The sequence below is a fragment of the Panicum virgatum genome, chromosome 9K (assembly GCF_016808335.1).
Source record: "Panicum virgatum strain AP13 chromosome 9K, P.virgatum_v5, whole genome shotgun sequence".
Lineage (NCBI taxonomy): Eukaryota > Viridiplantae > Streptophyta > Magnoliopsida > Poales > Poaceae > Panicum > Panicum virgatum.
In genome coordinates, this window is record NC_053144.1 from 27643308 (window position 1) to 27713454 (window position 70147).

The window sequence follows — 70147 nt, forward strand, 5'->3', positions numbered from 1 at the left end:
GGTCACCATGAGTCATTCCTCATTATCGAGTTAACCAAATATTTTGTAGAATCGGCTGGAAACTGAAACTCCGAAATAGGCACTAACAGCAGGACTGAACTGTGCACAATCTGAATTGAGCTTGAATTTTTCATGTATATATGCTTGATGATGATGCGCTCGTGCATTTATCAATTACACTTTAGAACTGATAGAGATACCATTACACATAGAACCCTGACTCTCTGAGGTCGTACGACGATTTGACCAACCAAAACAAAATCGTGTAATCTGGTAACCAGCCACAGGAACACTACAAATCCGTGTATACCTTGCGTCCCATGTCGCAAGAAGCTGAACACAGCAGGGCGTCGCTGGAGGGGATCTCCGTGAGCAGTTCTTCTATCGCAAAAAGCGTCCCCGCGGAAGCACCTCGTAGCTAGCGCAGCCCGATTGCAATTTCCACACGTTTTCAGCTGAAAAACAACCCTCTTCTGCTATTTATACAACAACAAGAACACAACATCGATCCTAACTCAGCGAGGAATTAGACCCCGACATGTCATACACCGCTTTCCGATTTTCATGTGACGAGGTGCTACATGCTAGGCTGTCGACGACGCCGCACACCAAGTCTAATTGTACGAATACTTAGTGTATAGAAGTTATATGAATAGACTTCCGCCCTGACATGCGGGTCTAGCATGAGAAATACGGTGGGTCCAATCCAGGTGAGAAAAGTTTTTAACTGTTTTTCAATCTTTATAGTATAGATTTGGCTTCTTGTTATCTTGGCAATTATGTATGGATACCTTGTGATGGTTAACTGAAATCATGTATGAACTGATATTTTGTTCTCTGATGCAGCTCGAAAGGCAACTCCAAGGCTTGTAGCCCAAGGCAACTCCAAGACAATTATGTATCTCTATTTTGGGAGGAAAAATGACTCCTCTACTACAATTTTTGGAATTCAAGTAATACACAGTTTTTTTCCCCCCCTGGACATGCAAGAGAAGCGATACAGGCAAGAAAGCTAGCCGCGCCTGTTTCTCGTCTTCTTCTCTCTCTTTTTTTTTTGAGGATCAACGGGGAGAGTGTCCCCACCTGAATCATTTCATTGTGGCCCCTAACGGCCCGCACGATAATTAAAGTTTTACACCATTTGCCTAGCATAAGGCGATTTTGAGGCATAACCACGTAACAACACATCCTAGCTCAAGGACTCAACCGTGACAAACCACTAATAATGAACTCCAACTCACGCCATAGTAACGACTTGATGTGCGGAGGTGGGCACCTCCCCGCGCACCAGACACAACGCTTTCGCTGCACATCAGTCGAGGCTGTCGCCGTCGAGGCTGGATACGTTCTGGCAAGGCTTTCGCAAGCGATTCCACCGACCATGTACCTCATTCATTGCTTGAGCCCTCAGCAGCTCGCATGTTGCATCGAGGCACACCACCATTGACCATTGCCGCACCCTGCTGTTTGAATCCTTGGTAATTCGCACACACAGCAAGGCGTAGCGTCTTGAGTTGTAGCCATGGCACCGCCTAGCCGCTTGTTCAGAGGGGCATCGACGCGCTGGTTGCACGCGACAGCCGCACAGCTGCGTCGGCCACCCTCCGGCCACGCGGCACATCGGGCCGTCTCCAGCACCCGCTAGCCGTTGCAGCTCCACCTCCGCCTCCACGATGGGACTAGCACCCTTGGCCAGCCAGGATAGGAGCGGAGGAGGCGCCGGCGGGGAGCTCGGCCATCCAATCAAGCGGGGGCGACCAGGCTGGCCGAGCAGGAGGCCATGGAGGGCCGCCGCCCAGCCTGCATCCCACGCTGCCCTCCACGCACGCAAAGGGCTGCTGCTGCAGCGGCGCCCGCGCCATGGCCCATCCTTGACGCCCATCGCCATGAGCCACCCGGAAGGCAGGCGGTTTCGCTAGTGGCCCGGCGCTGCTGCAGCTCCCTCGCCACGGCACCTTGGTGATGGTGATGTCGACGCAAATCGGTCCGCTGGAGCACCCATGACGCCCACCACCACGAGCCTGCCGTGGGGGTAGCCGCCACCGGGGGGGGATCCGGTCCCCAGGACGCCGGATCCGCTGCCCCGGACTGCCGTCGCCACCTCCATGCCTGGCACCGCCATGAGCCCGCCGGGGGGGGGGGGGGTGCCGCCGCATCGCGTAGTTCTGCCCCCGGGGGTGCCGGATCCGGTCCTCAGGACGCCGGATCCGCAGCCCCGACCCGCCGCCGCCGCCACCGTGCCCAGCACCCGGGCTGCTCGTCGCGCGCGGCCATGCCTACTCGCTGCACATGAGAGGTCCCGCCGCTGCCTTCCTTGCAGGTGCACGGGCTTCCGGCGCCCTGCTCCGGCGGCGGCGAGGTGGAGGAGGAGGTCGGGAGGGGGGGTGCGTGCGGCGGGGAGGTGGGCGCCGCCCGAGTCGCCTCCAAGGGAGACGACGCGGGGGCGAGTTCGGGAGGTCGGTTTTCGATCGCTTCTTCTCTCTCTCGATGAGGCAAAGAGGTAATTTATTTGGTCATCGAACAAACAAGCTGCACGAGCTGCTCATTTTATATGTGGATTTTGGTCATGAAACGTATCCATGTCGCATGCATCATGTTTTTTTCCTTCTGGTGATGTAGTTTGTTTCAGTGTCGCATGCCTCCTGTATTATATTTGGAAATCGTAGGCGTGCAATACTTGTGAGAGCAAATATTTAACTGGAAAGAGAACCACATCAATCATGCAGGATAATTTTTTTTAATGGGCAAGGAACTACGCCGAGCAATAGTCAACAACATCTCCGACACCTATAAACTAAGTTGTATCCGGATTACTCACGTCAAGGACATGGGGAGTATAAATATTGCCGTCCACCAGCCATCGGAAAAATCAGCCGTAACTTTTTTGACGCCCGGCCGCCGCGGCTCCTGCGTGGCCACCGTCCAGCGCGCAGGGATTGTCGCCGTCGCGCATCAACGCCGCCACTGCCCCCCGGAAACTCCAGCATAGTCGCCATGACGAGCAGATCAGAGCCATCTCCTGCACCACTCAAAACAAAGTATACGCCAGGGACAAGTACTCATCCGGTAACACCCGCCGCCATTGAATCATGTAAGTTCCTTATTATTATTATTCTTTATTAATTGCCTGCCTGCATAATTATATAATAAATCTACATAATTATTTTATGCAGCAATTTTTTTATCAGACTGGTGGGATAGTGAATCGCCAAATGTAGAGTTATTAATCTATAATGGTCCAACGGATTTTGATGCCCATGACGAAATTGAGGACCCTATTGTTGCCTATGCAAAGCACCCATTGATTTACCCACTTGAGATTGCCGGTATATTTCTCGTAAATTTTATTTGCTAACCAGTTAATACTTTTATCGTAAATTTTATTTCATTGTCAATTTATAGCTTTCTTTCGCATATGCCGACATCATGAGAAACTACATATGTTATTTTGAATGCTGGTCACCGAAGGAGTTCACAAAAATAAATAGACCTTAGGACTCCATATGTGAAGAGATAAAGGAAATTAATTTTACCCAAGATATCATTGAAAGGACGCTGATAAAGTGCAACGTTCAGGTACACAATTTTCTCTTTCGGCAAAATATGCATGTGGGTTTAAAGTATGCTAACAACCGCTTCAATGCGGATGGACGAGATTGGTATTCCGGTTCAAGATTGTAGAGTCTCCAAACTCTTTTCAAGCATAGCTGGGAGGCCAGCAAAGCTATTTGATGAAATATCAAGTAAACTTTATAGCTGCCACACTAAACTAAGTGAACATATATGGGGTAGGACAAAAAAGAAGTGGGGTGATGTGACAGCGCATGATGTAATGAAAGGTAATAAGATGCATATTTAACAAGCGGAAAAAGTCCATTTTTAATCATGCAACTTTCGCCCGAGTTTGATTTTGGCCATGCAACTTTAAACAAAGTATGCTTGACCATCAAACTATCAAAATCGTTCATATTTAGCCATCCGGTGGTTTTGTTGGGTGGTTTTGGTGACGTGGCTAACACATGGCGGTGGGACCCACATGTCAGTTTATTTCTCTTTCCTATTTCTCTCTTTCTTCCCCCTCTCTCCTGTTTCTCTCTACGCCGGGCAGGCCGCCGACGCGCCGCCGCGCGTAGGGCCGCCACAGCCGCCGCCGCGCTCGGCAGGAGGAAGGAAGTGTTCAAGAAGAGGATAGGGGAGCTCTCCGTGCTCTGCAGTGTCGACGACGTGCTCGTCGTCGCCGCGGGGGATGGCGGCGCGGCGGCGGACGTGGTGGATCCTTTTTGGGCTGCTCAACTAGTACTTGGACTGGTGGGTTTGTTTAATTGTGGATGGGCTTGATAAAAAGAAAAAAGAGCAACAGTTTACAGGAAGAAGGAACAGGGACGTGGTCCCTTTTCCTCTGCACCTCCATGGCTGCGGCACGAGCTCACGGAGCTCGGCCGGAACGGCGATCCCGGCCTCCTCTTCGAAGCTGAGGGCATAGGGAGAGAGAGAGAGAGAGGAGGGTGAGGGGATTCCACACTTTGGTGTCTTTGGGCACGGGAAACGAAAGTTGGCTCCAGCGGCCGCGGCAGCCATGGCTTCGACATGCTGCAGCTCGTGGGGAGCTTACTGGCAGCAAGGAGAGGGAAGGGCGTGGTTTGAGGCTGGTAGAGGAAGGTGCAGGGTGCTCACCGTGGATGGAATTGAACCAATATGGCTCGGTGGAGGAGATCGACGGCGGCGTTCGTGGCTCTGTTTGTGGAGAAGGGAGAGAAATTGAGAGGGACAGGAGAGATGGCGGAGCGGCGCAGCACGGCGAGCTCAGTGGTGGCGAGGAAAGTAGGTTGGGGCGGCTTTTATAGGCGGCGACCGTGGCAAGGAAAGTAGGTTGGCGCGCCGCCCAGCTTCGCCGCCGCCGCTAGCAACGACCAACAGGCCATGTGGGGCAGCAACGGGGCCTCCCCCGCCGCGAACGCCGCCATACGTCAGGAATAGGGATGCAGGGTCGAGGGCAGGGGACTCGTGCGCGGGGACCTCGAGCCACAAGATGAGAAGACGGAGAGCGAGGGAGGGGGCGGAGGGCCGTTGGAGGCGCGGGGAGGGAGGGAGGGAGGGCGCCGGGGGAGGCCGCGCCGGCAAGCAGGAAGGAGGAAGGTGTTAGATTTCTAGGATCACACAGTGCACGGATCGAGTAGTATTTCTTTCTCTTTTCTTGATCTGAGTACAAAAGGGGTCCTAGATCTAGAACATAGAGTACACTGGAAGGGAGAAGTAGAGACCATCACCACCGGCGGAGCTTAAAGTGGCCATCTCTGGTTCGTTGATGGAGATCCACTCAAGGGCGGCGACGAGCCGTGCAGAGGCGTTGTCGGCGTAGCGCCGAAGTCGAGGACGGTGGCAGCGACGTCGATGGATCAGTGTCGACGGCGGCGGCGGTGAGTCTTCCCGCTGCTCCAGCGCCCCCTCTAGATCGGCTAGGGTTTAGAGAATATGTGGGTGAGGGTGCTGGCGGCGCGGTGAACCTCGTACCGAGTGCCTGGCCCCTCACCCCCTTTTATATGGCACTATACAGCGGGGACCCATCAACCATTAAGGGTTGGACGCCCCCGATCAGGGCACGGATTAAGGGCCTAATAGGCCGTTGGGCCTATTAGGAAGGAGATCAATCCAACATTCTCCCCCTTGATCTCACTTTGTACTTTAACTTTATACTTTAACTTGAAACCTTTTTTTCTTTAATTGTTCCATCACAGATTAATGAATAGAGCATGCTTTATCGTCACGGTCCAAGATCGATAGACTCAACAGCTACCATACACATCACTGTTTTGAAACTAATTCTTTATCTTTTGGGCCCTTTTTATTCTCCAGAAATCACAAGCTTTCCCTTAAACCCATGCCGGCTATATGTTCCATGAACACATTGGGTGGTAAGCCTTTAGTGAGCGGATCCGCAAGCATTTTCTTTGTACTTATATGCTCGAGTGTAATAGAGTGATTCTGGATTTTCTCCTTCACAACATAAAACTTTATGTCAATGTATTTGGCAGCACCACTTGACTTATTGTTGTGAGCATAGAACACTGCTGGTTCATTATCGCAGTACATTCTGAGTGGTCTTTGAATGCTGTCTACCACTCTTAAACCGGGTATAAATTTCTTTAACCATTCAACCTGCCCCAAGGCCTCATAACATGCCACAAATTCAGCGTACATCGTCGATGATGCAGTGACACTTTGTTTGGAGCTTTTCCACGATATAGCTCCCCCTGCAAGTGTGAACACATAACCGGACGTGGACTTTTGGTCATCGATGTTCCCCGCAAAATCCGCATCTGAGTACTCTTCTATCTCTAGGGAATCGGATTTTCTGTATGTTAGCATGAGGCCTTTTGTGCCTTGTACATAATGTAAAGCTTTCTTTACCATGATCCAGTGTGCCTGTCCTGGATTACTTTGATATCTGCCAAGTATCCCAATAACAAAAGCTAAGTCAGGGCGTGTACAAACTTGAGCATACTGTAGGCTTCCGGCAGTTGAAGCATATGGCACCGCTTTCATTTGATCGATCTCATACTAGTTCCTGGGACATTGAAATTTCCCAAATCTATCACCCTTGACTATTGGAGCAGGTGAAGGCTTGCACATATGTATACTATATTTCTTTAAAACCTTTTCTAAGTATGCCTTTTGTGACAGTCCTAATACCCCCTTTGTTCTATCTCGGTGAATTTTAATTCCCAAAACAAATGAAGCTTCACCGAGATCTTTCATATCAAAGTTTGAGGACAAGAATTTCTTTGTCTCCAGTAGCAGACCAACATCGCTACTAGCAAGTAGAATGTCATCCACTTACAGGATCAGGAAAATAAATTTTCCACTTCTGAACTTTGCATAAATGCAATTATCCTCCTCATTTTCTTTAAATCCAAATTTCCTTATGGTTTCATCAAACTTTAAATACCACTGCCTAGAGGCTTGCTTTAATCCGTAAATGGATTTCTTTATGTGACATCCCATATGTTCTTTTCCTTTCACGACAAAACCTTTCGGTTGAGCCATGTAAATATTTTTATACAGATCCCCGTTAAGGAACGCCGTCTTTACATCCATCTAATGTAATTCTAAGTCATAATGTGCCACCAATGCCATTATAATCCTGAAGGAATCTTTACACGAAACCGGAGATAAGGTTTCGTTATAGTCTATCCCTTTTCTTTGCGTAAAGGCTTTTGCCACGAGTCGTTCTTTGAATCTTTCTACATTCCCTTTGGAGTCATGTTTTATCTTGTAAACCCATTTACAGCCTACTGTTTTGGCTCCTTTAGGAATTTCCTCTAAGTCCCAAACACCATTGGAACTCATTGATTTCATCTCATCCTTCATAGCTTCCAGCCATTTAGATGAGTGAATACTTCTCATGGCTTCTTCATATGAAGTGGGATCACCCTCCATATAGACTTCTTCTGTATTATAAACTTCATAGTCGCTAGAAATAGCCGATCTTCTTTCTCTTTGTGACCTTCTAAGGGCCACTGCTTGTGGCACATTTTGTGCCTCAACTTCTGGCACATTTTCCATAGGGGGCTGTAGCTCCTCCTCCTCATGTCTAACCGCGGGTTCAGGCGGTTCCTGGATGACAGGTTCCAAACCTTCGCCCACTGTTGGTATGGGTGGAGTTGCGACAGGTGTTGTCACCGTAGTATCTGGAATAGTTGGCGCAGCAACATCCGAAGAAGGTACTGGCGTCACTATTTCAGGAACTTTTGGTGCAGCATCAACAGGTAGTGAGAAAAATGGCTCTTGAATCATAGGAGTAGGCACATACACCCGCTTCTCCTCAAAGTCAATTTCTCTAGGTACCATGCTCCCCCTGATCATTTTTTTCTAGAAAGACAGCATGTCTCGTTTCTACGAACTATGTATGTCTGTCTGGACAGTAGAAACGAAAACCTTTCGACTTTTCAGGATAACCGATAAAATGACAGCTTACAGTTTTGGGATCCAATTTTTTAATACTTGGATTAAACACTTTAGCCTCAGCTGAGCTCCCCCAGACCCTAAGGTGAGTCAGTGAGGGTTCTCTTCTTGTCCATAGCTCATACGGTGTTTTGGGCACCGATTTGCTTGGCACTCTGTTGAGAATATAGATGGTGGTTTTTAACGCCTCCATCCACATACTCAATGGCAGTGTGGAATAACTCATCATACTGCGCACCATATCCATCAGTGTACGGTTGCGCCTTTCAGCTACTCCATTTTGCTGAGGCTCGCCCGGTGTGGAATATTGGGCAACTATACATTTTCCTGTAAAAATCTCGCAAAAGGTCCAGGAACTTGTCCATAAGGGGTATGTCGACCGTAGTACTCCCCTCCACGGTCTGAACTTACTATTTTAATTCTCTTGTCAAACTGATTTTCAACCTCAGCTTTGAATATTTTAAATTTATCCAATGCCTCAGATCTTTCTTTAATTGGATAAATGTAACCATAGCGGGAGTAATCGTGTGTGAATGTTATGAACGAATCATAGCCATCCACACTTTTCACAGGAAACGGGCCACATATATCAGTGTGGATTATTTCTAATGTTCCTGCACTTCGTTTGGCACCCTTTTTAATTTGCTTTCCAAATTTTCCTTTAATGTATTCAACGCATTGTTCAAGATCAGAAAACTCTAACTGAGGAAGAATTTCACTCTTCACTAATCTTTCAATTCTCCCCCTCAAAATATGGCTTAAACGACAGTGCCATAATTTCGATGAAGTATCTTGAGTTCTCTTTCTTTTCTTTGTTTCTTTCGCTGACAAGGATTCATTCACATTCACATCACATACAGAATGCACTTTATCACGCATAGATAGTAAATAAAGATCATTGTAAAGGAAAGCATCACCAATACAATTATTATCAAACCATAGTTCACATTTGCCATTCGCAAAATGACAACCAAAATCATCTGTGTCTAAGCGTGATACACTGATCAAGTTTCTTTGAAGCGAAGGGACAAATAAAACATCTTTTAATACAAGCATGAAACCATTAACTAGCTCGAGGGAGACATCGCCAACAGCTTCCACATCTGCTTGTACTCCGTTCGCGACTTTAATGTGTCTTTCGCTTCTTTGCGTAGTCCTTGTCGAACGGAATCCCTGTAAAGAATTTGCAACATGCACAGTTGCACCAGAATCAATCCACCAAGTAGATTTAGAAAACTATATATACAGGGATTCATTAAAAATGAAATTACATTCTCACCATTCTTTGCCATTATCATCTTTAAGTAGCCATGCCAATCTGCTTTACGATGCCCCTTGTCATGGCAGTGGAAGCACTCATCTTGAGTTGGAGGACGCTGTTGCTGATACTTCTGTGGCATAGGGGCTTTGTCTTTGGCTTTAGAGGAAGAAGCAGCATGGAAAGGCCTTTTCTTGTTATTATGCACAAAATTGATAGACCCACCATTCTGTTTCTTGAGTCTATCTTCCTCTTGCGCGCACATGCCAATTGCCTTTTCCATATTCCACTTCTCTGGCTGTGAGTTATAGTTTACAATGAATGTTGCAAACTCTTTTGACAGAGAGGCAAACACCAGGTGCACCATAAACTCTTCCTTGAGATCCAAGTTCATTGGTTTGAGCTTGGAGTTCAAGGCGCACATCCCCATAATATGATCTCTTACCGTCTGTTTGGTTGGGGAGCGGGGCGAGTCAGGTCGGAGCGGACCTGTCCCCGTGATTATTTGGATGAAAAGTAGAGGGTTGGGTTGGCTCCAAAAGGAATATCCCCTCCAGATGCGGGTTCACCCCGTCCCTCAAAAATTGGCGGATGGAGCGAACCCGCTCCCGTCCGTGGCTCGCTCCGTCACCGACCGTTGCCGACAGCAGCGCCGCCCGCCGCCTCCAGTCGCGCCGCCCGCCGCCGACCTCGCCTACTGTCTTCGCCGACTATTCTGCTCTTGAACTGACCGGAGCTTCGTCGTGCGCCTGCGGCAGGGGACGAAATCTCGGACATCGAGTTCGACGGCCGCGGCGAGTACCTGGCCGCCGGCGACCACGGCGGGCGCGTGATCCTCTTCCGGAGGGCCGGCGAAGACGCGACGCGGCCTCGCGCCGAGCTGGAGCGCACGGACCACGCCGGCGCGCCGCCGTCGAGGTACAACTTCGCGATGGAGTTCTAGAGGCGGCGGCGGCCTCGGCGCGCGCGAATCCGCCGCCGCCGGTGGTGGAGCGCGCGGATCCGCCAGCTGGGGCGGCGGCGTGCGCGGATCTGGCCAGCGGGTCAGCAGGGGCTGGCGAGTGGTGTCAGCGCCCGGGCCGGAGGAGGTGGCATGGGGCGCGGCGGCGGGGCCGGTGGGCGGCGCGCAGGTGCGGCCGGCCGGCGGGCTTCCCTGCGACGACGACGGCGAAGAAGAAAGGAGCATGACGATGACATGTGGGGCGCACAAAATGGTGTAGCAACGCTGTGAAGTCTATCTCCATCCCTCCCATCCAATCCCTCCATCCAAACATAAAAATGAGTTGGAGCCAATCCAATATAACTTTTCCAACCAAACATGAGAAGGGTTGGAGCCAATCCCAAAATAAGAGTCGGAGCCAACCCAACCCGCCCAACCCTCAACAAAACAGACGGTTATAGTACCGGCATTGCCATAGTACCTCTTTGTGACCAACTGCTCTATGATCTGTGTGGCATAAGTCTTTGAAAAACCAGTAAACTGGTTCTTTATCTTTTCAAGGTACTCTGCAGCTGAATCACACTCTCCAATTGAACCCAAAATGTTAGGATCAATTGTGTTCTTTATCATTGCCACACATTTCTTGTTGGCATTATTCCACTTTATCTTTTGGAGATCATAAGCCATCTTTAAAGGAGCATAGTCCCTTTCCTTTTCCTGCCACTCAGCATCAGTGTCAGATTCCCCTCTCACTGGAGCCGGTGGCTCAGTGGGCTTTGGAGTGGTGATCATCTCATCCACCTCTCTACAGACGAAAGCAAGATCAACCTTCTTGATCCATTCGCCATAGTTGTCTCCTTTTAGAGTTGGTATGTGATTGATGAATCCCATCAAGTTCATCCCCGCTGAAAATTTCAAAAAATAGTGAGAACATAATAACAACAATTGCATGTAAAAATTCCAACGTTGGTCAAAAATAGAACATACAACTGTTTATGCAATTAAGTCTATATCACCGTTGGGCAGAAATAGAAATAAATGCACAAGAACTATGAAATTACAGTATTGAAATTATCAACGTTGGTCAGAAAATAACAATACCATAATGCTGAAAATAACCTTTTAACCATGCTCTTAAACTTTAATTGTCTCGTTGGTTCGAATTAAAGTAAAAAAGCAACTATATAAACTTAGCAGCGGAAACATGTAGGAATTGCTATTTCCAGAAGCAAAACTATAAACTTTTATCTCTAAACAATAAACACGTTGGTGCAAAATTGAATAGAGATCAAACTATAATCAAAACTATTCAAAAAGCTATTGAAATTGCTTCTGGAAAATAGAAAAAACAATAAAACGGAACACCCATCAGGCGGCCCAGAAGCAAAAACCGGACCGCGGCCTGCTCGGCCGCCTCCTCTTGGGCCCAAGGCCCGACAGCCAACGGCCAGGCCGCCGAATTGGCCCGCCGCGGCATCCCCTCCCCCGCCCGCATGGGCCGCCTGCCGGCCAAGGAGGCGAGACGCTATCTCGGCCGTCGATCTTGATCGGACGGTCGTCCGCGCGTTTCGCCGGATCAAAACCCGACGACGCGGCTTCCCGCAAACCCTAGGTCATTCGCCCCCCTCTCTCTCCACTGCGCAGCGGCGACGGCCACTAGCCATGGTGGCCGGGCGGAGCGGGCGGGACGGCGCCGCCGCGGCTTGCTCGCCAGAGGGTGAGCGCACCGCCGTCGAGCCGGCCGTGGACGGAGCCATGCTCTCGAGCCCCGCGCGCGCGACCCCAGCGTCCCGGAGCGGTGAGCCGGCGGTTCCTCTATACTGTTAAGTCCGGCGAGCGACGACGCAAGCACGTCGCGCGCACCGGCGGCGGCAGTAGCGCGCAGACCAGGTAGGTCCCGCGCCCTTTCATCTCTAGGGTTAGGGTTAGATCCATTTCTGTTCGATTCGAAATCGATTCGCTTTTCTTTGACTTTTGTTTCGATTCGCACACAAATCTTTCTTTTCCGACCTCGATCTACATGTGTGTAGGCGACTGATACCATTGTTAGATTTCTTGGATCACACAATGCACGGATCGAGTAGGATTTCTTTCTCTTTTCTTGATCTGAGTACAAAAGGGGTCCTAGATCTAGAACATAGAGTACACTGGAAGGGAGAAGTAGAGACCATCACCACCGGCGGAGCTTGAAGTGGCCATCTCTGGTTCGTTGATGGAGATCCGCTCAAGGGCGGCGACGAGCTGTGCAGAGGCGTTGTCGGCGTAGCGCCGGAGTCGAGGACGGTGGCAGCGACGTCGATGGATCAGTGTCGACGGCGGCGGCGGTGAGTCTTCCCGCTGCTCCAGCGCCCCCTCCAGATCTGCTAGGGTTTAGAGAATATGTGGGTGAGGGTGCTGGCGGCGCGGTGAACCTCGTACCGAGTGCCTGGCCCCTCACCCCCTTTTATATGACGCTGTACAGCGGTGGCCCACCAACCATTAAGGGTTGGACGCCCCTGATCAGGGCGCGGATTAAGGGCCTAATAGGCCGTTGGGCCTATTAGGAAGGAGATCAATCCAACAAAAGGGAGGAAGGAGATGAGATAGGACAGAGAAAGAGGGAGATAGAGAGAAGAGAGAGGGGTAACGCTGACAGGTAGGCCCCACCTCCACTTGGTGACCTTGTCAGCAAAACCATCGAGCAAAATCGCCGGATGACCAAATTTGAATGGTTTTGAAAGTTGAGTGGTCGAAGATATCCGGTTTTGGAGTTGCATGGCCAAAATCAAACTCAGACAGTAGTTGGATGGCCAAAAATGGACTTTTTTCTTAACAAGCCTATCACATTGTTGCATGATGTTATATATGTTGATGATGTGTCCATGTGAATGCAGAGTTCAGTTGTTTTATAGCGGAATTTGCGCATGATGTAATGAAAGGTAATAAGATGCATATTTAACAAGCCTATCACATTGTTGCATGATGTTATACATGTTGATGATATGTGTCCGTGTGAATGCAGAGTTCAGCTGTTTTATATCGGAATTTGACAAGTTATAGTGACCAATTCTTGATCGGGAAATCGAATCATTGTGAAAATAAAGGATTTTCTTCTATCCCAGAAGAAGATGGATACATTAACTGAGATTATGGTTATGAATCCTTTGACGAACCTTATCAAAGGAGTCATAACCATAATCTCTAGTTAACGTCTCCATCTTCTTGCTTAGAACAAAATTCTTTATTTTCACAATGATTCGATCTTCTGAGCAAGAATTTGTTAGAATTCCACCATGAAACAGCTGAACTCTGCATTCTCAAGGACACATCATCAACATAACACCATGCAATAATGTGATAGGCTCATTGAATACACCTCTTATTACATTTCATTATGTCATGTGTTGTCACATCACCCCACTTCCTTTTTGTCATATCCCATATATGTTCACTTGGTCTAGTCTCGTAGCCATAAAATTTACTTGCTTTTTCATCAAATTTCTTTGCTGGCCACCCAGCTATGTTTGAAACTTTGAAAGGAGTTTGGAGACTCTACGATCTTTTACCGGAATGCCAATCTCGTCCATCTGCATTGAGGGCTATAAGGTTCATAAATTTACTTGCTTTTTCATCAAATTTCTTTGCTGGGCACCCAGCTGTGTTTGAAAGGAGTTTGGAGACTCTACAATCTTTTACCGAAATGCCAATCTCATCCGTCTGCATTGGAGGCTATAAGGTTGTTAGCATACTTAAAAACCACATGCATATTTTGCAAAAAGGAAAAAAAACTTATGTACCTAAATATGTTGCACTTACTAGCATCCTTTCATTGTTATCTTGGGTAAAATTAATTTCTTTTATCTCGCCACATATGGAGTTTTGATGTCTATTTATTTTTTGCGAACTCCTTCGCCGACCAGCATTCAAAATAATGTAGTTTATTCATGACGTCGGCATATGCCAAAAAAAGCTACATATTGACAATGAAATAAAATTTAAAAGAAAAATATTAACTGGTTAATAGGAACTAAAATTTACAAGACATACCGGTTTTTTTATCAATCTCAGGTGGGTAAATCACCGGGTTCTTTGCATAGGCAACAATAGGGTCCTCTATTTGGTCATTGGCATCAAAATCCATTGGACCATTATAGATTAATAACTTACACTTAGATTTACATGTGGCTCAAAAGCTGAATGTTATATCTTTCGGTCCAGTGGCTGAGCTAGCATCGAAATCTACCTATGGCGAGCGTGGAGAGCGTTGGGCGGCAGAGCGGTGGAGCGTTGGGCAGTGGCGCGTACCTATTGTGAGCCACTAGCGGCAGGAGTGATGGCCGCCGTATCTTGCCAGACTGGTTGCTCCGCCACTGTTTGGGTCTCACATTCTCGACTATGGTATACACTGAGGTATTTAGTGCCTCCTTTGCTCTCAAAACAACTACTAATAAGGTAATACAATGTTGGATATTAAGTTTGTTGTGACAGAATATCCAAAATCAGCAATCACATCTTCAGCACACCACTTGTACAACAAAGAGCATGGAGGTAGTAAAAGATAGCTTCAATGTGTACATGCTAATACTAGTCTTGAATCCTGCTTCTCTTGATAACATTGGCTAACGCATGGAGCTTTGCCTTCCAAACTGAAGTCTTAGTTCCTTGGATTGGAGTTGGCTATTGGCATGCATTAGTCAACTGAAACCTGGCTTCTTCGATTAAGCTCTGCCCAGTAACCATGTTCGCACTCATTAATGTCCAGACATCAATCTCCTCACCTCCCCTGCCTCCTCCCACCTTCCTCCTGTTTCTGCATAAAGGTTTGCTAACAGCACATAATTCCCCGAATTCAATTCTATGGTTCAAGACTGACAAGGTGACACATCTGCTCAGTTAAATTTGTTCAGAGTGCGAAACATCCCGTAAGGATCTCGCTGCCGCGGTTCCTCTCTATGTATATGCTCTAGAGAAGTCCCAAGAGCAAGTTCACTGGAGCATCTACTTAGTGATGAGGCAATGGTATCACCCCTGTGCTTGCCAAATGTTAATCCTGATCCTCCTTCTAAGCAATTGTGATTGCCAAATGTACTAACCTACATCAGCAACAATATGCACAACCGTTGGCATCCTCGTCCCGTCCCGGGGATCAAAACAAGCGAGCTCATCAGAACGCGGTCCAGGTGGCGCTCCTCTGCCGGGGCTTGAGCGACATGCTCACGCCGTCGCCGTCGGCGCTGAGGCTGCCGCACTTGCCGGCGGGGATGCTGTTGGGCGTCAGCGCGCCGGGCCTCGGCGACGGGAACCTCGCCGGCCTCCCGCCGCGGGGCGACAGGCTGACCTCCTCCAGCGCCCGGAACTGGAGCTCCGACGGGTAGTCCCGGACGCAGCCGATGCGCGGCCCGGCGCCGGTGCTCCACTGGAAGGACAGCTGCTTGCCGAGCTGGTACGACCGCATGGCGCGCTTGGAGTTGATGCGGCTCAGGATGAGCTCCTCCGGCACCTCCGCGAGGTCGTCCAGGCCGCGGTCCTCGAGCAGGTCCTCCGCGAACAGGTTGCGCTTGCAGAAGTCGAGGCACTCGCCGAACACGGCCGAGTCCGGCTCGATCTCCTTGCCGCCCGGCGACGGCGGCGGCCGGGAGCTCGGCTGCGGCGCCGGCGGCAGCGGGAACCCGTTGTTGGAGCTGATCAGCAGCCGCGGCGGCCGCTTCCCGTGCAGCCTGTTGTCCGAGGAGGCCTTCCTCATCGCCGCCGGCGCGCGCGTGGTCTCGGTGGACGGCTGGGCGGGGTCGTCGTTGCGGGCCTCGGCTTCCTGCTCGCCATGGCCTTGCGCAGCTTGTTCCTGGCTGTCTTGTCTTTGCTGGCAGAGCTCGGTCAGGTCCAGCTGCGAGTGGTTGCCCTTGAGGCTGAAGTCGCCGTCTTCTTCACCTTCTGATGGGCTCAACTGCAGCAAAACCGTTTCTTTTTCAGGTTATGCAGGATTTCATCTCAGGTCAGATCAGCTTGATACATAGGATCTGCTGACCTTCACATCGCTCAGATCCACGCTCCTGTCCTTCAAGAAGTTCATGAACTCCTGGAAGTTCTGCTCTGTCGGCCGATAATGCCCGCTGTGAGGCCACACAGCCTGTAATTAGTGGGCAGATTTCAGAGTTAAGCGAGGACAAATTAAGTGTTGCAGTTACAAGTAAATCCTACTAATTGCCCTGGTTGGTACCTTCAGAACTCCATTCTCTGCAACCAGTCTCCCTGCAGCAGAAGTGGCTCCCCCTGCAAGGAAGCTTGAGTGCTGGAATACGCCCTTTCGCTTCTGCAGAGATGTCAAAAATTCGGCCTTGCATCAGTTTCTGAAATGCTGTCAACGTTCAAGGAAATTCTGTTGGAACTTCTTGGAGAATTGTTACTCGCCTGGCCGATGTAAAGTGTCTTGCATGTGCTCAGCACAAAGATCCACTTTGTCCCCGTGGCGCTTCCAGTTGTATCGACGATCTGACGGCTCAGCTTGTACATCAGCCTCTTATCCTCGACTATCACTTCATAAGATTCCCTTTCTTTCTGCACAATGCCGTGACAACAGATCTTGTTAATAGGATGTAACATCTGCAACCGAGCAGATTCTGCCTGGATGGTTTTTCTCTTTGATTGAATCAGAAGAGGAACAGTCAAACTTACAGGGCCAAGGTACTTGATACATTGCTTGTGCAACTTCGATCTTGGGCAATGGTCCTCTAAGCTGACATCTTTCCCTTCACCTACATCCAACCTGTCATAAGAATTACAGAACCGTGAGTACTCAATAACTGTGTTGTTCATTCGGTTCGGATTCGGACACATGACTGCTGCACTTTTGCTGTGCCTGTACCAGTAGAAGAATGGTTGCTTGCTCTGGCAGTGGAGCCAACATTGGTAGTAGAAGTGCAGGTTGTGGCCATACCGATGTCGTGGGTCGATCTGACAATAAGAAATTAGTTGAAATCCAGTTTTGGTTGCAGAATGGCATCATCTGAATAGCATTGGGACATTTTATTCTTTATGCATACCGCCTCAAGCCAATGCTGCAAGGCAAGTTTCTGGGCCTTTTCATCCTTGGAGAGACCTTTGCCAACCTAAATGTGATAGCAACACTACACCTGTGTCAGAAATGTAGTATATTCCTATTCCAAGAAAACTGCTGATACAAAAAACAAATGGTATGATGATCTCTGAATACAAGTGGTACCTTGGCGGCCCTAATTCTTGCCCGGGACCATTTTGAAACAGCAGTCTCCGGCTTCTCTATGTCGAAGAATGACACCGAATTTCGCTTGAGCAGCGCAAAGTCAAGCAATTTCCACCTGCATTTGCCGATCTTTAAAATTCAGAAACCACCACCTCAATGACAAGAGCAAGCTCCCCCAACTATGACAATCAAAACGACAACATAGAACAATGGCAGTCAGTCCTTACCATCGTTGTTCCACAAGAACGGCACAATCCGCAAGCTGGCGCCTTGTCCTGAAGCTCTTGTACACCTTCTGCAGCCTGAGGGCCGCGGCCTGGTGCATCGGGCTCTCACTTTCGTCAACCGGATGATCCGGTGGGCGGTCTCGGGCTGGCCCGAATCTTGATGAACCAGCAGTGCCAGCATCAGGACTGGTGTTGCAGCAGTCTCTCTCAGGTTTGGGACTCCTGACGGACAAGAGAGTCTGCATCTGAACGAGGTCGGCCTCTCCCCTCTTGAAGCTCAGGGAGCCTTCTAACATCAGGTTCCCATGTCCATAGCTGGGGGACAATGCCGAAGGCGAATCAGCTGCGTCCTCCATGTCGTCGAAGCTGAAGGATCGGATGAACAGCCGGCCCATGTTGTCGTCCACTGCTGGCAGGTAGTCATCCGGTGGGTAAGAGATTGACAGCCCCATTTTCCCTGATGGCAAGATGTGGTGCCACACAAGCCTTTGGCCGACTTTCTTTTTCTGCGATTAGATTTGGCTGTTGGATATCACAATCTGTGGTCCGTATCAATCAACCTGTGCCAAGAAAAAGCTAATTATTGGAAACCAAGTGCAAGTGCTAGGATTGGGTAACAACTATTTCAGAAGAGCACATTTGAAGCCCTTCTTCGTGCATGCTGCTTTTTTCAAGCGATTTCCCCATTTTCAGGAACAGATTGCAGGTCAGGATGTATGGTCAAGAGATGCAAGGAGTTAAGAACAATCGAGGGAGGGAAAGCGAGCATGCAACTGAACAGAAGAGCTTCCATCTCATTCAAGTTTGCTTCTTGCTTCTAAATCTTAAGGACCATGATCTACAAAACAAATGTTCAGACATTAAACCAGAAATAAGAGCCATGAGCGCACCTCTTTAATCGCCTCCAGATCCTTGCGCCAAGTTCCAACCACAAACAAGAACAGGAGGCTCCTTAATCCTGAGACAGGCCTGCGAAGCAGAAAGCTATTTTGGTGAAGTTCAGGGCCAATGGAGAGGAGAGGAGATTTAGGAGGAACAGATTCTAAATGGGGTGGTGGCCATACAGGGAAGGTAGGTGGCAGGAGGTCTCAAGGCCCTGAACCTATAAATAACAAAGCAAAACTTGGGCTGTCCTATCCTAGTGCCTTGATTAAAAGAAAAGATCACTGGCAGATTTGGTGAATTAAAACAAACTACACAACAGGCTAACATGTTCTTGTAATACTACAAATGAGAGTTTTGTCCACATTAGCTAGGAGACATGCAAGCATGGAAGACGGAGCTTTCACACTAGTCCTCCTTGAAGAAAGCATTCTGAAAGGTTTTAAAAGAAGGGGAAAAGAGTGTGTTGGCAACAGATGGCCGGTCTATTCTGACTTTTTTTTTTGCCTTGTTTGTTTCTATTATGTTCAAACGAATCCGATTATTCACATAGAAAGTGCCAAAATGAAGGAAGTGGAGGTCTCTGTTGTATCACTTATTTCTGAAGGAGGTATTTAGACGTACTTACTTGTTTTGTGGCAAAATCTTAGCTGAAAATGAATTCCTGCCATCTTTACTTTAGTTTGATACTCCATCCATTCACAAATTATAGTCTTATTAGGATGGGCACAATGACCAAGATAAAAAATGTTGCTTATCAATTCTACTTATCCCGACATTATTTACCTAGTGAAAAGAAGTGATCTTTAATGCTTAAATCTCATGAAAACAAATGGTCTTTAATGGCTCTTTTGCATGCGGCCAGTTTTGATATACAGGCACATGAAGTTGAAACATTGCGTACACATACGCAATTAATTTGTGTTGGGCCCGAGAGGCAATAGGTAGGTGGGCTCAAATAAGACTATCAATCTTTCTTAGTTTTTTTGAAGTAAATCTTTTTTTTCAGAATTTGTAATAAAACTATAATTTATGAATGGAGGGAGTATATGCCATTGCCTCTGTTTCTTTGGGGGGCTTTTGGGAGCTTAAATTAGAACACGTCAGGAGCATTATTCTACCCGGTTGCTATTTAAATGGAGATCTCGTGATCCATATTCTTATCCAAGTCTAAGTCAGAAAAGAGGCGTCACTTTCAGTTGGTAGTTGCTGAATCTTACTTGTAGAACCACTAACCCTTTGCCAAATGTTAGCACAGAAGATCCGCTCAAAAAAAAATGTTAGCACAGAAGAGAATTCCAGCCGTCCATGACCAAATGATAGACAATCTTGAGCTGCAACGTCGTGATGCCCCCTTTGTAATCCCCCTTTTTGAGAGGGATGTGATCCAGCAGAGGGCCCCTTTAGCCCATTCCTAGCTTTTGCCCATTATTGCAATCGGACAGTGACTTGTCAGACGCAAAAAAAGATATTGAAAAGTAAAAGGTTGCAGATTGTTTAGCTAGCAGTTCTCGGTAAAACAATGTCATCAGACTTTAGATTCGTAAAAGAATGGTAAACGAAATGTAAAAAGAAATATTCTTTTTTTCGAAAGTTGTGATGGAGCTGACGTCCCCTGTAGTCAGCACCGGCATTGCGTCGGCACTCGGCAGCAGGGTTTAAAATTTCGACGGCATACCGCCGAAATTTCGGTGTTTTTTTCGTTTTCGGTCCGCACCGGCTTTTGGTATACCGGTGTTTTCCGGTATTTTTCGTTTTGAATTTCAAAAATTTAAAAAAATTTATAAATAACCATCAAAAAAATTGGGAAAAAAATATGGTAAAAAACTAGGGGTTTTTATTAGCTAATATTACTTAAAATCATTCAAATCTAAATTGATTTGGTAGGTAAAATTGATAATTTGGGTTCGTACCCGTTACAGACCCGCTGGTTTTCCGCGCGCGGGCACCGGTTTTCCGAGACCGGGCACCTTATCATATAGAAATGCTTGAGTGCTAGGCTGCTAGCTATTTTTAGTTTATAAGCTTACGTGAATGTCTAGCGTATTTACTTACACTATACTTCTTTGCATTATTGTAGTGTGTTTCATTTTTTTATTTCTCATTGTGTGCTGGAGTTTCTTATATGTTGTGTATTATAATTTATCAATATAGACATAACTAGGGTAAACTCCGCCAAAATTTTCAATTTTTTTCATAAATACATAATTTTCCCATCATTTTCCAACCATTTCCATCAATTTCCGGTGAAATGCACCGGAATACCGGTATAATACACCGAAATTTCGGCCGGCAAACCGGAATTCCGAAATTTTAAATTTGAAATCCCTTTTGGGTCGGAATTACCGAAAAACCACGAAATTTCGGCCGGTTTACCGTTTTCGCTGCTCACCGAAATTTTGTTTCAAAACGAAAAGGTTAACCTGCTCGGGAGGCAGGCTCTCGTCGCGTCGTACAGGCCGTACCGACTCCTCGTCCTGGCAAGTACTACAGGACTAGTAGTAGGTCAGAGCACGAGAGATGCGGATCCAGCTAGCAGCACGACCACCGACTAGATACGAATCTGAGATGCAGGCCTGGCCGGTTGGGCAACCTTATTTGCACCGTCCTCCTCCGTGCCGGCGCCTACTGGACATGCAAAGGCCGCTCACAGCTGGCACCGCGTCTGCGCTGAGGCTCTCCGCAGGGGCTTTGTAAGCCGTCCGCAACACCATATATAGAGTGAATATAGAGAAAAAACGCCGCAGTGGCGTTCTCTATGCCATACTGAAAGCTAGCGCACGGCTCGGCACGCGCCATTCCCAGCGCATGTAGCGCTCGCGCGCTACAGGTGGGCCCGGCATCGATGCCGCGCACCCCCAACCGCTCGGAAGCCGCCTCCGCCGCCACGGGCCTGCCTCGCTGCACCTGCCGGAGCCCTACCGCGCCGCAAGGAAGGGCCTGGAACTCGCGGCGGGCAAGCGAGCCGCCGCAACCAAGGGCTCCAGCGCATGGAGGAGGATGGGGGAACAGGGGAGGATATGAGAAGGGGGAGGGGGCGGAGGCTCTCTGCCGCCGCGCCGGCCGGCCTCCTCCGCCGCGCGCGCACGCCCCCTGCTCCTCCCGCCCATAGCCCTCCGCCGCGGCTGTTTCGCGCCGCCCGCGGCCCACCTCGCCGCGTGCCGACCGCCGCGCCGTGAGCAAGCCCCGCGGCAAGGGAGGACGGCCGCCGGCGCCGGCCCCCTGCTCCCCGCTGCTCGCCGCCGCCCGCCATGTCCCCGCTCGCCCACCGTGGTCCCGCGCGCCCTTGCCTGCTCGCCGGAGCAGGGGAGCCCGCCGCCGGCAGCACGAGGTCCAGGGCCGGCGTGGAGGCCGGCCGCCATGGCCGCGCGCCCCGCCGGCGAGGGAGGGGAAGGGAGCCCCGCGAGGCGCGCGGGCGCCATGGCCACGGGCCACGCCGGCGAGGGAGGGGAAGGAAGCCCCGCGGGGCGTGCGCGAGCGCCATGGCCACGGGCCCGAGCTCGGAGCGCCGCCATGGCCGCCGCGTGACGAAGGGAGGACGGAGGGAGGAAGGGAGGGAGGAAGGCCGCCCCAGCCTCACCGTGGCCATGGCCGCCCCGCGCAGGTGTCCGCGGCAAGCTCGGCATCGGGGTGGAGGGCTACGGCCGCCGGCTCGGCGAAGCTCCAGACCGGCGAACCCGAGGCCGGCCGAGCTCGCGGCGGAGGGAGAAGGGAGGGAGGGGTGCTGGAGCGCCGAGGTGGGGTGGGAGTGCCGGAGTGTGGGCTGCGGCGGCGCCGGAGCATAGAGGAAGGGAGACGACGCCGAATCCGGCCGCCGGAGCTCAAGGGAGGCGGGCACGGCGACGTAGCAGGGAGGAGAGTGAGGGCGGAGAGGGAGGGGCAGTGGCGGTGGCGGAGAGGGAAGGAAGGGGGCGGACGGCCGGCGGGGAGAAGAGATGGGGAGGAGAGAGAAAAATGGGGAGGGAGTGGAAAAAATTGAAATGTGAGTCCCATGGCGTGGTGGTTGATATAGAGAGGAGATAGAGAGTGGATGGGTGCGGAAGAACAAGATATAGAGCAGAGAATCTTGATGACTAGAACAGAATATTTTGTTTAGAGAGTGAATTTAGAGAACGACGAGTGCGGAGAAGCCTCCATAGCCTTTGCAAACCCACCACACAAAAATTAGGATCATCGGAAGAACCGACGAGGAGCCATCGGTTAAACCGGTCTCTCACTGACCAAATAGTAGCCGTTGGAAGCTCTGACACTGTGCACAGGCCTGCGTCATTGCACCGACGCTTGCTCTTGTGGGCATCGGTTAAACCGGTGCTGAAGGGTGTTTTGGCTCCAACAAAACATCATTTCTGAGTAATAGTACTATGCATGCACCGATGCCTGTCTTCGCACCATCGGTTAAACTAGTGGTGAAGTAATGTTTCATCCCTCCAAAACATGCTCTCCGAGTAATAGCTTGTTGAAAACACCAATGCTTGTGGCTGGAGGAGTCGGTTAAACCGGTGACATAGGGTTTTCTGACTTGATTCTGTTCTGCACTGAGAATTGAGCCGACGAGGAAGCGTCGGTTCATCAGCCTTGCTTCGGATGCATCGATGTTTAAGCATCGATTAAACCAGTGGTGCCGATTTTCTTATTTTTTAGCTGAATTGACTTGGAGTTGATTCTTTCTTCGATTATTTCTTCTTTCAAGTATGTTTCAGCTTCTTTGAGCTGTCTTGAATTGAGTTTGAGCAAGTGCGCAAGATTTCTAAAGCCAACTCAAATTTGGTCAAGCTACTAACTCAAAACCCCCTCTTAATAGTACGGTTAAGAACTAAAAACTATAAACTTCAACTAAATCAAGTGTCCTTCATCTCCTTGTGACACTTGACACTAGAAAGGTCCTTAATCTTCGATAATGAATCATTGGCACACATGATTGTTTTGAATTGAGAGATCTCCTTTCACATTTCATGAGACTTAACTAATCATTGATTTTTCCTTCAAAATATTCGTTAGTCGCATACGGTTATCATTAATCACAGAAATTTACCATATGCATCTATCGGCCTAGATGCACTTCAAATTCTAACTCTGGATCAGTGCTCTCGATTACCAACTCCGTGATAGACGACCTTGCGTTGCAAGATCGTGATACCCCCTTTGTAATCCCCTTTTGAGAAGGATGTGATCCAGCATAGGTCAGAGGGCCCTTTTAGTCCATTCCTAGCTTTTGCCCATTATTGCAATCGGATAGTGACTTGTCAGACGCCGAAGAAGATGGAAAGTAAAATTAAGGCTCGATGGATACATTGCAGATTGGTTAGCTAGCAATCTCGGTATTTTTCTGTCGTCTACAATTAATAACCTTGCTGTACCTCCAATATCAGGAGCACAAAAAATCCAAGTCTTCAATTTCTCACAGGGCCGGACCTGTTAACATCATTTTGTTTGTTCTGATCAATCACGATCTGGATATGAATGTTATCCCTCATCTGTTCTTCATTCTGTGACATTATTACTTAGTTTTATCGGAGCAAAAGTTTACAGCATTTCAGAGAAAAATGCTGGCCAAAATTCTGATTCTGTAGGGTGGGCCCTGGAGCAAAAGTTTACAGCATTATATTACTCTGAATAAGTTCTGATGAAATGCTTAAGTTCATCTAATGTTAGACATGCAGGAGAGCTGCTTCCTTTGAAATTAAATGCTTTGTACAGGCAGGCATGGCATGCACTATAAAGTTGATGGAATTTCGTTACATTATGAACAAAATCTGTGCAGTTACTTCTAAGAAAAGATTAATCCTACAGGCTACAACACATTTTGGTCGAACTCAACAATGTGCAACATAGTTCGATGACCGCCGGTAGTACTCAACTCAGCCCCCGAATATGCAAGTCTGATCGTCGTTTGTCGTAAATCCACTTGCTGTATTGCGCGGCTCCAATGGTGACCACTTCATCAGGTTTGATCCTTGTATTGAGCTCCTTGGTCCCGCCAAAATAGTCCCTGATGAGTTCCCTAACCTTTGGGATCATGGTGCTCCCACCAATAAGAACAACCTCATCGACGTCCAGCTTACTGCCCATGGACACCTCAGCTTGTGTCACCACCTTGTCTACCAGCTCCACGACTTTGAGGAACAGATCATGGTTCAGCTCCTCAAACTTGTCCCGGGTCAGCGGCTCTGCCAGATCCACGCCGTCGACGAGCGATTCGATGATGACCTGGGCATGATCCTGGTGGCTCAGTGTCTTCTTGGCACGCTCGCATGCCGTCCTCAGCTTGTCGAGAGCAGCACCGTCTTTGCTGATGTCCTTCCCATGCTTGTTCCTGACCAGCCCGATGAATTGGTCCACGATCCTCCGATCGAACTCCTGTCCTCCGAAGAAAGGATCGTAATCCACTGCTAGGATCTCATACACGTTGTCCACGAGCGTCAAGGCGCTGGCCTCGGCCGTGCCGCCACCGACGTGCAGGACGACGACGACGCCCTCCTCGCGCAGGTTCTCGTCGACGCCGTAGGCGTTGGCGGCCGCGGTGGGCTCGTTGATCACCGCCATGGCCTCGAAGCCGGCGACCCTGCCGGCAAAGAACGCCGCGTACCTGGACGCGTGGTTGCACAACTCCAGCGGGAGAGTGAGGATGGCAGCCTCGACCCGGTGGCCGAGGTGCGCCTCCGCCGTCTCCTTGAGCTTGGCGACCACCGTGGCCGTGAGCTTCCCGACGCCCAAGTGCCGGACGGCGCCGTCGGTGGTCGTCACCTGGATGTGGGGTTCGACGTTCTCCTCCTCAACCTTGTACGGTAGATTCTCCTTGACTCTCTCAGCGAACTCCCGCTCGAAAACGCGTGTCAATCTGCATAAAATTTGGTCATTATATTATTATTACCAAATTGAAGATCAGTGATCTAGCCAGAATCGTCTCTCTGGAGATTAGATAGGTTCAGAAAAATAATACAGCACTAGCTAGTTAACTAGTTACCTTTGGCCAAGGAGGCGCTTGAACCCGGAGATGGCGGCTTGGGGATTGACGACGGCGTGCTTCCTGGCGTCGTCGCCGACGAGGATGGCGCCGTCGTCGGCAACGGCGATCCAGGATGGGATGCAGAGCTGGAACATGGTCTGGGTTTCGCCGGGCCCATCATAGCCGGCGACGCAGGAGTTGGTGTTGCCCAGGTCGATGGCGATGACTCTCCCCGGCGGGTACATCGCCGGATCGGGAGGCCACTCCTGGTCGAATAGCGCGCCTGCCTTGCCGAGCGCTGCAAGTGCGAAGACCAGGAGCCATATGACAGCCCTAACGAGATCTTGGCGAGCCATGTTTGAAACACAAGATCTTTTTCTTTATGAAACGAGAAAACACAAGATGGATTGGATGCTAGTCGATCGCGGATTTATTGATAGTAGCATCTGCCGAGTCTGTATCTGACTCCGTTTGCCTCTGGTTAATCTATCCGACTCTTACGAGATACTAACTTGGTGGTTAATTAGTGGAACACCTTTCCTCACCGGAGAGATCAAACCTAATATAATGCTATATTTGGCTCATTATTAAGGCGGCTATTTTTTAGATTTTTATGACGCACAATACTGATGTATATACCATGCATTACCGGTTTGTGAAAAAGACTAGTATATAAACATAGGACCATCTAAAGTAATTACACTACTATACAAATTTGTATAGTAGTGTAATTAGGGTTTAGGCCCTTTAAAGAGCCTTTGGTCCAACACATTAGTCCTGGTTACAATTGGACCCGATACCAATGAAGGTTTCCGTCCCAGTTCTAAAGTCTAGGGCCATTGGGGAGCAAAGAGAGATGTTTTATCCCGATTAGAGACTCCAACCGGGACTAAATAGTAGCCTTTGTCCCAAGTGGAGTCAATAATCAAGACTAAAACATTTAGTTTCGGATCGTGACCCCATTCGGGACTAAAGCCTTCTATTTAGTCCTGGATGGAATCTCCAACCGGGACAAAAGGTGCCGACTCAGACCTCTCTCGAGTTCTCACTTTATTTAACCCCTAACCTCTCTCTCACACACTCTCACCCACACCCTTATCTCTTCTCTCCCTCGACATCTCCTCCCAGCCATTGACAAAAGCTTCCTCCTCCCTCCCTCCTTCAGCTTCCTCCCTACCTCCCGTGGGGGCCGGTGAGCCACCACCTGGTGCAGGTGCGGGCGGAGCGCCTGCGACCTGGCGCCGCAGCACGGCTTGGCGCCACCGCGGGTGGGGATGAGCATGGGTGCGGGCCGAGCCTGCGACCCAGTGCTACCGTGCAGCTTGGCACCGGCGGGAGCAGGGACGAGTGTGAGTGCGGGCCGGAGCAGCCGTCGCGTGAGGCCAGATGCAGGGGGTGTGGGCATCCATGTGGCCTGGCGACGCGCTGGTGGGTACGGCCACAGACGCGAGCTGCAGCAGCCGCAGCCACCGCTGCACGAGGCTAGGCGCAGGGCCTGGCGAGCCGCCGTCGCCACGTAGCTCGGCATGAGCAGGGGCCGGCGAGCTTCGGCCAAGCACAGGAGGGATATGGGATGACGCTCGCAGCGGCGAGGGCAAGGATGGACGAAGACCCACGTGTTGTTTGTTTGTGATTTTTTCGTTTGAGGTTGTGCTGGTGAATCTTTGTGTGATGTGAATAAAATCAATCTCGTGTGTTGTGAATCAAATCAATCTCATGTGTTCTGAGTCAGATTTGTGCTTTTCTTACTTGTGTGATGTGTGGTCACGTGAGATGAGCATGTTTCTAGCTTCAGTCTAAAGTTTATTCTAGGTGTGATTGCATCTTTGTGAGGGAGTTGAAGCATCTTTGTGATGGAGTTGGAGCTGGAAGAGGGAGGAGGAAGTGGTCGAGGCGGAGGTGCGGAGCTGTGGTGGGATGAGCAGAAATGGGCTTTTTTTTTGTTTTTTTCTCCATCTTTGATCCCGGTTGGGAACCCCAATGGGATATAAAGTTGTTTTTTATCCCGGTTGAATCACGCAGGAAGAAAGATTGGAGTCTTTAGTCTCGGAAGTATAGAAGGTTGGAAACCGGGACTAAAGCCAGTTCCTAACTGGGACAACATGCACTTTTTGTAGTAGTGTTAGTATGAGGATAATATTTTTTTGAGAGCTTGTATGAGGATACTATGAGAAATACCAATATCCCCATTTTATTTTAACTATATTTCTCTTTTCATATTTTCATTTTCATTTCTCCTATTCTCCTCTTTTCCTTGTCTTCTCCCATTCTCCTCTCGAGATAAGTTCAGCCCTACACAACCTGATTCTATTACATCCATGACTACGTGATTCAGAACCTCAAACAAAATGCAACAACGAATGATATACTCACCTGAGCAAAGTAAAACGTATCATCAGGCTGTGACTGCTTTAGGTACAGTGGCACGTGCTGTTGATGACATACCCAAGAGGCAATCATGCGTAGGCTGAATATTGATTCGAGAAAGGTTGAACCCAATTAGTAGGGTCTATGTAATGAGAGGCAAGGCTGGGGATGGATGATGATCTCGCGCCATAAACCCTAGCCGTTGTCGCCTCTCCACCACGCCATGAAACCCTAGCCGAGCGCACGGTGCTAGCACAATGGCAACTGGCATTCCCGCCCCGTACGTGTGGACTCTGAGGAGGCGCTGCTACATTGCTGTGGTGCTGATCGGCAAGACAAAGAGAGGAATTGCGAGTTGCGATCTACTTCCTCTTCACCAACACACAACTCCAATTCTACTTCTGCTGCTCTACGCGTCGAGGGGTAACTATCCATAATCATCTTCTTACATGGGATCCTTTGTAAATGCGGTAGAATTATGAATTTGCTAGCGTAGCATTCCTATTTCCTTACGGTGGTACCAGAGCAATCATATTTAGCTTTTTGGTCTGGATGCGCATATAGAGATATATATGCTTTGTTTAGGGTTTTGCAATCTGTTCATATGCGATGTATAGATTGATGCATGGTGAGGGATCGGTATGAGTTGATAGCATCATGATGATTGTAGATTGGTCCATATTTTTTCTCTGTTGGGCACACGACATGCTCATACCAGTTGGAATCACCATCTAGGCTAACTGTGCAAACGCGAAGATATTGAACTGGTTTATCTAACTCATGTGTTGTAGTCTTCTTCGATGTACCTATCGCGATGGTCAATATGATTGATCTAGTAAAAATAAGGGATATTGTGAATGCCCCAAAATCAACTTGATTGGATCAACCTGATGAGATTTTCATAGTGATTTTATAGATGCAATCTATGTTTTCCCTAAGAGCTTCCAGGGCACTGCAATATGTTGATAGCAGCCTCTTCATACTGCTTCGGCAGAATACATTCAATGCATGACTTGTTTTTGTAGGGTATGATGTGAATGGTACGGCCTCAATATCATGTGATGATCTGTGTGTAATAAATTTTGTGACTTGTGTGTCACCGGTTAAACAATCAGATTGAGGTTGTCCCATTATTGGATAATGATCTGCATGTCGACATGTGATGCTTGATCTCCTCATGTAATTTACTTTATTTACCCGCGCTATTAGACATAGTAGCATTGAGCTTTCGGGCATGATGGTGGTGGATTAGAGCATGGAGGCCTCAGACATGGCGATGAAGATCACCATTGAACCACGACATTGGAGAACAATGTGATTCAAAGATGCCATACTATTTCACTTCATAATATAATTATAAGTGATGTTTATATTTCATGTTTTACTATTCTTTGAAAAGTTGAGATTACTAGATGCAAAATTCAATAGCTGCACCTATTGAATTTTGATCGTTGTGTGTTACTCAACATAGCTATCAAAACAGTTTTGGGTTGTGGGCATAGTGTTAGTTGGAGCTAGGGCATAGAATGCCACCCAACAAATAAGAGTAACATAGGGATGTGATTAACAAGTTTGTTATTTACCTAAGTCACTAACATTCTAGCAATGAAGCCAAAGCTCACTAGGATTTTAGTCAATATGGATCTTGGTCCCCTATATGTTGCTAGAGGGAAGACGATATTGATATAGCGGGAGTGTCTTTTATTAAATTGGTTAATAGAAGAAAACATAAACTTAGTGCTAAAACTTTGCATATTTATGTTCTAGATCATGGCTGCTAATAACAATTCCGGTTTCAACTTGTGATCTGTTCTTGAAAAAGAAAAGATCAATGGAGCTAATTTTATTGATTGGTACCGCAACCTGAGTATCATTCTCAGGAATGAGAAAAAGGAGTATGTTTTTGGGCAACCATACCCTGATGACCTTCATGAAGGTGCGAATACTGCAGCCCGCATAGCTTATGAGAAGTACTGCAATGATTCACTCGAAGTGAGACAATCTCATGCTTGCCACAATATTCTCTGATCTACAGAAGCATTATGAGAATGCGGATGCTCACACTATGATTCAGGGGCTATGTGAGATGTTTGAGAACCAGGCGAGGACTGAGAGAGATACAACGTCTTAGAGTCCTTGTTTGCGTGCAAGCTGACTAAAGGTAGTCCAGTTAATCCTCATGTGATCAAGATGATGGGTTACATTGAGATCTTGGAGAGACTTGGTTCTCCCCTCAATGCTCATCGGGCTATAGATGTTATTCTCCAATTGCTATCTCCGAGCTACGAGCAATTCATTATGAACTTCCAAATGAATAGCATGGAGAAGACATTGCATGGGCATGCTAAAAACAGCGTAGGAAAGCATTAAGAAAAGTACTAATCATGTGATGATGGTTCACAAGGAGAATAGAAAAAGGAAGCATTGTACACCTCCTAAAGCAAAGCTAAAGAAAAGGTTCCTAATGAGCCATCAAGCTCCAAGCAAAAGCTAAAGGTCAAATCTGGATCTACTCCTGATGATGAATGCTTCCATTACCATGCCAAGGGGCATTAGTAAAAAAACTACAAGTACTTGGAGGATCTGAAGAATGGAAGTGTGACTTCCACTTTATATATATTACATAAATCAATATGATGTATCTTCTATTGATTCATGGGTATTTGATACCGGATCAATGATTCACATTTGCAAATCATTGTAGGACTAGAAGATTCACAAGAGGTGAGATGGACATGGGAGTTGGCAATGGAGCAAAGGTTGCTACGTTGGTGGTCGGCACTTATCACCTGTCGCTACCTCAAGATTAGTTTTGGAAAGTACTAATTGCTATTGCATTCCTACTTTAAGTAAGAACATTATCTCATCCTCAAGCTTGGAGGAATTTGAGGGTTATGAGACTAAAGAATAAGTGTTTTTCAATTTATTATATTATAATTTTTGAACTTTTACATATGATTTTCTATTCTTAAATGGATTTAACAATAGTGAAAAACCTAACTCGATATTTCAAATATACCGAGGGTTGCGAAAGGGCCTGTAGCATAGTGGTTACAAGAGCCTCGGTAGCACCTGAGGTCCTGGATTCGACTCTCCATGGGAGCGAATATTCTGGGATTTAACGGCGTTGTGCATTAAGTGGTAGGCGATGTTCCCGTCGACAGCGAGGCGCCTGTGGTAACTTCGTCAATCTCGAGGATTTACCGGCTCAGTCTTCGAAGATGCTCATAGAGGTAGGGTTTATGTATGTGTGTTCATAGGAGTGTGAGTATACGTGCGTCGTGAGTATCTGAGTTGTACTGTGTAATCTAAAAAAATACCGAGGGTTGGCAACATTTTGGACCATTCTCCATTTGATGGATTACCATAGGGTCCATTTCCTCTATTTCTAGGGGGGAAAGTATCAATGGGCCTCTATTCGAGCCCATAGTAATCAAGGCCTCGCTTGGCCCAGTATGATTCCGTTCGTAATTTATTTTCACTCCTTTTCAGGGTCTGCAAGACCGTGCTAACTGCTAAACCCTCTTCCACAAAAAAAAAAACTGCTAAACCCTCCAAAGCCCCGCCGAGGCCATCGAATCGATCGAGAGAGATCGACTCCGCCTTTGCTTTTTGCTTGTGGGGGAGGGAGCAAACCCTCGATTCGGTAGCGGCGACGAGGAAGACGAAGGCGAAGAGGAAGAGCTTCTGGCCTCCCGCAGCGAACTGGTAAAACCCTCTACGCCGCCAACCTTGATTGCTTCGGTTCGCCCCCAACCTGATTTCGAACAACGCGACCCTCCGACTTCATTCGATCTGCTGCAGGCTCGTTCTCGCGTGGCCGCTGAGAGGATGGCGACACCAAGCAAGCGTCTTCACCCTGCGCCCGGCTCCGGCGGCGCCTCCGTCGCGGTCGGGTTCCCGAATCGACGCCCTCACCCCCCCCCCCACCCCACCCCCGCGCGCGATTCTTCCTCAGCAATCTTCGTTGCACTACAAACCAATCATCCTTTCCTTTGTTTCGTTTCGACCAATTTTCTTCTCTTCTATTTTCTGCCAGGATTTTCCGACATTTCCTCTTTGATTTGATTAACCCAGCTTTCACTAAACAAGAACCCCCCGAAAACACATACTGCACACTGCAGGGTTACGCAGGATTGGAGCACCCCAATGTGGCAGGTGTCTTTGGGAATCCTGGTTTCATCATGACCGACGAGGTGAGCTGCTACCAGACCTCCTCTTCCACACCATGTCGTCATATATGCACACCACATTCACGAGGCAGTGATTCTCCCCAAGTGTCAGGTGCATTGTTGAATCGAGTGACATGTCAGCAGCCTTTGGTTGCCGCAACTTCTGAAAATGGCCAGCCATTTCATTAAAACATGTATCTTGTTTTGTTAAGAGCTACTTAGTTTTCCTTTCTTTTTTTGGTTTGACGAAGAAACTTCAGTTACTTAGTTACAGTGCCTTAACCTTTGATTAGTTGGTGTCCAAAGGATATGAATCTTAGGTCTTCAAAAGCTATGTTATATCTTCTACTCCTGGTTCCTGTGTTATTTTTACAAGTGAACAGTGATGATTTTTGGCAAGACTGGCTTTGTATGATTGGACAGGCACCGCTACTCTGAATTCCTGACATCTATTCTCTTCCAGGTGGGCAGCTATGAGTGTTCCGTGACAAGAAATGGCCAACCAATTCCTCCTGAATGTGAGATCGTGTCAATCGATCGTCATACCAGGGTCATGAGCTGTGCTGCTGGAGTAGCCTTTGACTATCTTGAACAGTCTTCTGCCTTTTACCTTATGGTAGTTCTGAATTGTGAATCGTTTATAGTGTCTTCATTGTTTAAACTGTAACCTATGTCTACCATGATTTTTCGTTATTTTAAGGATGCGGATGACCCCAACACTTGCTGTGCTAAACAAGTAAATGAGACTGAAAAGCATAATGTGGCTTCTGATTCCGAAGCTAGTGCTGATGTTGATGTGAGTTCTTTTGTTTCCAATTTCAATCTGCTTCTCCACCTTTTAAGCACTATCTTTGTTAGAGGATCTGAAAAAATATTAATGTGCTTTGATTTCATTGTCTTCACAGGTTACAAAAACTAATCTAACAGATGGTTGTTGTCATGATGCTGATGTCATTGTCTTTGGTGCTACTGGGAAACCACTACAAGCACTTGATAAAGATCAATTGGCTGAAGGGAAAGGTGCCTTTATGGTTAGTCTACTTATTAATCTTTAGTTGCAAACATATGCAACATATCCTGTTTCTGGAAATTAAACCCAATGTAATTATGCCTTGTTCTCCAATGCCATGCTGTTGGCTGAGCGTGCCTACAGCAGGAGCCATTAGTTAATAAGGATAGCTAGCTCAGAATTAGAGCTCAATCTTGGCTGTTTCCTTTGCTGTATAGTCAAACCCTTAACCCTGTAGAACAAACTGAGCTAGGGCCTTCTGGTTGTTCGTGTTGTAAAACTCTTTAATTATCCTTCTTAAAGCCAAGATCACGAGTTATATCATGGTTACTATACTCTTGATTCCTATGTTACCATTACAAGTGAACAGTGATTGTCCTTCACTTGTAAAAATTTGAGCTAGTCATTTCAACATTTACTTTCTAGATATGGAGTGATATGGATTTTGGTTTTTAGACGATTGGAAAGGTTGGAAAAATCAAGCAACGAGTTGCTAGTTTGGCGGTGTCCTCAGATTCAGGAATATCTTCATATTCAGTGCATGGAACCAAATTAACGAGTCCATTGAGAGGTACTCCTTTACCATCACTTGTCAAGATGATACTACTGCTGGACTTCAAGTTTTGCTGGTTTCTTCATTATTTTGCTATTTAAGGTTTGCTGCTTGCATGCTCACTAGTTTTTCCACTTATAGGGAACGACTGCTGTCAATGCTGATAATAGATTGCCTGCAATTCGTTTATGAAAATGTGATGGCTAAGAAAACTTGTTAGTGTGTATGCAAATCAGATTTTTTTACTGCTTATTTTGAGCCTCTTGTATAGCCAGATTCACAAATAACCAGGAAACTACCCAAGTGTTCACTTGTAAAAGCCAATTGCTGTAATTGTTGATAATAGATCACTTGCAATTTGTTCATCAAATTGCTGTGGCTAAGAAACTTTATCGTGAATATTTTTACCAGATTATCCTTGCTTTGAGCCTGTCATATATCCAATAATTCAAAATAATTGGGAATCCACCCCGGCTCAAGTTTATTGGACCATGCCCTAGGGGGTTTGTGTCCTCAAATTAAATGATAAAAATCCTTGCTTATAGTAGCTACTATAGATTCTGAAACAGTTGTATTATATGGTGCCATACTGTTTTGGACTCATGAATCTTGATCGACTTTGGTTTAGGGACCTTATGAACGCATAACACAAGAAATGTTCTGGTTCTAGTAATCAGATTAAAGCAAGAACTATTAATAAATTGAGTAGATGCTTATAGTTCCAGTTTATAACTGTGTTACCCTTGTATTTCAGGGTACTTTGTTTCTCCTTATTTCATATGATTGTTAATTCAATGAGCAACTTGTAATTGTTCGAATGGATTTCTGTTCATAAATGTCTCTATAAGATAGAAAAAACATATTGGTACTTTGAATGACAAATCTAGTAGCGCAACAGAGTTACAAATCAGGGGCCAAAGCTCTACTTGATACAACTCTAGACATAATTGTGCTCTCATGAAGTTGGAAAATAGAATGATGCCAATGCCATCGGTTGCTAATGGTACCACTTGAGAATTTCTGACCGAGTCTCATATTTTGTAGATAATGATTTGACCGAGTTGCTTTGTATAAACATGCTTTCTCTTATGGTTGATTGATACTAATAAATTCCACTACATTTATTTCCTTCTTAATCTATATATATATATATATATATATATATATATATATATATATATATATATATATCTCCGATGTGTTTTCCTTAAGTTTGATCCTTTGTTTTACAGTGTACCAAGTGTGGGTTTTCCTGCTGGTCATATTTTTCTCTCCATTGCAAGTTTCATCTGCAGAAGCAAAGAAAGAGAGTGCAGAAATTGGAAGTTGTCGTTTTGACTTAACAAGTGTCGCAGCACTGTCATGCGTGGAGCTAGATGGAAGCTGGAGGCCACCCTCGATGTCATGCTGCAATGCTTTGCTGTACGCAATAGATCATGTGCCAGCTAGCAATGAGAGTGGAGTATGCTGTCTATGCCGCTACATGAGCCAGAAATATTCTCATTTTGCACTAGCAGTATCGTATGTTCTATGCAAGGGAAAGGACAGGAGTATTGTCACCACATGGTCATCGGTTCCACATAATTGTTATACGGGTATGCAATTATGTTCTGTTTCAATTTATTATTCAAGTTTAAGATAGAGAAGTGGACGCCAATTACACTAGCAGTTGTTTCAAAGTGTCAACCTATTTATGTTTTCTATCTTCTTTTGGTCAGTGTGTCGCCGAAGAAATGCTTCCTTTCTTGCTGTGGATACCCCTGCAGTTGTATCTGTACTGGGCACTCGCAGTAAGGACTTCAGGATACCATGGATAGCAGCTCTTGTTGTAGCTGCATTTTGTGCCATAATGCTTGCCTCCTGCTATCACTGGTGGTGTAAGCCAACAGCGACAGGTGAATCACAACCTCTGAACCTCCAGTGTAGGGGACTGCCTAGTAAGGCCCGGGAGGAGCAAAAGCCATCCAGGAGGCATTCATCATCTCTGCGCAGATTGTCTTCTCGTGATTCTCCAAACGGTTGAAGTTTGAACTTTACAAGTTTCTTTCTTTTGGATGATGATGTTGGTTCGCATATCCTTGCCCAACTGATGTTGGCATGTTGCAGAACATGTATTACCTTCATGTATGCCCTGCAAACTCGCTGGTCGTATGTGTGGTTCCAATATCAATATATAATATATCTCAAATTTCTATTTTGATTGCTCAAAATTATATATTACTTCATATATTTGTGCTTGAATCTGAGATGAAAGTTCTGTCGTGTCAGGCCAAGAAGTTGCATCTGTAGTAGCCAAACTCTTTTTGCACTAAATTGGTGGAAATGCTTGTTCATAGGTTCATGGATGATGCATGTACAATTTTAACGCTGTAATGCTCAAAAAAAAAAAAAGGGTGAAGGTCGCGTTCATCTGCACGCACCATCATTTTTTTCACTTGCAAAAGCCTACAGCCAACAAACCTAGTTGGAAGTGTTTGTTTAGTCTCATTGTTCTTTGGTACATAATTTGTATGGACCTTTGTGATCTCCACATTCTAGTTAGAAGTTATATAATTAGAACCAGATTTTTTATAGTTTGGTTACTGTTCAAGGCATGTTTTTGTTTTTTACAAAATCAGGATTTAATCACGGTTGAAAATGGAAATCCCCGGTTAAGGGCCCTAGATCTTGCTGGAAGCCGGGACAAAAAAGAGCTCCAGGGCAGGGGCGGAGCTGCATGGAGGCACCGGGTCGTCGGACCCCGACGAATTTCGTCAAAATCAAGGGGAAATCACTATTTAGTATTGTTCATATGTGTGGTGGACTCCGGCACATCGGACTCCGACGCCAAAAATTTCTGGCTTCGCCCCTGCTCCAGGGTTATCACTATTGTATAGAATGGATACTACGATACAGCTATCTTTATCTTTATAGTTAAATGCCGTTCTATAGCTTGACCATAGGGTGCTTGTTCCCAGCGGGCACATGATGGGAGGCCCTTAATTAGTTAACTTTCATAGAGAAACTTCATAGGGAAAAGTTTATTTTACACCTTCCAACTAAGGCTGGACGAAAAACTCGTGGCTCGGTAGCTCGCTCGGCTCGGCTCTTTAGTGGCTCGGCTCGGCTCGTAGAAAAATATAAACGAGCCAAGCCAAAGTTTTGGCTCAGTCTCTTATCGAGCCAGCTCGCGAGCCGCAACGAGCCAATGCTCAAATCTAGCCGCCCCAGCAGCCCAGCTTCGACTCGATGAAAGTGAAACCCTAAGCCTCCCTCTCCGGCTCTCCCGGTCCCACACTCCCACTCCCACTCCCACCTCTGCGCGGCGGCTGGGCGACTCGCGAGTCCCGTCGCCTCCCCCGACCTCGCCCCGTCACCTCGCCCGTCCGGACGTCCCCGGCAGCCCGGCCCGCCCCTCCAACGACCCGCCTCCGGGGGCCGGCGCCCTGCCCTGCGGCCTCGCGGCCGGCGCCCCTGCGCGCGGCGCGCCTCGCGGCCAGGGGCCGGCGCCCTCCCTGAGGGCTACGGCCTCGGCGCCTCGCCCGTCGCCTCCCCCGACCTCGCCCCGCCACCTCGCCCGTCCGGTCGTCCCCGGCAGCCCGGCCCGCCCCTCCGATGACCCGCCTCCGAGGGCCGGCGCGCCTGTGTGCCTCGCGGCCGTCGCCCCTGTGCGCCTCGCGGCCGGGGGCCGGCGCCCCTGCGCCCTCGCCCCCCGCTGGACCTGCTCGGTGCGACGACGGCTCCTCCAGCTGCAGGCCCCCTCTCCCCGCAGCCATGGAGGAAGACCCTGGACATCTTGTTGCGCCACCACCCCGCAGCCATGGAGGCATCTGGCTCTGCTAGTGCTAGCTGGCTGGGTTTTTTTTTGAGCTGGCTCGTGAGCCAAACGAGCCAGCTCGAGGTGCCAAACGAGCCGAGCCGAGCCTGACTTTAAGCTCGGCCTGATAACGAGCCGAGCCGAGCCGAGCCAGCTCGAGCTGAGCCGAGCCGGCTCGACATCCAGCCTTACTTCCAACTATCACAACATATAGCTTAGACCTTCTAAATATTGCAAACCGGATCAATTTTTGCCCCTTCGATGATTTCAAAGGTGGTTCCTATTTTGTGGAAATTAAAATAAATTCAGTTTAATCTGAAAAAAATAAGAAATCATTTATTTTAGATAAAAATATGAAACTAGTGCCAATATTATTGTAAAAATGTAACCTATCTTTTGATACTCTATTTGAAAATTAAAATAAATTATGTTTAATCTAAAGTTCATAAATAATTTATTTTAGAAAAAAGAGAATATATCAGATGCAAACCAATCTCTCCGTGCAAACCATGCAAACTTCAATCTAGGCCACCGGATCAACATCCAAGGGGCATGGGGGTTGTGTAATTTTACAATTAACCGTTCGCCCTTGGATTGGGTAATCACACTTTTGCAAATCCCCCTCCCACTCCATGCGCTCCTCCCCTTGGATGTTGATCTAATGGCCCAGATTGAAGTTTGTAATTTGCATGGTTTGCACGAAGAGGTTGTTTTGCACTTATGATCCCTATATAAAAATATAAAAAATTAAATACACTAGTGGCTCTCACACTTGTCCCGAGGTGCCATTTAGGTTCACGAACTCGCAAAATTGAAATCTGGCACCCAGACTTGTTAAGTTATGCCCTGCATAGTCTACAAAAGCTTCGGATTCCCTTCACATTGGTGGGAGGCAGAAGTCGCTCAATGACTTCAATTTTTGCCTTGTCCACCTTTATCCCTCTTTTGGACACCAAGTGTCCTAAAATGATGCCTTCTCAGACCATGGAATGACATTTCTCCCAGTTGAGTACCAAGTCCTTTTCTTGGCTTCTCTGCAAGACCTAGTCCAGATTTTCTAGATAATGATCAAAAGTCACCCCATAGACTAAAAAGCCATCCATGAAGACTTCCATAATTTCCTCGATCATGTCTAGAAAATGGAGATCATGCACCTTTAGAACAATGCGGGTGCATTGTAGAGCCCGAACAACATTCGTTGACAGGCGTACGTTTCGTAGGGGCATGTGAATGTACTCTTGTTATGCTCTTCAGGATGGATGATGATTAGATGGTAACCAGAATAGCCATCAAGAAAACAAAAGTAGGAGTGCTTCGCCAGCCGCTCTAGCATCTCATCAATGGATCCTTCTTTGTGGCCTTGTTGAGTTTTTTGTAATCTATACACATCCTCCATCTTGTGACGATTAGTTGTGGAATTAACTCGTTCTTGCTATTTTCCACTACCGTCATGCCTCCTTTCTTGGGTATGACCTGAACAAGGCTTACCCACTCACTATGCGGACATGATAGATGATTCCGACATCTAGGAGCTTGAGGACCTCTTTCTTCACCACTTCCCTCATGGCATTGTTTAACCTTTGTTGGGGTTCCCTAGAAGGTACTATTTAGGAATCTAGAGGAATCCGGTGGGTGCAAAGAGCAGGGCTGATGCCCTTAAGATCCTGTAGGGTGTAGCTTAAGACTGATCGGTGCTTTTCCAAGACAGCGATGAGTTTGGTTGTCTCTTCTTCTGAGAGTTTATCGCTGATGATCACGGGAGACTACATCGCTATTTAGGAAAGCATATCTGAGCCCGGAAGGTAAAGGCTTCAGCTCAATCGAGGGATGAGATGGCTTTTCAGTCTCGGGAAGCTCAAAGCTTTCATTAGAATCTTCGTCTGCCTTGATGATTTCTTCCAGGTTTCCCTCGATATCCTCCTCGAGGTCTAAGTTAGAAGACTTGAGAATGGAAGTGGCCATTACTTCCTTGATTGGCTTGAGAATAGGGGGATCTTCCACTGAGCAGTTTATTGCTCGATCTATTGGAATGTGGAGAGAGTCCTTCCCTAAGTTGGTGTTTAGGTACTCTGTCTTGGGTGCATCCTTGAGGAGAGCCTTAATAGGATGTCCTATAACAAATCGACGTTGAGGTCTTCAAAGACATGGAAGTTTAGGTATACATTGACATCACCGTGCCAAAATGACACGTTTGTAAGTTCCTCGTAACTGCTCATAAGAGAACCAGAGGATCTCTTGATCTGCCTGTCTGTTGGAGTGAGCATCTGGTTGTCCAAAAAGGCTAACGCCAACTCTTCTGACATGAGGTTGGCTCCGATAGTGGGGCTATAGAGAGTGTCCATGTATTGATCTTGTAGACGGCAATGGAATGACAAGGAAGGGGAGTCAAGCTGAATCGAGCTCAAGGATGATTCTTCTTCTTGCAGCCATTCATTGCTCATCAAGATTGTTAGCTCTTGAATTGTCTCCCGAAGGTAATCCTCAAAGAGATCGTACTCAATACTTTGGAGAAACTCCGGAGGTAGAGGGTCCTCTTCCTCTGGTGTTTCACGTTTAAGTTTAGGAGAGGGGTTCTTGATGCACCTCGGGTTCTACTGGAGTTGGCTCGTGGATACAAACGAAGGAAGTTTTCTGTCCAAAATTCTATTAAGGACTTCTCTGCCTTCGGTTGGGGTAAGATGAGCGAAAGATCCTCCAGAAGAAAGATCGAGGTGGTATGTAGACTCCTTGTCAAGACCAGCATAAAACTAGAGCAATAAATGCTCAGGTAATTACAAGTCAGGGCATGATTGAACCAATAAGGTAAATCGGGCCAAGCTACACCGATTAATTTCTTGTCATTCTGACGGAAGGTTAAGACTTCCGTTCGTAGAGCGCATATTCGAGAGAGCAGAAATGATGCAGAATAGAATCTGTTCCGAAGCTCAGTCCAACTTCAGTTTAAGCATCCTATGACAGGAATGTACCATTGCTTCGCTTCCCTAGAAAGGGAGAAAGAAAACAACTTCCATTTAAGAGTTTTGTGCGTCATGCCTAAAATTTTCGGGCACGAACACACTTGCTCAAATTTGCGCAGATGGTGGTAGGGATTTTCACAATCCCTTCTTGAGAAGGAATTTTTCTGAACTAAAGCTATGAAGCCTGAGCTGCGTTCATAGTTGGTGTAAAGAATTGGGTCAGCGGGTGCTACTGGCTCATAGAACTCGCTCTTGGGTAAAGAGAGATGTTGAAGGGATAGCTGCTCCATGGGTAGCGCGGTTTGAGATAGAAGAAAAAAAATAAAAAAGATATGAGGACGACTGAATCTAAAGATAATATAACTGTCATTCTCCGGCAATGGTGCTAGATAGCTTATTGGTATTTTGTAACGTCACGAATAAAATCCGCAAGTACATGGATAACGCTGTAGCTTTCACCCAGGAGTATTACATGGTATCGTATCCACTGAGGAACGTGAGTACACTATCTACGGGTTCAGACTCATCCAAGGACACACACACTCGTGTGGAAGAAATAGGATAGAGAGGATTTCCTAAGATCTAGAATCTATGCTTAAAGGAAGAAATGACTTCACCTTAAACTTTGGGCTACCGGGTTCCCCTGACTTAAAAAAGCCAGACGCTCCGGTAACTGTGCTCTATTTTGTAACTGAACATGGAGGATTGCTCGAGCAACAGACAAGGCTGTCACCACCTGTTGGCTACCTTACGAACCGTGGGCATACAAAACAACTAAGTGGTAAAGTCTAGCCTAGACACCACATCTATGCTATTCCGTACTAATCCTAATCCTGGCCAAGATTATCCATCTCTATCAGGAGTCTTAAGCTAGGATCAATTGCTACTTTAATCAAACACTTAATCCATTAAAAGGCAGAAGGAATAACTTGCAATTAAACTCTAATTCTAAATAAGAAAGTCTCGAACACTTACAACCGAATAAGCATCCGTCGAGGTACAAGTGGAGAAGAGTATCGACAATAATCCCGGCACTTCGCTCGACTCCTCCTCACGCTATCCCTGTTTTCCTACACTCCTAGGCTATCTAGAGCACCTAGGAAGAGCTCCCAAGCTCCAAGTGAAGAAGAAGAGAGTTGAGGTAAGGTGTGGTGTGTCTCTATTTGCGCCCCCTCTCATATATATAGGGGGAGCCATGGGGGTTCTGCCCGCCATCTGCAACTACTACTCCTCAAACCGGCCTAAGGAGCCAACTAGGGAATGCCACATGGAAGCTGGAGGCGGTGGGGCCCACTGGGCCGTTGGCCGACCAGGGTGGTCGGCCGGCCACCCAGTTGGTCCAACCGACCTCCCCTTTGTCCTGGCGGACTGTCCTCTAGGCCCACTTGTCATTGGTACGTGGAGTGGCTTTTGTTATGTCAGTTCTTTGCTCATGTGGGCCCTCCAATCCATGTTTTGATACATGTCGCGCTTTGATTCGTTGAGACGTCGTGTCCTGGATCATGTCTCACCACTTTGCTGCATTTTTATCTCAAAATCACATGCACACATTATCAAACCAATATCTATGGAATATGTTAATAAATAAATCTATACTAGCATTTATCCCACATTATGATTGATTTTTGTGCAGGAATTGACGGTCAAAATGAGTCAATATCGACCGTCAACACAGCACCAGCAGGCGCACCTAGCCCCCCTCCCCCGGTCGACGTAGCATGCCGGACCCTATCCCCCCTCCCTCGGTCGACGTAGCATGCCGAACCCCGACAAATGCTCTGGGTTCTAGTCATGATGAGCCGGACACAGTCGACAGGCTAAATGGTCCAACCCCCTACAGCCTTATAACTGGAGATTTCTCAACATTGTTGATTGAGCTAGCATAGGGGGTCGTGCTACCCAAGGACAAGGCCTGCCACACGGTGCCACTACGGGATGGGTATGTCGTGGTGAAGGTTTATTATGTCCATGAAAACGCAGAACCCATCCCTCTCAACATCCCAGTGCCAGAAGCCGATATTTTTTTGGGGGGATGCTTGTACCATGCGGATCAAGTGTAAGAAATGTGGTATTCTCATCCCGTCCATTGGTCGGTTCATTGCATCGTCTTTAGGATGACCCTCAACTACTGGTGACGAACATCTCCTAGTCTCGACGATCCAAATGCTTGTGCACCTTGAAGGGCTCAGCACCTTTATTGACAAAATTTCGTACCAGAGTGGACTTGAAGTGCCTGTGGAGCTTGGCGATTGACTTCCATGCCACCCCTCTTACACGATTCATCTATGCCTCGGATGTGCCCTCAGAAAACTCCAAGTATTGCTTCATGATCTTGAACAAGCCCCGTCGCACGGGCTCATCCAAATCTTCAAATTTGACATTGATTCCAACCCTTTGCCGGACGATTAATCCATAGAGCAGTCACCACCGTTTCAGACCATCATCATTTGTTGGAAACCCTTCATCGTCGATGCCTGCGACTTTTACAATGTCAGTTGGCTACTTTGTCTGTGCTCTTGGCTTCCTACATTGAGACATGCTACATGCAGCTGTCTGTCTAGATACTTCTTGATGATTGCCCTCTTGATCATGTTGTGTACTTGAAGTGTTGGAGGATCCAGTTTGCGACATGACTGCTTGCAGTGATCCTGCAAAAATAGGCAGCAAATCAATATACACATGTATGTATGACAACAACATATCACTATTTACAAAAATAGGCAACAAATTAAATCACTATTTGCAAAAACAAACAACAATTTAAATCACTATTTGCCAATTTCAAAATGAGCAACAAGTATATATATGACAGCAAGAGCATTATTTAGCATTTCAAAGAAAGCATCAGAACTGAAAGAGATATGTTTGGATTATAACAATCCATGAAGACCCCAGCCTCGAAGGGCATAAGCTACTGTATACTTACCATAAACACCTCAGTCGCATTGTCTAACATGTGCTTCATGCCTTTTGAGGCTGAGGCGTTTACATGTAAGTACACAATAGCTTATAAGAACAATCTGCTTTAATTTGTATTCTCATATCGATCTCTTAATCTCTTAATTTTATTTGGCAAAGGTGGTAATGAGTTATTCACTCTCCCATATCATCATTTGCCTCTATTTGCATGTATATATATGAAAACAGGCAGCAAATTAAATAACTGTTTGCAAAAAACAGACATCAAATTAAATCACTATTTGCAAATTTCAGCATGAAGACTAAGAATACATATGACAACAAGAACAGTATTTAGCATTTTAAAAAAAAGCCATCAGAACTTGAGTTAGGTGAGGATTATAACAATCCATAAAGACCTCAGCCTCCAAAATCATAAGCTACTGTATACTTGCCATAAACACCTCAGCCTCGCTGACTGGCATGTACTTCATGCCTTTTGAGGCTGAGGTCTTTATATGCAAGTACACAATAACTTATAAGAATAGTCTGCTTTAATTTGTACTGTAGTATCGATCTCTCAATCTCTTAATTTTGTTTGGCAAAGGTGGCAATGTTTTATTCACTCTCTCATATCATCATTTGCCTCTATTTGCAAAAATAGACAACAAATTAAATCACTATTTGCAAATTTGAACATGAACAAGTATATATATGACAGCAGAATAGTATTACCTAGGGACGACGGGCGTGACGGTGTGACCGGCTCTGGATCTTGCCTGCGGGCGGCGGCTCGGCTCTGGATCTTGCCTGCGCGACAGCATGCCTGACTCTGGATCTTGCCTGCGGTCGGTGGCTCGGCGTCGGCAGGCGGACGTCTGGTGGCGCGACGAGGAGGGGCGACGGCGTGCCCGAATCTGCTCCTTGCCTTCGAGCGCCTGGTGGCACGATGAGGATGCGGCGAAGAGGGTGGCGCGACCGAAGGAGGCGAGGAGGTGGGAGGTGCGGCGGTGAAGAGGGTCACCTTGCATATTGTGCTCATTGGAGACATATTGATAACACTTATGGCTGGTTCGGGGATGATCACAGAAATATCAGGTTTGCTTTGATCATAGATGGAATGAATCCCTATCGAAACATGAGTGCCTTACATAGCACGTGGCCTATTCTATTGTCAATCATGAATCTCCCACCATGGCTTTGCAATAAACACAAGTATATCATGTTGTCAACATTAGTTTCTGGACCAAAATAATCCGGTGATTGAATTGATGTCTTCCTCCGGCCCCTCATAGATGATATTCAACTCCTTTGAAAAGGTGTGGAGGTTTGTGATGCTGTCGTCAATCAGCGGTTCACTTTGCATGCTATGCTGATGACCACTATTAGTGATAATCCGGCTCATCGTAATTTGTTCGGGCAAAGCAAAAAAAAGAGTTTAAGGTTGCTCCCACTGCTTGTCAGAGACATGTTCCTTGCGGCTGCAAAACTAGAACAAATTTGCATATATAGGCCACAGACGATGGCTTCCGAGGAATCACCCGTACCGAAGCATAAACTGACAGTTTGATGGTACATGGGAGACACAAAATCTTTCAGCACATTTCCCAGGGAGTGATGTATACAGTCAGGTTAGGATGTCTATTTAGTTCTTGGCGAGCGGAAACGTGGAGTTCATGAAGACGATGACTAAGGGATTTAGAATAATAAATTCATACTATGAGAATTAGAGTATTATTACATTTTAACAATCACATAACTTAAGTGAGAGAAATGAGATAAAATGGCATGCCACGTAATTTGTTATTAGCTGTTAAAAAAACAAATGGTACAGAACCAATTTGCATCTCTATTCTCTAACCATTTTAGCTCGTAGGGCCTTCCTTCTCATAAAATATTTTCACCATATATTTCATTTTATTTTCGTCAGAAAATAAAATTTTTACCAAATTAAATGCATGCACCGTAAATTATCATTTTTTTAAAAAAAATATAAGTACAATGAACACGCGCTACATCGACACCCGAATTCCCGTGATAACGAACACCACACCGCACACCGTGTGGATCCACCATCTAAAACCAACGGCCGTGATCTCTTCGTCGCACTCCTTGCATCTTATTCCGGCACGGTTCATGTTCCTCCGCCGCCGCCTCCTCTCCACCGCGGCGGCCGCCGCCCGCGGCCCGCCGCCGATCCGCGTGGACCTGACGGAGTCCGCCGGCCGCGGCGTCTTCGCCACCCGCCCGGTCCCCGCCGGCGAGCTCCTCCACTCCGCGCAGCCCCTCGTCTGCCACCCCTCCCCATCGCTGCTCCACGAGGTGACCGCTCCTCCCGCCCATTGTTCCCCGCTGCCCGTGGAATGAGCTTGACTTGTTCTGGGCTCAGGTGTGCTACAGCTGCCTCAGGAGGAAGCCTGCGGAGGGTCGCGTCTCGGGCGGGGGATACTACTTCTGCAGCGACGCATGCAGGGAGCACGCCAAGGTGATGATTTGCGGGCCATTTCCTTAGCGATTCTTGCATAGTTGCGTGTGACGTTTAGTACTGGTCTCTTCCTCTCTTCGCCTAGTTATTAGTGGAGAGTGGAATCTGTTCTGTCTACAAGTGTTCACTGTTCAACATTCAGTTAGGTGTTGTGGTTGGTTGAGGTGCAATGCTGATTCTAGCTTTTCCTTGTGGATCATTGAATGGTACATGTTGGTATTCCTTTATGTCGTCAGGAAGATTCAAATTCAATAGCACTGCTTATTTGTCTTCCCCTTCCTCAAAGGAAAAAAAAGGAACAATGTTCTTTTGGAAGCAATTGAGGCTTCATTTTGCTAAAAAGATGTGTGATGTCCAACAATTTAGGGGTTCCATGATGTTGATAAGAACGCGGATTGGACTTCGTTCGATGACCACTGCAGGTATGCTGTTACTCTACCTTTCATCTTTTTGCAGATGTGCACCCCATGACTTCCTCATTTTGTGTTTTTCTTTGTTCTGAAGTTCACGTGGTCTGAAATATCCATACATGGCCAAGCGGCTTGCTTGCATGGTAATATCAGGAGCTGCTAACGCGGATTGTCTTAACATACTTCAGCCAGCCCGCTTGCACCAGGGTACGCTCATCGAGGTAGTGGCTGCTTGCCTTCAAATCATCCCCACCTCATTGTCGGCTGATAATTTTCATTGCACCATAATCGCATTAAATTCACTTGGTTCCTAATCCACATTGTTATTTGGTCATATGCTTATTGAAGCAATGGAATTTTACAGATGGAGGAGGAGTTCGAGTTGTTGGAGTCCACTTTTAGGAAAGCTGGGTTTCGGGAAGTCACAACCTGTATCCTTGAATCCTATTTTACTTCCATCTGTAGTATCATGAATGTTTACAACCAAATGTTCATAAATTTTGGTTTTCTCCATATGGTTCTTGTCTCAATCCGGTTCAAATTCGGTTTTCCCTGTAATCTTTGACAAAATTAGTTTTGACCAAAGAGTGGTACATCAATGTATTGGCAAGGATACGCATAAATGCATTTCGCATTGAATTGGTTGCCGGCTCATATGAGGATCTTCTATCCTCAGCTGCAGCCTCAGTATCATGTGATGCGTCTGTTGGCAATGCAGTTTATATGCTTCCCTCATTCTATAACCATGACTGTGGTATGCTCTTCTCCTACTCATTTGGAATAAGTGACCGTCTTCACTATTAAGATTTTGTTTTGCTAGCAGCAATTCGGTCCATAGGCTGCCTAACCAAATTTTAGGATTTGCCGCTGCTCTCTTTTGTGGTATAATGCTTGTTGACTTTACTGTTTAACTTCTCAGAACTATATCAGTGGTCTATAGCATCCAATAGCAGATGTCATTGCTAAACTATTATCAGTGTAAGAGCATTTTTATATATTTTTTATGTATACAGCTATATGCGTAATATGATGATGAAAATATAAGTAAAATGTTTCATCCAATGGCTTGAAGCTGCTGAATAGAACCTGTTTTTCCTTTCAAGACCCAAGGTGTTGGTCCTGCTTTTTTTCAAAAAAGCAAAGTATAGGTTGCTGAGGTTACCAGTTTTACAGACCAAGTATTGAACTGGTTCTTCTAAGAAGCAACCAGAAATCTTACCATCTGTATCGTAATGTTTTCAAATTATTAAATCGAGTCTAGTTGCTGTGGCACCGATTAGATGACTAATCGTGACTAGGCATCTATAAGTCATGATTAGTTCTAGGCTAGTCGACCAGTCGGTCCAGGGCAGTCTATAACCTAGTCAGTTGCCTATCTCTGAGACCACAGTAGAGAATAGAGAGTAGGACGCAAAGATCAGGAGCTGGTTCGGTAGGTGTGTCAGTTTGTTCCATTTCCATCTCAGCCATGGTACCACACTACCACAACCACGACTACAGATCCTTGGTTTTGGCAACATAGAGTCTGTAATCACAACCACTCAGTTCTGAGTATCAAGAAAAAAAGAGGGGGGGGGGGGGAGGTCTAGCTAGAGTTATAGTCGGATAGTGTGACCACTCCAGCCATGATTTGTGAGCCTCCCATTGTTTCTTCACGCTTCTTTCTGATTTTCTCCATTAATGATCTATTTTGCATTGGTCTTCATGCTTCTGTGAAGCCCTCCATCACTGCATAAACAATAAGACCCTGTGAACACAAGTGTTTGGAGAGGAAATAACTTTGTTTTGGCACACCAGCTCATTTCTGGTGAGCCGATGTATCCAGAAAACACAACCCATCAAGATCATTAGGGTTTTTTTTTCTTCCACCCTGGTCAGAGAATTTGATAGTGAAATCAGAGAGATGCATTGGACAGCTCTGCCATTGGAGCATGTCGCTAATCATTCACCAAACGTATCATGCTATTGGACAGGTGAACATTATATGGTCTGCACTTGCAGCAACGCCGCATAATTTGCACCATTCGCTCCCTTTCCATTCCTTTTCTATTAGCTGGTCTACAGGTTGTATTTTGTCTTGATGAAAAAGCCACAAGAAGTTTCTGATCTTTTGAGGGATAGGAGAGGACCGCGTATCAAGTATATTTAGATCTCTAGCTCCAGAAAATTTGATCTGTTTATATGAAATAGGAAGTTCTCAGCTTTCCATATTTCTCTACACTCCATCTCGCTGTATCTTCATCTTCTGTCAAATGCACCCTGCTCAACAAAAGATGAAGATACAGTGTTCTCTATGTTAGTTGTTGAGGTCCCAAATTCCTCTTAAACTCCAGGTTCACAACTCTGACATATAAATCTTGCTTAAATGTATCTTTTCGCTTAAACCTGTTATCCCTTCTGAATAGAAATCCTAAATTTTACCTTTTCTGCATTGACTCTCAGATCCGAATACTCACATAGTTTGGCTGGAAAACGTGGATGCTAAATTGAAGGCCCTCCGTGACATTGAAGAAGGTATGGAGAAATGCAGTGATACCTATACAGTAGTTCTGTTAACAATGGCAAATCCTTGCATGCAGTCAAAAAGAAAAACAAAAGGCTCCAAAGCCATTAATAAAATTGTTAATGTTGCATCTGTTATAGGAGAGGAGCTGCGCATCTGCTACATCGATACTAGCATGGATGTCAATGCTCGCCAGAAGATTCTTGCTGACGGATTCAGCTTTGAGTGCCACTGCCTTCGGTGCTTGTCTGGAGATTAGAGTCCATGGCCTTGAGTCTTCCTAGCATGATTAACTGTCATGTAGACCGGTTCTTGAAGCAGCTTGAGGTCCATGGCCTTGAGCACTATCCTGCAGAGCTGCAGTCCTCTGTACACTAGCTAATGCTGCTCCGAATTTTTGATGGTTAGGAGTAAGCATTACTTAAGACATGATAGAAGCCCAGCAATGTTGATTTATTTACTTGAAAGTACTGAATGCTGTGGCCGCTGTTTTTAGCCTCTTTTCCAGACGTCTTATGACGAGGCCATTTTTCCAGTACTTTGGTATTAGAAATTATAGTTTTTTCTCCTCTTGGACACGAGTACCGGTTTCACTTGAAATGTAAGGCTAGTTTTCTTACCACTTGATATATCTCCTTTTAATAGAGTGTGCGTGCGCAAGGCTAATTGCACGGTTGTCCTTGAATTAGTTCTTTATTGTAGAGTATAAATTGTTTCTGTTCTGTTTGAGAGTTTGTAGAATTTATTTCTTTTTTCTAACTTCAACCGTTAAATTGGTAACATTCCCTGTGGTGGAACCTATCCACATATATGGCCATTCGGGCCGCCCGGCCCAACACAGCATCAATAGGCTTCAGGTTGGGCCGGGCCGCCCGTCGTGTTGCACCCTCGGCCCAAGCACGAGCCCATGGGCCCATTTTTGTGTCAGGCAGGCTCGAAAAGCATGCCAATTCTAGCGTGTCGGGCCAGCTCGGAGCCTGTGAACAACAAAAACCCCCATTCTATCCTAAATTGCACACTGAAGACAATGAAAGGGATAAAACATACATATTTCACGCATGTCACATAATAGAATTAATTTGAGCTAAAGTGTTCAAAACACGATCTATGTGATCAAGAGTTGGCTGCCTTATTAAAAACCTTTCTAGGTAAAAACTCACACCTCATGAGAAAACCTCACGAAGGGAAAAAAAGAGTACAGCCTAGCTCACAATCAAGTTCAGTTGTTCAACATTACAGGCACAGTTCAACATTACATCACATGAATACATAATCACAAGACACAAGTTCACAACAAACTGCCAAACTCCAGTAGCTTGCAGCCTTGTACAGTCCTTGGCAGTTGGCACTTGGACTAGATGATCAATTGTCATTGGCAGGGGGCAGGCCTAGAGCTAGGAAGCATATTCAAAAAAGGCAAGTTAGTAATAGAGGAACAGAAGCTTGTAACTGAAAATTCAAATTTGAAAACAACAAAACTTCTTCATGTACTTACTCTTTTCGAGTAGCTTGCCCTTCATCCTAATCCATGTTGTCGAATGCTTGCTCCAGTTCAAGGATCTCGCTCAACATCATGTTGTGCCCTTGCATCCCCCAACTCCCATTCCTTGATGCAGGTCAACATCTCCACTGTTGTCGGCAACAATCGTCGTCGCCGCTCCTCGATCACCCTGCTAGTAAGACTAAAGCAAGTCTCCGAAAGAAACTGTTATAACTAAAACAAACATAACATTTTTAGCTAATATGGACATAATGGGATATGTTAGTTTGTGCTCATACCACAATGTAGTTTGTTGAAGTCATCATCAAAGCAGATGATGGTGTCATTGTCCAAGTAAGCAGACAATTCTGAAACAGCAGCTACAGCAGGTGGTGCAGATGCAAGAACAGGTGAATAACAAGAACAAGAACCAGAACAGGTGGGAGCTCCATATATCTTACCCCCATGCTGTTTTTTTCTCACCCATAATTTGTGCTGGCTGTGAGGGCCTTTGCTGCCCAGCTGCACCAAACTTGTTTTCATACTTGTTATACAGTTTATATAATTCATTCCTTACCGAAGTGAAATAAGAAGAGTAGTCAACACCAATAGCTTGAGAAAGAAGTTGAAGAACATTACGAAAATCTCTAATATTAGCTATGGGATCCAAAATAAAAGCAAAGGAATACAACAGTGGGATTTTCTGCCAATACTTCAAAAACTTGAGTCTCATAGGAACAAGAATAGGTATGAGCAATGGATCAGTATCATTGGAATGCAAATGACCAACAATCTCAAGAATATAATGCAACATCAGAGGACTTGTTGGATAGTAAACACCAGATAAAACAACAGTTGAATCATAAAATAACTGAAGGAACTCAAAATTTTCTCAATAGCAGCCCAATGGCCATCACTCGGTAGTGGCTCACCATCAACCAAACCATAATGAGCTGTAATAAAGACTGAAAAGGTGCTCTTATATGGTATGATATGCTTGAGCATGATGTAGGTAGAGTTCCATCTCACATCCATATCTAAATTAAATTTACGAGGGCTTACCCCCTTAGCAATGCAAAAGTTATGGAATGCTCCAATTCTTTGGTTAGAAGAATTAAAAAATGAGATTGCAGTCCTAAAGGCCTCAAGATAAACCTTGATCCTCTTCAAACCAGACTTGACAATGAGATTTATAATATATGACAAGCACACCGGCTATGTAACAAACCACGTAGTGCTCTACCAATGTCTCTATCAGGAGCATTGTCAAGTGGTTCGGGGTCTGGACCAAGGTAACCGGCAAATTTTGGAATGAGATTTGACATGGCACTAGTGTTAGATGAGGCATTATCAAGTGTGACAGAAAAGATCTTGTGCTTCAAACCAAATTCAGAAATAACATATTTAATGCCTTCAACAATATTAATACCAGAATGAGAAACATCAATAAGTCTTAGCCCAATGACTCTCTTTTATAATTCCCAATCAGCAGAAACATAATGAGCAACAACGGAAATATAGTCTTCCTTAGCATTCCAGACCAAATATCAGAAGTAAGGCAAACTGAAGAAACATATTTCAAACTTTTAATTAGAGTAGCAGGACGCTCCAAGAAGTACTTTTGCAGATCTCTAGTGGTGGTTTGCCTAGAGACTCTACTAAACCGAGGATCGTGAGCAAGCTAAATGTACTCCTCAAATGCCTTAGTCTCACCAATGCCAAGAGGTAGATCAAGTTTAGCAATTAAACGTCACAATTCAGTACTAGCAACATCAGGTTTATACTCCCATTTATGGATATAGCAGGATTTAATGCAAGTCGGGACTAAACTAGATTAGCATGATTAGCTTTACCCAAGCAAACCTTTTGATGCCGGAGCTGTAGGATCAAGAACACCGACTAGAGGGGGGTGAATAGGCGGTTTAAAATCTAAAACTAATAACACTAGAGAAATTTAATTAGTAACAAAGGAAAACCCTATGTCATGCTACTACTATCTCTAGATGGGTTTGCAACTTAGAGTGACAAGATAAAAATCAAGCTCTAGTAAAGTAAACTGCTCAAAGTAAAAACAAGAATTAAAGTGAGCAAGAGAAGTAACCAAGCTTGACACAAGAATTTATCCCGTGGTGTCGATGACTTGCCGGTCACCCCTAATCCACGTTGAGGTGGATTCCAAGAATCAACCGCTCCTCTATCAAGAACCTCTTGATCTTGAGCCGGCTTGAATCAAGGAACCGCTCCACATCTCGATTCCACTAGAGTTGCTCTTCACCACTCCGGTGAGGTGAGCACAAAACCTCTCACAACCGAAATCGGGGCTCCTCAACAATCTCCTTGGAGGAGCTCCACGAAATACTCTTCTCCAAGCCGTCTAGGGAGCGGCAACTCCCAAGAGTAACAAGTCGATGACGCTTGCTTGAAGTTTCCCTAGTGCCACAAAGCTCAAACTATTGAAGCAATGCACTAGAAGGCTCTCACACTCTCAAGAATGCAATCTCTAAGCAAGTGTGTGTGAGAGAGGGATGCCTTAGCTCTATGATGTCAAGTATGCAGTCCAAATGGCCAAGAGAGACACTCAATGGCCGGGCATTGGATATATATAGACATCCCTTCAAAAACTAGCCGTTACACTCTTTTCTGCGAAGTCGCGGACCGTCCGCGTTTCAAAAACCAGACCGTCCGCCGTTATAAACCAGTGAGTCAGAGTGCATTTAATGCGTGTCAGAACTAGCCGTTAAGACCTGGCGGACCGTCTGCCCCCCAGGAGCAGACCGTCCGCAGTGAGTGTTCCACACCACCAGAGACGAACATCGTCTCTGGTACAACTTTGAAATTAGCCTGCGGACCGTCCGAGCCTCAGGAGCGGACCGTCCGCAGTTCATCCCTGAAACCCACCAGAGACAACAATGTCTCTGGTACAAACTGTCAATTATACGGCAGACCGTCCGCACCCCTGGTGCGGACCGTCTGCAGCACATATCATAAGCCCAACCAGTGAAAACACCCTCTCTGGAACATTTTGAGTTAGAGTCACGGACCGTCCGCCCACCTGGGCCGGACTGTCCGCCAGACACTTCTAATTTCCACCAGAGCCAAACATGCTCTCTAGAACGATTGCGGACTGTCCGCGCTCCAGGGAGCGGACTGTCCGCGCTTGTGCAGTCAGCAATCAAACTTGTTCTTTTTCCAATCTAGTCAAAGCGTCGTTAGCCCTCATGCATGCACCTAGACATTTTGAGCAAAGTGGCACTAACGACCCGTCAAGCACGAGTACTCGACCCCTCTTGATAGTACGGCTATCTATCCAACAAATCCGGTCACTTTTCATCCACTAAACACCTTGTGATCAGTAAAATACAAAATCCTTATTTTATACCTTTGCCTTGAGCCCGAGCTTTGCTCATCATCTCCAAAACTCCACACGTTTACAACCAAATATCTTTCATCCGTGGATCAACCTATACTCATTATATCAAATGAAATCGTTAATCCACAAACCGTTGTCATTAATTACCAAAACTCGAATTAGGGGCCTAGATGCTTTCAGGAGCAAATGCCCAGTACCATGGGATGAGCGTCAGTAAGAACATGAGCGCAATGAACTTAGCAGAGACTCTCACCTTCTTACCATTAGGGCCTTCCTCAAAGACCTCCTCGAAGTCGTTCCAGACAGTAGACCTGTGCTTCATCACGCGGGATTTGGTGCCAGTAGTGGGACTCAATGTCGAAGATGGCGTCGAGCTTGGAGTCGCAGTAGCAAACGCGGTGACTCCAAGAATAGCATCAACACCGGTATCGGCAACAATGATGATCGGAGCAATATAGCTACCGACACCATCAAAGCCGGCAGCCAGGTCATCCTTGTTATTGCCGGCAGCCCACAGGACATGCGGTCATCGTTGATGGTGTAGTTCTCGTCCATCAAAATGACCTTGTGCCTCTGCTGCTCCATCCCTCAATGGCGCTCAGCCCCGCGCCGCACCAGCTTGCCACGGCACATGCACCAGACCTGCAAGAAGAAGCAGAAGTAGGAGAGACATCAGATCTACATGAACCTAAACCCTAGCCGCTAGATCTGGACCTAGGGTTAGGGTTTACCTACGCAGTCGGATCCTGGAGCCGGAGAAGACGACTTCAACCTTCGAAATCTATATCTGCCCATCAGGGTTCAAATCCTTAACTTGGCACTGGTGGTTGTATTTTACTAGATTTATTCCAAGATTTAATCGGTGCTATTCTTTCAGTGATAGGCGGCGATGTGCCCGTCGATAGCGAGGTGCTAGTGGTGACTTCGTTAATCTCAAGAATCTGCCAGCTCAGTCTCTCGAAAGTACTCGTAGAGATAGTGATGTGTGCGTGTATTCCTAGGAATAAGCGTGCATGCGTTCGTAATGTGTTTCTAAAAAACATTATCACCGAAGGATGTGCTTCTACGGAAGTTAATTAGAAGTAGTTTTACATTTGTATTTAATTCGTAAACAAAACTTCCCCACAGGCCACAGAACATCAAGTTCCCGTACAGATCGCAGGTATGAACTGAACACAAGATCGATCTATCACCGGAGAATGGTCTGCTGCAGTATCTGGTTAAACGTGTCCACCGGCCCGGGCATGCACCAGTGCAAGCAGTCGTTCTGCACCGGCCGGCCCTCCCCGGCGGCGAACGGGTTCTTGCGCATGTACGGCCCCGGGTGGCCGTCCGGCCGCATGTCGGCCAGCGCCGTCACGTCCAGCGCCGCGAACCGCAGGGCGGTCGACGTCGACGACGCAGCCGCGGCGGCGTTGGCCGCCGCCGCCGCCTCCACGACGATCTTCCTCATCTCCGTCTCGGTGTACCCGAGCTCCTTCTCGCCCTTCCTGTACGGCCGCTTCTTCGTGCACGGGGCGCCCTTGTTCCACTCCCCCTCGAAGTGCGACGGCGAGAACGTGGCCAGCGCCACCAGCTGCGGCGTCTTGTCGCCACCGCCGCCACCTTTCTCGTGGCGCCGCCGGGTGATCTCGGCGAGCGTCCGGCCGACCACGTCTCGGAACACGGCGAAGAAGCTGGTCTCCGTGTGGTTGAGCTCCGCCGCGCAGCCGTAGCAGCCGACGACCGCGCCGCCGTCGTGGTACACGCTGGGGATCCGGAACCACTGGCCGGCCGACAGCACGGCGGCGTCGATGGCGCCGAGCTGCGACATCCACCGCTCGTCGAACGCGTCGAGGAACAGCTCGTTGTAGCGCACGCCGGCGCGCTCCGACTTCTCGACGCCCCTCACGAGGAACGGCGACCAGAAGATGGACACGGTGGCGTTGTGCTCGCGGAACACCCACCGCCGGAACCGGCCGTCGGGGTCGCGGTGCACGAGCTCCGGCGGGGACCAGGCCGAGAGCAGGCACACGAGCGACTCTGCCTGGTTGCGGGCAAGCGAGTCGCCGACGAAGGCCATGTGCCGGTCGCCGAGCCAGCGCAGGAACGCCGCCGGCGAGAAGTCCGGGAGGTCGCACCGCCGCGGCTGCCACCGCCAGTGGAGGTACCCGGTGTCCGCCCTCCCGTTGGCCGCGCAGCTGCGGCCGTCGTCCTTTATGGCCTCGCAGGCCGCGCCGTCGTAGGGCGGCGGCCGTGGGTCCGGCACCCACTCGCCGTCGGAGTAGTCGCACGGCGGCGGCGGCGGCGCGGTCGTCGTCAACGACCTTTCATCTCCTTGGTAGTTATAAGGACGAGGAGAGCTAAGATTCAGTGGAGATGGCGGGAGCAGCTCGTCCTCCTCCTGGACCCACGGCGCCGCCACTGGTGGTGATGGCTTGGCAGACGACGACGCCGGAGCTGCTGGGTCGACGAAGAGGTAGAGGAGCGCGACGGCGATGAGCGCGTAGAGGGCGTAGGTGACCAGCTGCCTCCTGGGAAGCAGCAAGAGCTGCTTGTCGTTCTGGAGCTGCTGCTGGTGCGTCTTGAGGAAGTTGGCGAACAACATGGCTCCGATCCCACCCAGACGATGTTATGTTCGGGGCTTCAGGCAGAGGGGGGGAAACCAGCATGGCATGCACAATCGGAGAGGATGATCGGAGGGAGAGGGGCCAAGAAGAAATAGAGCATGGCATCATTGGATTGGGTTTCCGCCGGCGATCGATATCAGACAGAGACGTGCGCGCCAGCAGTTTGGCAAAAGGTCACGGCGGCGTGTCAGGATCGGTGTGATTCGGCAGCTGCCTTCCATTCGCTAGTTGGTACGCTACCTGAGAAAACTGTTGCCGATTTCGGTAGCGGTAGGCATGACAAAAGGCGACGGACGTTCCTTTAGGATGCAACGAAAAGAGCTGATACCTGCCCTTCATCTACTAGTCGATATCAACCATCTTGGTCTTGGACCATGTTACCACTTACCTAGCTAGTATCATGATTTTGCCTCGTCGACTGATCAAGCGACCAGGCTGCTGCACTCTGCAGTGAACAGTACCCTCATTCCCTCAAGCATGCAAGTTCCAAGAACCATTGCCATGAGCTAATAGCAGGTTCACAGGTGCCTTTTTTTAATGCAACAGGAGGGGATTGATATCCACTACTGATTATATACTAGAATTTTATTAAACCACAGATGCCGGACTAGCTCCACACAGTCAGATGAGCAAAGAACTAGAGAAGAACTCGAACAACTGGAAACAACACCAAGAACAACATGTAGGAGAGACACAACTCACAAGCTGTTCAAAGACAAGGCACGACACGGCTGACAGATAACCACCGATCGCCGACTAGCGCCCCCACCGAACAGCATACTCGCCGGTTTCGTCATGGCCGATGCACCCAGCACCACCCCTCGTAGCTACGCCGCTCCGTTGTTGCCCTCCATCTGAAGGACCACCCAACGGAATGGGGACTAAAGGCGGCGAAGGGTGCACAAGCCACAGCTCACCGGACACGACGACCTCCCTTGAAGCTGATGGTGACACCGACAGCTCCTCCGGGCTCCACGTACCACCATCCAACGCCATCCAAGGGGAGGAATCCTTGAAGGGGAATGGCGGAAGCGGTGGAAACACCACCCAGCATGTGATTTACTGGCACCACCAACAAGGAGAGCATCGACGGAGCAGAGATGCCGGAAGAGTGCGCTCGCCAAACCACGACACCACCTGACAAAACCAGTGCCAGCCTCGCCCTGAAGAGCAGGGAGGAAGAAGGCACAAACATGAACACAGCCAGCAAGAAGGAACAGATCATGCACACAGCTAGCAGTGATCTCTATGGCGACACCTGCAGGCAGGGTACGACGTCATTGCCGCCGCCGCCGCCGCCGTTCTGGGAGAACCAGAACTAGGTTTTCACCTTGAGAGACTCGGTGGTTGCAGGGCAAAGAGAGCCAAGAAGGACGACGCCTCCAAGAAGGTGAGCGACGCCTAGGGGCGCCACCGTCGTCAGTGCCAACAAGTCGACGGGCGTGGCTTTCGCCTAAGGCTCCCTCAACCCCCAACCACAGACTGAATCCGCTTGTCCGAAAGCCGTAGCGGCCGATGCACACCACGAGAGTGCTGTGGTCGCCACTCCGGCCAGAAGCATGCTCCCCAATTGGATCTACCCATCCCGGAGCAGATCAGAGAGGCTCCGGCCAAGACAGGTAGATCCGGCAGGGGGCACTCCGGGGTTGCCCGGATGGAGAGCTCTGCGCGGGATGGACCAGGGGCGAGCCAGCGATAGCATTGCAGTAGCGCTGACCCAGATCAGAGAGCCACAGCCACCACGGCCACCAGTGCAGCCAAGGCTCCGGGAGCCCCGACCCGCCGGCCAGCAGCTCAGCACAGGTGCCCCAACGGAGGAGGCACCCTTGCGGCCAAGCTCGAGCAAATCCATGCGCAGTACGTGCAGATCCACCAATGGAAGCTTCGATCTAGAATTAAAAGAAACTTGCATGCTTCTAACTGAAAGAGATGAAGAAAATCGAAACTACTATCCAAAATGGTATGTCCATTCTTCTAACTGAACTTAATATATATCTGGTTTTCACTCGGTGCAAAATCAACACAAGCTCCTTGAAAACATTTCGGCAGGTGCGGTGTGGGTTGTATACCTTGGAAGATAAGATCATTCCTTGTCCTAAACTCCAGCATAGTAGGATGGTTAAGCTCACGAAGAGTGGTGTGTGTAACTGGATTTTGAAACTGTCAAAATTGCCGCAAAAATGTCTGCCCGAGGGGGAACTTGAAGTGGTATGAACCCACACCGAAAAATGTCTGTCACAGGTTCCTTTGGGTTGCAAAGGGTAGGAAGCAAGCTTTAACTTCGCGTGCTTTCAGTGAATGTTCTAATTCACACGAAAAAGGGATCGGAGCTGAATTGTGCATTAGGCCAAGGGGTTGTTTGGATCCAGGGGCCAAACTTTAGATCGTGTCACATTAAAGATAACCTTAGCACTTAGAAATATTAAATAAGGGAATATACCAGGTGCGAACCACCCTCTCCATGCAAACTATACAAACTTCAATCTGAGTCGCCAGATCAACATCCAAAGGGTATGGGGGATTGGTAATTTTACAATTAACCACCCGCTCTTGGATTGGGTAATCACACTTTTGCAAATGCTCCCTCCCACCACCTGCGCCCCACCCCTTGGATGTTGATCCGATGGTCCAGATTGAAGTTTGTATGGTTTGCACGTTTGTTTGCACTTGATATGTTCCCAGATTAAATAAAGTCTAATTATAAAACTAATTACAAAATTCTAGGCTAAACTGCCTTGGGTGCCACGTACAGTATACTCCTCTACTCTACTGTCCGATACGTAATATATAGGCTAGGGTTCGTTCACGCAAAGCACATGCAGTTCGTTTTCAGTCCCATCAGAAAATAAAAGAAGCATGTAATTAAGTAGTGCACATCTACCTACAATCTAGCACAAGATTTAAATAAACATCTATCTAAACACTTTGCTGACGCAGAATTCAAATTGTGGATCCAGTCATGGGTCACATCCACCGAGGCACAAGCAAGCAGCCCAGTTCAGCTTTATTCATCTGTCCAGTGGCACATCCATGTTGATTAACTTCAAAGGAACAATAATAACGCTCGACAATACTGTTACCTACCCTCAAAAGCATAGCAGTAACAACCGTGACAGCAGCCACAATGCAAACTTCTTAGATAGGCCACACCACTGATCAGATCAGATCGTAGGAAGAACTTCAGAGAGACAAAGGGGAACCCGTCTCTACTTGTGATGATGCTTCAACTTGTACTGTGTCCAGTGGACTCTCAGCAGCATGTGCTAAATTAAGATAAGTAAATTGTGCCACACCAATACACTGCACCATGGCCAGTAATAATGTAATAATGCAGTGTTTGGGGGTTTCCAATTCATGGTCCGCGGTAGTTGCATGAGATTGGTCTGTCAATCCCTCTATTACAATTTAGGACAAGGGAAAACCATCAAGGGTACGCTTAGGTCGTCACAAGCACTCACATAAGAATATTGCTCTGCTGGTACCAGAACAAACATTAAAAATGCTATGCATAATGCAATGCACTCTCCAGAGCCCGGGCTCTGGATTATTAGATGCTAACCACTACCCACTTTCCCAATGTCGAAAAGGGGTGCACATTAGGCACAGTGAGAAAAAAACAAAACTGCAAAAGCACTTGAACCACCTAGTACTAATAATGTACCGGCTCACGTTTAATGTGGATGTTTAGTTGCACCGGGCGCCTGTTTAATTATGCAGGTGTGGGGTCAGAGTGGAATTAAAGTAGCATCCCGTTTCGTGCTCACGTAGGGTTAAAGAAATTATTGTAAGCCTTTAATTGATTTGAAAGGTTAACCACACCTACCTGTGACGGAACTGCCAAATTAAAACTCTAAATTAAGCGAAATGGCCGTCATTTGAACACATCGGGCACATTAGCTTAATAGTTTAATTTGGCGATTTTTTCTCAACTCACGGCCCGATCGAAACATCATTGGAAGTCCCACGCGAAGGCGGGCGCAGATGGTACAAGCACGACAAAATACTTGAAAATATACAAGGATGACAACCGATAACGAGAGTTTTACTATTTTAGTTCAAAACACAAGCTCACGTAATTTACATAAATTACATAATTTATAATTTTTACATAGCGTAGCCAAGATCAAATGGAAAAGAAAACATACAACTACATTACTTCACTGGTTCAGTTCTAACACCACCGGTCAGACCGGTGCTACCTGGCCTAACCAACCACCGGTCAGACCGGTCCACTGACCGGTCAGACCGGTCGAAACAAAACTGAGGGCTGCACACCTTGCCCTCAAGTGTGCAACCCGCCAAATCCCTAATCTAAGTGTCTCTCTCCACCACTTCCCACCCCTCTGCATCTCTGCAGATAAATTTGACGCAGCAGGGGTAGAAATCGACGTCTGGGTGCTCTGAAATAAAATATGGTGGCAACAAACCCTGAGCAACTAATACTCAGCAAGACTTACCCGACTCGTGGGTATAACTTAGCCCACATATCTAGACATGCAAGGCTTTTGGCTGGTGGTTATTTTGCAGAAAAACAACTAAAGTAATTCCTTACTTTCATTATTTTAGCCCCAAATTCTATATATAAATTAACTCTAATCTAATATTTGCACGAACCAACTATAACAAACATGGTGGTGCAATCAAAATAATTCAATATGTTCAACGCTATATACAGATAGCTCACATTCTAACATTTTGCTACGATGCAGCAAAGAGATCAAGGCCCTCATAACCGCGACACGGCGAATCGATTTGATTTAACCTTGCAAGGTAGACCTAACCAACACGGCACGCGTATGCCCCGTCGGACCACACGCACCAACCCTTCCCCTCCCCGCCTCGAACTACAGAACCACCCCACCTTCATATAGTCAGCCGAGCTCAACGTGAGACCACCAACAGTAAACATATGCATCCCGTTTCTCCGCGACTACTCGACTCGCCCTAAGGGGTGGTGATGCAGTTCTGTACTTTCGAAGTGAGGCAGTACTAGGCTTACCGGTTTCGACTACCTCCTACTCTTGGCATGCGGTTAGTACAGTTCAATTCCCGATCAGCACTGCCGACAATGACCGGTCCTTAATCGACACAGACGGGGCTAAGGCACCCAGAAACCCTGTCCTGCTACCATCCCTAAACATCCTCATCATTTCCCCGTCCGGTCTCAATTTCCGTATCAAATTTAATAACTCATGTACTGGAATATAAATATATCTTATATCTCGCGAGTAACCGGAAATTACTCGACTTCTAAACACCCTATATCTCGCGAGTGACAAGAGATCACTCGTCTTTTCTACCGAGAACCATTAAGCATAGCACTCCTATCGTCCTATGCATTCTAGTATAACTCAGGGAAAAACCTAGGGATCATGCAACTAGGGTTTCAAACAATTCCTAAACCTAATGCACAAGTAATAGAGACATATATAGGTGTTATAAGTTGAAATAATAGGATGTGCACCGGGACTTGCCTTCAGTCTGCTGCTCAGAACTGGGGTGAGCTGGGACTTGGGCCAACTCCCCACGATCCTCCTGCTGCGGGGCTTGCCCCTGCGGCTCCTGTGGCTCCGCAACCACCTCGTATATCACCTCCGCCGCGGCGGCTGCTACACGTATGCATATGCATATGACATGAGAAAGACATGCATGATTTATAAAAATTACAAGTAACCATTAGCCACATTAATTTCTAACCATTTGCACCAACTAACCCCAATTCAACCCTCTCAGCTCTGCTAGCACCGGTCAGACCGGTATACCAAACCGGTCAGATCGGTCTGGCCTGTGCGCGACTCGATATCAAAAATCCGTAGTATCCAGACATATTCTCGAAGTATCCGGACTCCCAAGTCCGGAGAATCCGGACCTAACTCTGGAATGTCTAGATCACCACAAACCCGGAGTATCCGATCCAATGGCCGGACTGTCCGGGCCCCTACCGGACTGTCCGGGCCCCTACCGGACAGACCGGTCCCTCCGACCGGTCAGACCGGTCCAACCCAGACCAAAAGCTGGAATCCTTAGCGTGGCGAAAATCACCCACAAGTCTTTAAACCCTTCTAGGCACTAGTTTAGGGATACATTTAGACGTTTTGACCAGAGGAAATCACCTAAGATCATCTAGAAAAGGAGATCGATTCATTCCTAGCTAGAGTACCTTGGATGAGTCCTTTTCACGCGAAGAATTTGAATCCACTGCTCCCCAGGAAGGGAATCGCGAAGAAGAAGCTTCCCCACGCCGATTTGATCCTTCCTAGGCCTTGGAATCAAATGGAAATGATGGATTGGGGAATTAGGGCTTTGGGGAGGGGGAGAGCTTGGGAGGGGCGAGCTGAGCACGATAGAGACCAGTGAGCTATAGCTACTAGTATTAGATTAGTTTTGTGCTAGTAGGTTAGGTTTGCTGGTGGAGTTCATCACCGCGGTTTGCTCTACTCGTCGGCCACGGCGGCGTCGGCGGCGCAGTTGACTCCATGGCAGCTGATTTTGTCCCCCTGGGTCTGCGCTCCAGCTTCTGTACATGACGCCGGCGGCGACTCAGGGAGAATAAGTTCTCCTATTCGAGCTTCTTGCGCCGGTGGTGAACTCGGCGTCGGCTCCGAGAAGATCCGGATGAGGTTTGTGTTGGTCCTCCTCTTTGCGTTGGGGTTGGATCTACCTTGCTCCCCTGTGGGCTTTGCTTTCCTAGTCGGGGACCTTGTCGCCGGCTGTGGAATGGGTGTTCTTCCTCTTCCCCCGACGGTGTGCGTGCCGATGGTCTTTCAGCGACCCAAATCCATCTCGACAGTGGTCTGGGGTGGTGGTTCTTGTGGCTCCTCCATGCTGTGGACGCTGTCGGCGAAGGTTTTGGAAGTGAGGGCTTCGATTTCGGCCTGTTCAGGCGGATCGGAGCTTTGGCAGGCGGCCGGGATTCCTGAGCTCAGGAAGATGAACAGGAGTTCTTTGAACTCCTTTGTAATTTTCTTTTTCTTTAGGGTCCTGCTTGTAATTCGGGGACTGTACTGTTCACCTAATTAATATATCCTCCCCTTCGCAAAAAAAAAGAAGTTCAGTCCATGGAGCATATCCATGCTGTTGGGAGCCCTAAGTGATGGTTTCGTGAAGAGCAACGAATTGGAATCAAAGGTTGAGAGATTAACCCAAGCTATGATTTTCTTCATGTTGTTTGTTGTATCCCTTGTTGCCATGGGAGTTGGGTATTTGTTGAAGTAGAATGTAAGGATTAGGTGTATATTTTCACGTTCCGAGCATCAGCTTTAGTGCTTGAGTAGAAGAATGGTGGCGATTTAAAAAAATGTGTGTTTGTACAGTATTTGTGTGAACCCCCAACTCCCCATATCCATGGCCCGTTCTCTATCTCTTGGAAGATTTGCGCCTTCCAATCCATCTCTCGCCTTTCCTCCAATGCGCCGGTCATCGACCCATCCCCTCCACCGAAGGCCACCGCCCCAAGCCGCCACCTCGTCAACGACCCTGAGCGCATCGGAGCTGCTTCCCCTTCGACGATGCCGGTCACACCAGATTTGCTATAACATCGATGATGGGCAGCATATTGGATCTGCTACCCCTTCGACGAAGCCTGTTGCACCGAATCTGCTACAACATCGACGATGGGTGGCGTAGCAGATCCGCTTCCCCATCGGTCACTACCTCCTCACCGGTTCTATAACCGTCGCACCATATCTGCTACAAGTACGAATAATGGATGAGCTTGACATTAGTGTGTTGTCATCAGCTTAGATATTTGTAATGCTTATTTTTTTTAGAAAATGGATTAAGATATGCTATTTTGCATAACACATTTCCAAATTTTATTTGAAGCCGCACTAGTTCTCTGTTGCTTGTAAGTGCTTTTTATTTATTCGAGTGCTTACAAATTCTCCCTTTTGAAGTGTACAGATTTCTAGTAAGGTCTATGGAAGAAGGGCAAGAGGTGGTGCCATGGCGCCAGGAGGTAGACAATCAAAGATGGTGAGGTCAATTCCATCAACATAAGTCATTCCTAGAGCTTCAATAGGGGTACTGAAAAGGTTGCGGTCATCATCAACATGTCAGCAGCCTATGCCTGAACAATTGTCACCTAGTGCAGAAAATAGTAGCAGAGGTGAAAATATTGTGCAGGAAGAATTAACAATAATTGTAGACACCACTAGCTATCATGAGGACTTCAACAATCCAAATGGTGCTAATGGCGTTAATGAAGCCAAGACCGGACAAACTACTGACTGTGGGCAGACTAATTCTAGATCTAAAGGTTGATTGTTATGTTTCACTCAATTATTTTATAGATGATTATTTTAAATTTGATGAATAATGAGAATTTGAATGAAATTACTACATTACCTCCACAAAGAGGTGGCCAGGGGAAGGCGAGGGCAGCAGCCAGTGGAGTTTTGCTTGACAAGATGATCAAAGCTCTAGGGAGAAGGATGTCCATCTTTGTTGCTGAGAGAAACCTAAGACCGCACGAACTGGTGCAAGCTGCTAAGTTTTCGTCAAAGGCTAGTGTTATTGTTAGGTCTCAACTTCAAGAAACAGACTGAGTGCCTACGTACTAGTTGTTTTACATTCAACTCTTTTTATATAGCACTTGTGTAATTCGGATTTTATTTCTAGTCACCATATGAGGTTAGCAATAGACACAAGGAACAAGGCCAGTGCCAAAGGTGCCTCCGCACCAGGCCTCCAAAAATTGGGGGCCTCCGAAATTTATTATACTAAGAGCAATTTCAGCAATAACCTTCAAATAAAGATCATCTAAATATTAAATGAAGACTATTTCTATTTTTAGGGGCTTCTAAATTTGTTTTAACTCCAACAGTAGCCCTCAATTATAATTTATAATAGAGGGCTTCCTAAATATCATCTAGAAATAGAGAGTGGAGGAGGAGATTTGGAGGCCATCACAAAATAGAGGGCCTAATAGGGTGTCTACTGGAGTGCGCTTTTTTTATTTAACCCTCTAAACTTAAGATATGGGGTTGTTCAGAGGGTCTGCTGGAGTTGCTCTAATAGACATGTCAAGTCACAAGTGCCAACAAAATCTAGTTGTAGATTTACCTAGAGAGCATGCTTGATAGAGAGGAAGACCAATTAACAACTTCTCCACCATCTGCCTGGCTACCCGCCTCGATGTCTCCTTGACTTCTTCGCGAGATGCCGCTGCAGTGTGCAAATCTCTTATTCGCCGCATGCTTCTTGTATTTTTATGGTGAATGGGGCCTCCAATTTTCGTTCCGCACCAGGCCACCAAAAAGTCAGGACCGGCCCAGGGCCTTCTGCTAGCCCACTACGTGTCCGTCCATCAGCGAAACGTGCAGCCAACACAACACCTAACGGCATTGATGGCGAGCCACGTTACTTGCCAGCATGGACGGGAAGACGTGGATTCGGACATCCAGTGATGTTTTTGTGATGCGTCGCAGAAGAAATAATGGTTCGGTCATGAAAGTTCCTTCATCATAGAAAAAAACCGGTCTGTATCGTTCATGGTAGACCAAACTTGACGCGACTTCTATGACGAATTGAAATTCATCACCGACGAAACTCGCTCATCCGTCATCGAAGCTGCGATTTCCACTAGTGACGAGCATAGAAGCCCCAGCAGATGCTATTTGTTGAAGTTATACATATCAATCTGTTGAAGTTATACGTATCAACTACTATCTCTAAAGTAACCTTATCTGCAGCCTTATTTCAAGCCAGGGACTTGTGCTTAAATGACTATTGATGAACTTCAAATGAGCTTCAATGATTACATGAGTATTCCAAGTTATTTTGTGGAATATGGAACTGTTTGGACAATCATTTGCACCATCATCAGAGTGCTGGACCAGGAAATAAATAAAAATTGTGAGTATGCATACAAATTATTACTAGAGCAAGGGATAAGAAAACTATACTAGATAGCCAACAAATCTGATCACTATATTAGATAGGTAACTAATATGAACACTATAACTTGATAGCTACTCACTACCGGTGTGTACCTATATCTTTCTACTACAATCCGGATGCACAAGTCTCAATAAATCTTTACCCAAATTAGCACAAGACAAAAAATTCCAAGCAAAAATTAAACAGCCAGATAACCATTGCCAACACCACTACTACAGAACAAGTCTTTGATCCCCACATTTGTCCTGGCTGCCGTTGGACTCGGGACCAATGAAGGCTTTTGTCTCGGGTCCAACGGCTAGCTGGGTAGGTGGGGAGTGCAGCCTTTTATGTCAATTGGAGCCACCAACCGGGACCAAAGAAGAGTCTTTGCCAAGACAAAAGGCTCCTCAACCCGGGACTAAAGGACATTTTTGTATTAGTGCACACACCAGTCTTTTTCTTGCTAACACACACCAGTCTATTTCGGTCAAAACTGATTCGCTAGCTCAGCGATCGATTCATCATCATCGTCATCATCATCATCATCATCATCATCATCATCATCATCATCAGAGAAAAAGTAGCTGAAAGCACCTGTTTTGACTGTGTTGATATTTCGGGGGTTCGAGAAACCTGTTTTGACTGTGCTGATACTTCGGGCTCGGGAAATAGTCGGCACGACTCAATCTGATAATGGTTTGGATCAAAACCGGTGTCTGAAGTTCGGTTTCTTCATTTGGGCCTACCTGGTTTGGTGGTAACTGGGCTAAAAATGCTACTGGACTGGTTTGGTTTGGATTGAGGATTAGAATGGGTTGGTGCGGTCCGGTCTGGTTCCCTACTGGTTCGATCCCATCATCTCTCTCGTTGCCCTTGCGGGCTCGGCGGCGGCAACGGCGGGGGCAAAGTCAGCGTCGTCGTCTCATCCTCGTCGCCTTTATCGCTCAGCGGCGGCAAGGTCGGCACCGTCATATCATCCTCATAGCCCTTTTCAGCACGGCAGCCGCGGCAAGGTTGGTGCCGTCCTCATCCTCGTCGTCATTATCGGCTCGGCGGCAGCAGCAAGGTCGGCGCCGCACCACCAGTCTCTCTTCCTCCCAGGCGCCCACCACCTAGAGGACGCTGCCACCAGGGTGCTCACCGTCATTGCGGCCCTGTCCGACTGTCCTCAGATCGACTAGGTACGACATCCTCCTCTCCGTCTCCATGAATCGATTATACCTCAAGCCTGAAACTAGGGATGTAAATGGTACGGATATTTCCAGACCGTATTTGAATTTGATCCGGTCTGAAAGGTTTTCTATCCGTCCGTATCCGATTCCGAGTACTTAATACCCGTACTCAAAAGCTACATTTTTATGATATCGATATCCATTACAATCTTATCCGGCAAAAACTAACACTATCCGTATCTGACTCCGTATTCGAACAAAAATATAAAAATAAATACGATATTAGTAATATCCGTCCGTATTCGATCCGTTTACATCCCTACCTAGAACCATCGAAGAAGTGTATAGCTTCTAATTTGGTTGCTGCCATAGCTGTTGCTGTACGGACGGACAGGGATTGAAGTTTGAAACCATGGGTTGGGAAGGTGGGCTGGTCTAGTTTGGTTGAAATGGTGCGTGCAGTTTGGTTTAATTTGGTTTTGAAAGATAGCAGGCTGGAGTGGGTTGGACTGCTATAATATATGTTATTGAAATGGTTCGGTCCAGTTACGATCGTGGGGGAATGGTAGAGTTGGTCAGTTTGCTTATACTAGTGGATTTAGGTGGCGTGGCAATGGAGTCGGACAGATATATGCACATGGACGAAGCCGGAGGCCCTTCTCGACAGCGATCCCAATCCCATGTTGGCGGCGAGTGGAGGAGGCCCTCCTAACGGCACACAGGGGAGGAGAAAGCCTGGTGCAGTAACAACAGAGATCCGGGGAGAGCGGCCCCACCTGCGTCACGACGATACAGATCTGCTCCATCGCCACGGCCAACTGCTGCCTCACCGCCGCGTTGCTAGCCCTAGCAGCCTGGCTGGATGTCATCGGGGGAAGGCCAAGCCAGTGAGGCGCTGCATAGCCGGCGGTCGAAGGCGTGGCTCCCCGTTCTCATCACCCCCACTGTGCAGAACTGCGAGGCCCGCCGAGGACAGGGCGAAGGCAGAAGGGAGTCTCTCACGCCTGCACCTTCGTTGGGTTCAGACTCCATGGATCTGCCTCGTGGAGGTCCGGAGGATGAGGCCGGGGCGAGGTGATGATGTTGGAAGGGGGTAGCTAGTGGCGGCGCGTGGGAGAGGCAGAGTCCGGATGCAAACCGTATTCGCTTCGTTGGATGAAATGCTCGGGTCTGGCTGCAGTAATCCGATACGCGGTTTCATCTAAACGGGTCTTTGGTAACTTCCTAACTCACCACATATGCATTTTTTACTGTACAGGTCTCTAATTCTTCACATCATAGACGCGCTGGAATATACAGCCGTGGGTAACGGGGTGTTTGGTGAAAAAGTTTGGATTTGGATATTGTAGCACATTTCGTTGTTACTTGACAATTAATATTCAATCATAGATTAATTAATATCATTAGATTCATCTCGTATGAATCAATTAGACTGTGTAAATAGTTATTTTTTCCAACTACATTTAATACTTCATGCATGTGTTCAAAAACTTGATGTGACGGATACTGTTTAAAAAAATTTGGGAACTAAACACAGCCTAACCAACAAATCAAGGTTCGTTCGTCCTAATCGCAGTCACAACTCGGCTCGTCGGCTTAGAAACTCACCTAATCAACACACGCAAAAGCAACGGTGGCCGGCTGCGGCGCGGAAACTTGCCGACCACCACGCACGCTGCCGTGGTCGAGAGCGACGAATCGGATTAGCGGTGGCCGGCGGCGGCGAGGCAACTCGCAGCGGCAGCCGGAGGCAGCGCGGCAACTCGGCGGTCGGCAGCAGCAACTTGATCGCAGCGGCGGCCGGCGACAGCAACAGCGGCGAGTCCTATCAGCGCCCGACGGCAGCACGATACTACCAGCCCTAACATATGCGTGTTTTGATTAATTAGATGAGTTTCTAAGCCGACGAGCCGAGCTGCGACTGCGATTACGACGAGCCAAGCGGAGCGCGTGCGCCGGCGCGAGAGGGCGCTCCCTCGCAGCCCATCCCATCCCATCCCATGTTTCTCGCTCCACGTGGCAGCTATCGAGGTAGGGCTGCACGGATGCAGTCGTACAGCCGTGCTGTACCCAATTTTTTTTCCCTCTGATGAAGGTGTTTTTTTGTTACTTTCCTATATAATGTACTAGCAAGGTGGCCAGTGCGGCACGTACATACTTTACGTTAATATAAATACGATTCTAATTAAAGCTCCAATATAATGAGTCATGGTGACCTTATTTAAGTGAATCAGTCAAAAACAATTTTTCATAACATAATGTGAAGCAAATGATTATTTTAAGATTCTCTAGATAAAATCTAAATAGCTTCTATTTTGATGGTTTCGCTTTGGAGGAAAAATAGACCTAATTATCCTCTCACAAACATTGTGTCACAGCAAAGCACAAGAGCATAATGCCTTTTTGATATGGTTATGGGCTTATCAGAAAAGAAAATGAAAATGAAGGTATTTATAAAGACTAGCATAGACGCACGTGCGACCCACACGTGTTAAAAAAGTAAATAAAAAATTATATTATAAAAAAAATATGTATTCGTAGCCACATCTACTATTAGCTTTTGTAGATACAATACTTAGTACATTATTTGATACAAATTTACCCAAAATGAATACAGACATGACCATACATACATGCAACCCATTATCGATACCACAAGAACTATATAGGATGATAAACTACTTGTGCCAAAAGGCACATAAGCCAAGCAGCCACTAAATTCCTCGTCCGCCATAGTAAATTGTAAATTTCCACCATAGATATCTTGTTTGACCAAACCACAACCGCACTTACTGCTAAACTACCTTATTTTTATAGCATGCCATTGTTAGTTTTCCTGCAAGGCCTGCCCCCTTGGCACCTATTGTGCTAAGTAATTATTTTGAAGTAGATTGACTATTATTAGTCAAATCTCTCTTAAAATTAGTAGGGTGCACGTGCCACCAAATTTTTGGCTTGCAATAAGGCCAAATTCCAATAACCTACCTCCCGATTCAAGTAGAATTTCAAGTTCTTAAATAAACTTTCACATTCTTTGATCTCATCGTCATCCGTGTCAACTGCAGTCGATTCTT

At 47.2% G+C, this 70147-nt stretch overlaps 5 protein-coding genes across 7 annotated transcripts; 2 read left to right on the top strand and 3 right to left on the bottom strand.

Annotated features, from left to right (window-relative positions):
• Window positions 1-14569: 14569 nt before the first annotated feature.
• On the bottom strand, window positions 14570-18895 carry LOC120651083 (IQ domain-containing protein IQM2-like). The gene is made up of 10 exons (XM_039928445.1): window positions 18473-18895; window positions 17583-18142; window positions 17356-17470; window positions 17177-17242; window positions 16999-17087; window positions 16809-16899; window positions 16545-16691; window positions 16354-16446; window positions 16162-16263; window positions 14570-16080 (listed from the first exon to the last, which is right to left on the bottom strand). The coding sequence occupies exons 2-10, from the start codon at window positions 18032-18034 to the stop codon at window positions 15304-15306; spliced, it is 1932 nt and encodes a 643-aa protein (XP_039784379.1). The 5' UTR covers window positions 18035-18142; window positions 18473-18895; the 3' UTR covers window positions 14570-15303.
• Window positions 18896-24317: 5422 nt separating this feature from the next.
• Window positions 24318-25766, bottom strand: LOC120647906 (heat shock 70 kDa protein BIP5-like). The gene is made up of 2 exons (XM_039924713.1): window positions 25429-25766; window positions 24318-25302 (listed from the first exon to the last, which is right to left on the bottom strand). The coding sequence occupies exons 1-2, from the start codon at window positions 25764-25766 to the stop codon at window positions 24318-24320; spliced, it is 1323 nt and encodes a 440-aa protein (XP_039780647.1).
• Window positions 25767-31314: 5548 nt separating this feature from the next.
• LOC120651084 lies at window positions 31315-35708 on the top strand. 2 transcript variants are annotated; one of them, XM_039928446.1, is made up of 9 exons: window positions 31315-31485; window positions 31582-31668; window positions 31902-31973; window positions 32413-32565; window positions 32650-32745; window positions 32855-32980; window positions 33415-33529; window positions 34744-35106; window positions 35230-35708. In XM_039928446.1, the coding sequence occupies exons 2-9, from the start codon at window positions 31609-31611 to the stop codon at window positions 35532-35534; spliced, it is 1290 nt and encodes a 429-aa protein (XP_039784380.1). In that variant the 5' UTR covers window positions 31315-31485; window positions 31582-31608; the 3' UTR covers window positions 35535-35708. The 2 variants fall into 2 exon arrangements, with proteins under 2 accessions (XP_039784380.1, XP_039784381.1); XM_039928447.1 differs by having other exon boundaries at window positions 34807-35106.
• Window positions 35709-45255: 9547 nt separating this feature from the next.
• Window positions 45256-49226, top strand: LOC120651085 (histone-lysine N-methyltransferase ATXR4-like). 2 transcript variants are annotated; one of them, XR_005665922.1, is made up of 9 exons: window positions 45256-45484; window positions 45552-45647; window positions 46014-46069; window positions 46152-46278; window positions 46422-46488; window positions 46632-46811; window positions 46977-47035; window positions 48500-48571; window positions 48701-48766. XR_005665922.1 is itself a non-coding variant. In XM_039928448.1 (8 exons), exons 1-8 carry the CDS (start codon window positions 45299-45301, stop codon window positions 48817-48819), a joined length of 903 nt encoding a protein of 300 aa, XP_039784382.1. In that variant the 5' UTR covers window positions 45264-45298; the 3' UTR covers window positions 48820-49226. The 2 variants fall into 2 exon arrangements, 1 of the variants encoding a protein (XP_039784382.1); XM_039928448.1 differs by lacking the exon at window positions 46977-47035 and having other exon boundaries at window positions 45264-45484; window positions 48701-49226.
• Window positions 49227-54452: 5226 nt separating this feature from the next.
• On the bottom strand, window positions 54453-58273 carry LOC120651086 (protein ALTERED XYLOGLUCAN 4-like). The gene is made up of 2 exons (XM_039928450.1): window positions 58089-58273; window positions 54453-57939 (listed from the first exon to the last, which is right to left on the bottom strand). Exon 2 carries the CDS (start codon window positions 55995-55997, stop codon window positions 54600-54602), a length of 1398 nt encoding a protein of 465 aa, XP_039784384.1. The 5' UTR covers window positions 55998-57939; window positions 58089-58273; the 3' UTR covers window positions 54453-54599.
• Between the last annotated feature and the right edge of the window lie 11874 nt (window positions 58274-70147).

What these genes read in the sequence shown, in the direction of transcription:
- LOC120651083 (XM_039928445.1), bottom strand. Translation starts at nt 18,034, where the DNA reads ATGGGGCTGTCAATCTCTTACCCACCGGATGACTACCTGCCAGCAGTG. An exon ending in GTTCTTGTGGAACAACGATG is followed by an intron (nt 17,471 to 17,582) that starts GTAAGGACTGAC and finishes CGGCAAATGCAG; the next exon opens with GTGGAAATTGCTTGACTTTG. An exon ending in AGACACTTTACATCGGCCAG is followed by an intron (nt 16,447 to 16,544) that starts GCGAGTAACAAT and finishes ACATCTCTGCAG; the next exon opens with AAGCGAAAGGGCGTATTCCA.
- LOC120647906 (XM_039924713.1), bottom strand. Translation starts at nt 25,766, where the DNA reads ATGGCTCGCCAAGATCTCGTTAGGGCTGTCATATGGCTCCTGGTCTTC. An exon ending in AAGCGCCTCCTTGGCCAAAG is followed by an intron (nt 25,303 to 25,428) that starts GTAACTAGTTAA and finishes AATTTTATGCAG; the next exon opens with ATTGACACGCGTTTTCGAGC.
- LOC120651084 (XM_039928446.1), top strand. Translation starts at nt 31,609, where the DNA reads ATGGCGACACCAAGCAAGCGTCTTCACCCTGCGCCCGGCTCCGGCGGC. An exon ending in CCGGCGGCGCCTCCGTCGCG is followed by an intron (nt 31,669 to 31,901) that starts GTCGGGTTCCCG and finishes TGCACACTGCAG; the next exon opens with GGTTACGCAGGATTGGAGCA. An exon ending in ATTAACGAGTCCATTGAGAG is followed by an intron (nt 33,530 to 34,743) that starts GTACTCCTTTAC and finishes TTTGTTTTACAG; the next exon opens with TGTACCAAGTGTGGGTTTTC.
- LOC120651085 (XM_039928448.1), top strand. Translation starts at nt 45,299, where the DNA reads ATGTTCCTCCGCCGCCGCCTCCTCTCCACCGCGGCGGCCGCCGCCCGC. An exon ending in CATGCAGGGAGCACGCCAAG is followed by an intron (nt 45,648 to 46,013) that starts GTGATGATTTGC and finishes CCAACAATTTAG; the next exon opens with GGGTTCCATGATGTTGATAA. An exon ending in TCGTTCGATGACCACTGCAG is followed by an intron (nt 46,070 to 46,151) that starts GTATGCTGTTAC and finishes TTTGTTCTGAAG; the next exon opens with TTCACGTGGTCTGAAATATC.
- LOC120651086 (XM_039928450.1), bottom strand. Translation starts at nt 55,997, where the DNA reads ATGTTGTTCGCCAACTTCCTCAAGACGCACCAGCAGCAGCTCCAGAAC.